Source organism: Thalia democratica, chromosome 2 (genome assembly GCF_965202585.1).
Source record: "Thalia democratica chromosome 2, ktThaDemo2.hap1.1, whole genome shotgun sequence".
NCBI classification, from domain to species: Eukaryota; Metazoa; Chordata; class Thaliacea; order Salpida; family Salpidae; genus Thalia; species Thalia democratica.
The window spans coordinates 72,394,637-72,466,725 of NC_139166.1; the positions used below are offsets into that span (position 1 = coordinate 72,394,637).

Here is a 72,089-nt window from a genome sequence, read left to right on the forward strand (position 1 = left end):
GCCTAAACCAGTGCTTCTGAAATGGGGTTCCGCGGAACCCTAGGGTTCCGCGACGCCTCTCAGGGGTTCCGCGAAGCCTTTCGAAATTTAAAAAAGAACATTTATTTAATTAAACATTTTATGTAAAATTAAAATTAGGGGTTCCGCGGAAAAGTTGAACTTTGGTAAAAGGTTCCGCCATTAGAAAAAGGTTCAGAAGCACTGGCCTAAACTACTGTCTGCAAAATGTTTTCATAAATCTATTTTTCATGTTTAAGAAAATTAAAAACAAACCTAAAATAGTAGTTTTATTTGGCATTATAATGAAGTATGTCTATAAAAATAGTTTCATTTTTGTTCTAAATATTTATTTAATAGTCACTCTAAGTATTATTTTAATTATATTTTTTAAGCAGTATATTTTTTAAACGTAGCACAAAATCTAACTAAATCAATTAATTTTTTATAATTTTTTTTTAGTTAATGAATAACCTACAAAAAATTTGTTACTAAAATATAGTTACAAAATGCAAACGTAGTTGTTCTACTTTATATAGTTTAAAAACTTTTCAGTTCAAGTACAAAAACAAACAACAACAAATGTCAATGGTGGTAAAAACTACAATTACTTAGTTTTTTTTCACAAAAAAAGTCTATTCACTACAAAATCATAAAGAATTTATTGTCAAGTAGAATATAAAACAGTAAAAATTTTTACAGTAAAAATAAATGTTTATTAACTTCATCTATTTCTTTTTCGATATCAATATCAATCATCGAGTAAAAACCGTTTGTTTTTATTTTAGGCTTCTTTTGAACTTTAAACCTTTAGAAGATATATTTATTCAAATAAAATTAAGCAACCTGTTTTTATAATTATTTTAGCAATTTAAACAAATGTTCTACACCTACAATCCTACTTTGAACGGTAAAATAAAACCTTTATTTAAAAAATAATATTGATATTATTTTTTATGCATTTTAAATGTCAGTTTAAGGCATAACTTTTTTAGTAGCAAAAATATTCAGAATTCATTGTATAAACACCAATAAGGGTTAAGCTTTGAAACACTGAAAGTAAGTTTTATTTAAGTAGCTTAGCATAGTTATAAGGACTTACTTGAAAGTTATAATTGAAACAACTGCAATTAACATGATGATAACAATTATACCAACGACTGTTTTCCTAAAAGTACCTCGATTCAATGCAACTGTAAATACATAAAACAGTTTATAAAAAAAAATCAGACGTTAAAAAATTAGCTTTAATTTAGTTTTTATTTATATAAGAAAAAGTTTCTGTTGCTTCATTCTTAAAACTTTAAACTATTAATAATATTTAAAGTACCATTAAAACCTATATTTAATTTTTAAACATAAAAACTTTCAAAAAACAAATACAGCACACCCTATTGTTACGCAATTCGATTCAAAGGAAAAATTTGTACCTTAAAGTTTAAAAAAACCTATTTACACCAAGTAATAGTTGTATCTACTTATTTTAACGGTCTATTTTGATTTGCTTCAAAATTGCTATATAAAACATGATTGTTGTATTATGTTTGCATTAGTCATATTAAGTCATTTCAGTCACTAAACATCATCAAATTAATAAGAATGTAATTTTTTTTGCAATAAATTTATTACCCTACTGTTTATACAGATTTGCAATAATTAAAAGTTTTCGAAAAAAATAGTTTTTATTATGTTTTTTTTCAAGTATGCGAGCAATTTAAACAATTCTAGCGACTAACTTAACGTTGTCACTGTTTCACTTCTAGTTGAAGAAGAATTCTGATTATTTGTGAATAGTGTTTTAATCGTATAATTTGTGTCTGAAACTAAATAAGTTTCAGTCGTCTTAGATAGATCGTTGGTGTACGTAACTGAGGCCTTTGTTGAATTTTGATTTCCAGTTAGTACTTTTGGTTGGTGAGTATCTTTTTTCATTGTTCCATTTGTTAGTTTGACAGAACTATAAGTTTTAAAGTTAAGTAAAGTTGCTTCAAACTGGTTAGGTGTTGTTTCATGATTTTTAGCTGTTGTTTCAAACGGTTCGGATGTTGTGTTATTGTCTTCAAATGTAGTTTTGTACTTTTTAAAATTTATTTGAAAATTATTGAAAGATGTTTTTTTGCCTGCTATTTTAAAGGTTTTGAAAGTACTCACAGTTATGTCTGAGTTTCTTTCAAAGTCTTTAAATGTTGCTTTAGAACAATTAAAAGTAGCTATACTGACACTTGAAGTTTCAACAGTATTTTTAGTAAGCAACACTGTGGTTGAACTTGATTTTGCTTCAGTGGTTTCAACAGACGTTTTGTTAAGTTCGGCTTTTGGACTTGTTGACTCTGGATGAGTGTAGTTCGTATTTGTTCGAGTGAACAATCTTTCATCGGTGTTTTTCATTTCATTGTTTGTTTTGACGTCATAAAAAAACTTAGAGCTACTTTTATCTTGTGTATCATTCAAAGAAACCGTTATAAGCTGTAAACTGGGGATTTCACTTTTTACGGTTGTTAAATCCAATGTTGATTTTCTACCAATGTTAGGATGCTGTTCCTTCGTTAGTAAGAAGATTTGTTGACTATCCTTAGTCGAAATTTTTGATGGTTTTCTTTTTGTACTCGTAATGTTTTTATTTAAACTAGAATAAGTAGAAGTGTTAGTTGTACTTGTTTTAGTTAGTGACTTATAAATTGCGTTTTCTTGCTGACTACTTAATGCATTATACTTAAGTGTAGTAGTTGGTATTATGCTTTTTGTAGAGTTTAGATCTGTGTTGTCTGTAACAAGTAAATACTTTTTAGATTCGCCTGTTGTGTTGTTCATTTTTGTCCTTTCCATCGTTCTATTTCTCCTTTCTAATAACTTTTTTGTTTCTTCCGCTTTTAGTTCTTCAAAGGTCATAGGCGACATTTGAGTCTTCGAATTCGGACTTATGATGATCACTTTGATTTTGTGTTCAGACTGGATATCTGTAAATAAAAAGTTAAACAATTTTCATTATTTCTTACTGGTTTTCAAAATTACAACTAAGAGAGACAATAAAGCTATAAGACAATAAAGTTATCAAAATGTCTTTTTTTGAAGCGGTTTTAATTAAACTAACTATAATTGTAAAACAAAAAACAGCAATATACCTTTCCCATAAGCTTGTTTTCCATAAATCACGGTAAAAATGAAAAGAACAGAAAAAAGTGCAAAATTAACTTTCATTACTCTAAAGCTATATGAAAACGTTTTAATTTCAATAACAGAGTTGAATTTTTTTTTGGATTTATCAAAAATTAAATTTTATCAAAGATTAATTTTTTATTATTACTATTTAAGCATAAAACAATGTTATATATTTACAATTTTCACATCATTTATAAAAAATGCTGTGCTTATTTTTGAAGTGTGTTTTTATTTCTAAATCAACTTTTGTTCCTTAAAAATCAATTACACATTTAAATATTTCGAGAATAATCTAAAAGTTTCAATGAACAACAAATATTTAGAGAATAAAATTTTTGGTTGTATAAGAAACTTTGGTCGGTTTGTTTATGCTTGAAATTTTTTTTAATATAAAAGTATTTTTCTTCAAATAAAATATCAAAAAAAAACATAAAAAAATTAAAATATATTTAAAACAAAAAGTGCCAACCAATTAATTTCAACTTTAGGCGCAGTTAAATTTGTTGTTTGTGTTTTTTAGGGTAATAGATAAGTATTTAAAAAAAAAACAAAAAAAAAGATTTAACAGTAAAGCGGTTTTAATAAAATCATAAGTAAAATTATGTTTAACTTAGCGGTTTATAAATACTTTATAACTGATATTTATGACAAAAAACTCAGGCAAAATCATATGTTTTTAATTTTAAGATTTTTCAACTATAATACACAACTTTTGTAATTAATGATTTATTCTTTTATGCTTAAAATAATAAGCAACTCTTTGTTTTCAAAAGTAGTTAAATGATTGTTTAAAAACACTTATAAACAAGAAACTGTTTGAAAAAAAAAATTACGTTATTAATGCATTTTAACTTTGAAATTTAAAGTAGCTGGTATAAATTTACTTTTTTATTAAAAAGCACTAACTCTAGTTTTACAAAAAAAATATCTACTCTAATATGGTGTGTATATATAGCACTATGTTAAAAAATAAAAGTGTTAACTTGAAAAAAAACCTGTTCAATAATTGATAAAATAATTTAACTAAATTACACTCGAACTTAAACTGATTTCAGAATAACAAAAACAATGTGTCTAATAAAAAACATCTATTTTACAGAAATGAATAAAATATTCAAGAACAAAATATTCCGTTTCAGCTTTGAATACCTAAACAAATCTTAAATAAAACACAAATGTACTTGTCTAAAAAGGTTTATTTAATGTAAAAACTGTACAGTTTAAACTTAAGAAATTACCTTTGTACTAATTAGTAAGTGAAGCAACAAATTAAAAAACAATAAAGTAATCTGTCTGCTGAATTTAATAATTAGATGCACCAGCATAGTAAGAAACTTGATAATAATAGATTAGCTTTATTGACAATCATTATTAAATTTTTTTATTTTTTGTTGATTTATCAAAATCTATATCAAGTTTTACAAAATCGAACTTTAAATGAAATAAGCATATTACTTGTTTGTTAGTTTTGCTTTTTTTCATATTTAAGTTGCAAAATTTAAACTGATAATTAGAAGTTATTATTAAAATAGAACTGAATTGCAAATGAATTTTTTAAAGCTTTGGTAAGTCATTGCGTAACAGTTTCAAATGACAAGTTTTTTCAAGAAAATGTAGGATTATTATTTTTGTAATAAAATATGCTACACTTTAACATAATTTTTTATGACTTTGTAACAAAAAAAAGCTAAAGTTTGCCTTACAAACAGGTCCATTCTTCACGGATTTCACTTTTATAATTTAATTTAAGTTAAACAAAAATTTAACTTGGTTGGAATATCCATAACTGTATTTAAAACAAGCATTAACAACATAAACTAAACTTCAAATATTTTTAAATAAGTTTGAAACATGATTAAAGCAAAACTAAATAATCCTTCGTGCGTAAGCGACCCATTTCCCGTTTCATACTTTTTTTTTATTATGGTTAATGAACAAAAATTAAAAAAAGCGCTAAAAATAGTTGGTCGTAGGACCAGTTGTACGAAAAACCTTCTGGTCATCGAATTTCACAACATTCAGATACATACAGAATTATTACATACAGAACATAATTGTATACCTTCTACTTCTGTATGCAGTAAGTATGTCTAACAAACATTTTTTTTTTATTCAATTCTTGATATGACAAATACCAGTAAGTCGAAAAAGCAAAGTAGTTCGCTTGTTTATACTGTTTTCAGTTAGTAATATAAATCATTTTTTTAATTTTTTTATTACAGAAGTAGTCTAAATCTGCTTACGGCCGGTTTAGAGAGTATTAAAACAAAGAGTTTTAATAATATACCAGATGAGCTATTTTAAAACTAAAAACAAATTAGGTATTATAGTTTTGTCACACAAAAAAAAAACAATATTTAAACTTTTTATTTGTTAAAACTTTAATCTAGTTCTCTTGCATTATCGTTAAACAATCGGTACTCGACAAGACGTTAAAAAGTATCCAAGTGGTTGACGACTCGATAAATTAAAGGTTTTTTCTTGCATTAGGTTGTAAGACCAAATATTTTGAGCCCTTTTTTTAATTCAATAATATAGTAGCATTACATATAATTAATCTTCTTGTACGTTAAAGTTTTGTTCTGGCAGTCACATTTGGCCCACCGTTTTACTTTTTGGGTACTGAATTAAGGCGTATATTTTAAATAAAAAAAATTTCTCTTATTTCTAACAAAAAGATAGTTCCAGCATATTGCTAGATTAAATATAAGGAACAAGTAGTTATTAACAATTTTCTAAATTTTTTTTTAAACTTTAATTTAAATCCTTAAAGTACCGGTTATATAATCGACAAAAATATAGTATTAATCTTATTTTAGTTCAGTAAAACATTTTTTCATCATTTTTTCTACAAAATTACTTTCTATTCCATATATACGTTTTTTATCATTTTTTACTTATAAGTCACTTATTACATTTGAAACTTTTTTTTTTCATCCAGTACTATGTATTTTATGTTAAACAAATTTATTATGCTTGCCTACTAGCTAGTAATAAAATGTTGTAAAACTATTTTATAATGTATGTTGAACGAAAAAAAAGGGCTCAAATATTTGGTCCTAGAACCTGGTGAACGAAAAAACCTTTCGGTTATCTAGTCATACACCAGGATACAGTTTAAAGTCATGTCCAGGACAATATACCTTGAGTTTTATCTTGACTTAATTTTATTTTCTACTTATTTCTAACCATTTTAATTCATTTTAAAAATTATAGTTTTAATGATACGAAACGGGACTGGTAGATGTAAACTTTACAACTATGTTATGATTAGATAATTCATTCTTATACTCTAGTATCTACTAGATTAGTCTACTTAATCCCGGACAAGACGTTAATCTGTATGTACGACTCGATAACAGAAAGTTTTTCGTACACTAGGTCATTAGACCAAACATTTTTGAGCGCTAAATTTACAGTGTATTGAATTGAAATTGTAAAAAAAATGTTGGTACTATAATGTGTGTATTAGTTCTTTTACACTTGTAATGTATGTAAATAAGTTAGGTGTTGATTTTATATATAAACAAATTTTGAATTTTATAAAGTATTTTCAAGTTTTTTTTAATCTATGTTTTAATCCAATTTTTCGTTTGATTAATTAAGTATAAGTTATTATAAATTTTTTGTTTTTTTTACTTCTAACAAAAGTAATTGTTTTTTAGTTGTTTTTCATAGATAATATCTTTATAAAAGAAAAAAGAGTTGAAAAATTATCGTACAACTAGTCAAAATACTTTGTTTTAAAAAATATATATATTAACAAGTACTTACTTAACTTTTCTTTTTTATTTTTCGTTTATATCTGTAGTATTTTAAACCTCCTTTTGTTTTTTTTTAACTAATTATTAGCTTCAAAAAGCTGTATTAAAACTCTAGGTGTAAATTTAATTTCCAAAAATAATTTTTTTGGAAATATTATTAATACTCATACTTCTTTGAAGTGATTCAAAAACTAATATTTTCAAATATGCCGATGCTTAGATTTTACTTATGTATAAAAGTATAACTTACTTTTAAAAACCGATATTTTGAAAAAAACTAATGTTACAACTCTGTCTTTTTTTTAGTTTTGCAAAATCAACTATTGCTTTGTTGTTGCAGAAAAAAAATGACCAAAAAAACTATCGTCAATAGGAAGTAGTTAAAACAAATATATAAAGCCAAATAAAGTTAATTTTACTTCGGGTTTTTGAATTGAGTTCTGTAAAGAAATTGATTAAAATACAATGAGATTTGTACAATTTTTAAAAACTCAAAATAAGTTTTAAAGCTAATACCAGTGCGTAACATTGTTTATAAATGTACTTTTTTCATTAAGTTGGTTTTAGCTGTGAGTGAATATTTATTAAAACTTGAAAAACTTATTTAAAAATTAAACAATTCAGTTGCACTTTAAATGTTCTTTATGTAAAAAAAATTGTGAAAACTCTTATTTCCAATTAGATGCAATGCTTTCCGATTCCGAATGAATGATCATATATTAATGTATTTCTCTTTACAAATTTTTTAAAAAGCTTTTTAACTATTTAAAAATCAAAAAAGCCTTTTGTGTTAACTTATTTACAAGCCTGAAATTGACTTTAGTAGTTGGTTACGTTAACTAAATATAATTAAAGATACCTTTTTTGGTATAAATTTAAAGTAATATATACAAAACATCTTTTTAGATGCAAATAACGAAAATTCGTATTCGAACAAAATGGTCAATGGTAACATAAAAAAAATCAGAAAATAACAAATACTTAAAAAAGTATCTTTTTAAGTATTTATTTTACTGTAAAAATTTAGTACAAATTCTGCTTTAATTTTTATTTTTTTTCTGATATCATTATTTAAGTGTCTTTGTAATGTATACCAATATAATAAGAGTATAAACGACCAACAAGGAATATATATTTTTTACCAAATGATACTTATTTAAATCTGGTGTGCATTGAGATCTTTCAAACCGTGTGCACACTAAAACAAAATGAGAAACAGGGCTTATAAATATTAAAGTTGAATTGTATTTTAATCTAACAATAAACTTCCACAAATAATTTTGCACAAACTATTTAGAATATCACTAAAAAGATGTCTTTTAAAGTATATTTTTTTTTATAAAACTTTAAGTTCAAATATTTTTATTAGCTGGAAGTTTTTCGTTATTGCTTCAACTTCAGACCGCAAACTTCGCAAAACGTTACTGCAATAGCTAAACTTAATTTGTTACGAAATTCCTTTGAAGTAATTGGAAATTCCTTACGATAATGCGACGATACATCATTATTTGAGCTGTTGCTATTTCCTAAATAAGAAAATCGTGTACAATATAATAAGAGTTTACATAAAATACTGCAAATATTAAAATTTGTGAAAAATGTTCCTCTGTTTATGCAACAATAATCGTTTTCCTTTGTGCAATTCTAAGCTTTTATACGCAATGATATAACAGTTTGGAATAACTAGAATTTTTTTAACGAAGTAATGAGACGTTTGAAAAGTCAACGCCTATAAAGGGAATTCGCATGAACTTGTTCGGTTTGAAATAAAAATCGTTTAGAAGAAACTTGTTAACTTTTATAACTTGATAAAGTTTTAATAAGGAAAAAAATGCTACTGATAATTTCTTATACAGCTGTGTTTTATTGTTTTCAACAAACAAAAGCTTTTCAATTTACATATATATTTTTTTAAGTATATTGGGGTCATAACAAAAAAGTTAATAAACTACTACTTTTAGCTTAACTGAAAATCATTCAAATTAAAGTTTTGTAAAAAAAACTATTTGTATTTAAAAAATAAACTTTTTTCAAATTTGATTTAATGGTTCATTAAACGAACAATTTCAAAAAGGCAATAACTAGCTAGTTCAAAACGAATAAAACAAACAAAAACATGATGAAAGCTAAAAAAACGACAAAACTAAAAATTCATGAATAAAAAACTTTATCGTAGTCACAAGAAATCGGAGGTGTCAAAAATACGTTCAGCTTGAAAAAAAAATTTAAACTACATAAAAAAAAAATTCCAGCACTTTATTACTTACTACAGGCAACACAAATGTAAACTTTATAAAAGAATGAAATTAAAAGCTTTTTATTTTTACTCAGAAAAATATTGATCGAAAAGCACGAGGTTTTTTTTGCTGCATTTGTTTTTACAGCGGTGCGGATAGATTTCTTCTGTTGCCTACAAAGTCGTCCTTCCGGCGAGCTCATCGCTTTTTGTGGTGGCGCGGTTGCTTGCACGTTCTTCCGTTGGGAACGGGCAGACACATCGTTCCCTCCTCGCACCCTCCGTTGTTGTTCGAGCAGTAGTTGCGCTCTGAAAGTTCATATGTAAGAGTTCAGCTGTGAGGATTAGCTCTTGAGGCAAGATTATTTTTACATTACAGAAGTGAAAATTAAAAAAAAGTTATAAAACATAACTCGCAAGTTATTAAGGAAAACTTAATTTTTACTTTTTTTCAATAAATTATAGAAGTTAAAGAGTAAAATATTAGTTTTATTTATTTTTTTTCATGAGATAACAGGATAAAATATAATAAAATAAGAGATTCAGATAAGCATAAACGTTTAAAAATTTTGTATTAGTTTAGTTTGTCAATACTTTAGCTGTTAGTAAGACATAGGTATTGAATGGTTCGTGTGTAAAAAATTCTAAGAAAATCTTTAATTTGCAAGTAATAAACAATAATGTTTTTTTTTTACTTTTTTCAGTAAGTAATGAGTTTACTAAATCTTAATAAATTTTATATTAAGCTTAACGAATTAGTTTTCAGTTTTTTTTTGTGTACAAAAGGTATAAAAGAGTCAAATATGAGCTTTAGTTAAGGAATTGTAGATAAGTTTCTTTAGAATTAGATACTATTGTGAACAAAGTAAAAAAGTTAATAACGCTTTTAATGCCAAACACCTTTAGTTCGAAAACAGACACTGTTTTTGTTGGACTTAATTTCAAAAGCATGATTTCATTGGATTAAAGTATTTACACTGTACCTTATCTGTTGGCACTTAATGAATAATAATGAAACTTTCACAACCTTTATATTTATATCTTGAACTAGTGTGTATTTACCTGTAAATTAATACCTTAAGTACATTTTGTGTTTTTATTCAATGCTCAATACTACTTACTTGTTCGCCAAACATTAATCTACCTCAGTTGACTTTTAATTAAAATTTTTCGTTTGAAGTTTAGTAACTGGCAAGCAATTAAAGAAAATAGTTAGTTGTGCATATGTCATTGTAAGTTTAATAAGTTTGCTATCAATAAAAGTCTTAACCTTTAATAACTACAGTGCATCAAAGTTTAACTTTCGTATATATATATACATGTTTACTATCATTATTGTTTTAAATTAAATCCCAAATAAAACAATAACTACATTGACACCTATTTTATAATAGTTTAAGACAGCAACAGTTTTTTATTTTTGTTTACTTTACGAAGTTTAATTACATCAATTTATTTTACAAATAACCCAGTAAAAATAATAAATAACTTATATTAGTTAAACACCATGCCAACCTCTGGGGCAGTTTTCATAGGTAGCGGTCATTCCAAGCATGTTACCATGGACGCCCATTGGACCCTTGATCGAAATGTCCTCACCAGTTCTTATGTCCACTTGGTGGAGACGCATTCTAAATAAACAAAAATTTGTTTAATTTATTCTATAACTTCTCAATAGATACCTTAAAAAAAGTAAATTGATATTCACACCATGAGTCTATATATGTAATTATTACAAAGGTTTATTAACCTTCATGTAAACAAAATAAGTAAAGTTGTATGAGAGTTCTAGAACACGAAAACATACATACAAGGAAAAAATGTTTTGGCTTTGAGTTCTTTAGCTGCTAATGTTATGTTGCAAACTGTAATCATCAATTAAGTTTTTTTAAACTTATCTATTTAATGATAACAACTTACCCTTTGCGATCGTTAAAATTATAAGACGTATATTTAATTAAAAATATTTGTTAACACATAGAATCAACCCACCCTTTACGGTCTGTGTAGTAGAGGTAGTTCTGAGTGACTTCGAGTCCGAAAGCTGATCTCGGTTTTGATCCTTCCTCGCTGAGATCCTTCACCACTCTCCTGTTGTTGCCGTCCAGTCCCATGCACTCGATCTTCAGTGTTCCTGTCCATAATGTTTTAAATTTAAACACAATAATGATCATCGTATCACCAGTTATCTCGTTGTTACCAGTTTTGTAAATTAACTTGGTATTACAGTGAAAATACAAAACGTTAGTTTTATAAACTGTATCAGTTTTGATAGTGCAGTAGAACAGCAGAGTAATTGGTTTTATTATTTACTTTTAATAATTATATCATTGACCCTTGATTATCTAAATGCAAAATTAAACTGCGGGGATATGAGAACTAAATCAGCTAAATATAAGTAATTAGTTTGAAATTACTTTTAGTAAATATACATTTTACTTTGATTGTAATCATACCAAACAATTCATGCTCGTTTAATTCAAACTTTTCATTAACTAAACGTCCAAACCTTGATCGATGAAGCAGAGTTGTCTCTGGTACATGTCAATGTCCAGGTTGTTGGGCAGCAAAAGCCCCTCCGTGGCGAACCTCTCAACCTCGCTTCCGTCCATGTTCGACCTCATTATGCGCGGGTTCTCGCGGTGCCAGTCCGACCAGTACAGTTTGCTGTAAAGTTGCTTCTTATTTAATTTTAAATTTTAAAATAGGTTTTAAGTTGTTGTAAACATTTCTTGATTGGATTTACTCAAAAGTAATTTAACTCATAATTTTATAAAACTTAAGTGTTTGGTTCCTATATGGCATATAACAACTACTACTGATCATTTTTTTTTGTTTAAACTTTTGGTTTTGTTAAATCAATTTAAACTTTAACCTTTTATAATTCTATACTTATAAAGTCTTGTTTAGTTTATTTACAAAAAAAAAACGAAAAAACCAACCCTCCAACGGGGTCGACAGCGATACCTCTCGGGTTGTTGAGGCCCTTGCTGACCACAACCGCCCTCATGCTGCCGTCATGCTTGAAAACTTCTATCCGCTTGGTGCCGCTGTCGGCGACGTACAAGTTTCCGCTCAGGTGGTCGTACGCCACTCCCTCGGGCGATTTCAGGCCCCTGTGGGTTATTTGATGGTTGTAGCAATTGTACAGTCAAATAAGAACCACGTAAAAACACTTTTTTATTGTAACAATATAAAGCAGTACGTATTGGAGTAAAAAATTTTTTTTTTAAATATTATAGACTAGTATGTACCGGAAATGAAACATAAAAATATTCAAACTATAACAAAGTACAAGCCTTTATACAAAGCTGTAACTATCGAAAAAAATTATGTTTTAAACCATTTCAAAATTATAAAAATAATCTCAATAACCATACATCATAAATTAAATGTATAAAGTCATAAACTTTTCAATTAAAAAAATAACAACTCAATAAAACAAAATTAACGAAATCATCACACCTTTTTACGATGTGCTCCTTCGCGTCGAAGTTGTCAACGGGAGCCCTGAACACGGAGCGGGTGCGGACGTCGGAGAAGTAGACCATCTCGTCCTTGCAGTCGTAGTCCACCCCCGCGAACATCCTGCCCGGTCGCTCGTACATGCGGGTGGCGTGCGACTCGGCAGTGACGGGGAACGACACCTTGTGGATGCCGCTCGCTGTGTGACGTATTAGTGTAAGCGTAAGATGAAACTACTAATAACGTTTAATACTTTGGTTTATGGATATGTTTTATTTTAACAAATCTGGATGTAGTGTTGATGTCATTACAGTGAATAAGCACCTTGTGGCCATTGTTAGACTTCATAGGTTTATTTGTTTTTTGTAAATGTATGTATAACAACAATAATAGTTTTCAGTAAATAGTTTGAGTATTTTAAGTAGAAAAAAGTCACTGAAGACGCTTTTAAAAACTGAAAAAAACTAATTTTCTTATTAAAGTCATGTATATACTTTTCCACTTAGAGATTTGTGTGTTTATTTGTATAGTACTTATATAATTGCTTAATTATTTCCAAATACGAATGTATTTAATTTAATAACAAAAGTTTAAATTATAACAAGTAAATGATTTTTAAATAACTGTTTATACGTATGTTACAACACAATAACAATGCACTAATAAAAGATTTAAACAAACATTAATAGTATTTTTTATCTTAACAAACATAGTTTATTTGTTTATGACCGTTTATTTAAAATACTATTGTATTTTACGCATTTCACGTTGATTTATATAAAACAGAACATAAAATTTACAAAAAGTTTATGCTTTTACCGAAAAGTATAAAGTTATCTAAATTTTGTTTACTTAAAGTAATAGTTAAATCAACAACACACTATTTGCTGATAGCTTTTTAAAAAACGAACAGAACATCTTTTTAATTTACTTACCTTGAGCAAATATGATGTCTTTTGGTGGTTGGCCTTCTCTTGTGGGGTAAGACGGCTGTGGTCTTCTGTTATCTGCAAATAAAATCATATTAAGCACAATCATGAAAGATATTCGTTAAGATATTCAACCTATTTATTAAACAAGTTACAAGAAAATTAAACAAGTTAATACTTGGTGCACTAGTTGTAATGGAATTCATAATGTTATTACGGTAATTAAAATGTCATTTAGTGCATGTTTACTTTGAACTTCACAGTGGCTCGCTCTCATGCAAGGATGTCTCAGTATTATGACGTCATAACGCGCTTGTGTCTATTTACGCCAGTGATGATTGCAACTGCGCGTTCGAATAAATGTTAAATAAGTTCGAAACCGCAAATACGCTTCACTTAAATCGAAAGTTTATTCACAATGAACTACAATAAGTATCCTTTATTTCTTTAAAAAGTTGCTTTTTATTATAAACTTTCATAAAAATTAAGAAAACAGGATTTATTAGTCTTTAAATATAACATTTTTAAGACATAGATACAATTAATAACAAACTTTAAAAACAGTTATTAATTTTTTGAAATTATGAATAGATAATTTTAAAACTGAAACTACTTTTACTTAAACTGTTTGAAGTGTTGAAAAACATTTAAAATGAAAAAAGTTTTCGACTTTAAACAACTTTAACAACTAAAACTTTTAAGTGTTTTCAATTGCAAAGAAAGTATAAAAATTTTGTAGTGTTTTAAGCTGTTTTAACTTTTTTACCAATATTAAACTTTTTGTTTTCATTCTGTAAATTTAGCAAAATTTTCAAAGCGTTGTAAAAGAAACCTTTTATTAAAGCTTAATAAATATTGCATTTAAATCAACTAACTGTTCATGAATGTACATGTAGGATAAATCTATGTAAATTAGTTTACATATGTTATAAAACTATATGAAGTAAAGTTCTCAATTAATGATAAGTCAGTTTCTGTAAAGTAGTTCAAAATTAAGGTAAAACTAGTCTCATAAAAAATTGAAGTACTTACATTATGAATTTAAAAAGTTCAACTTATGCATTACAAACTATCAGCTAAAGAGAACTTATTTTTATTTTCATATAAAATTGTTTTACCGCTCAAACACATATTGTTCAAATATGACGTCACAAACCTTGCTCGTTGTGGTGACGCTGCCTCATGCAAGCCTGCTGGAGCCTCTGCTGCTCCCTCCTGCTGGTCACGCGCGTCTCTGTGTCCTCCATCCTGTCACCGTTGCTGTCCACGCAGTGGCAGTATCCCTCGTTGTTGCACTGGAGAACAAAATATTTTAAATATTGTCTACATGATTGTCAAACAGTGAAATAAATTGAAAATTTTAATTGTTCATACGACACGATATGTTGTAGTTTTGATTATATAATTGAAAAACTCTTTTTTAAACTGAAACATTTTTTTGAACTGAAAAAAATCAAATGTTTGTCGAATAATAAGATAGGTTAGTAATTTAAATCCTTCATATAACACAGTATGTAGTAGTTTCGGAAATATAACTAAAACATCATATTTTATTAGAACTGGAACATTTTATTGCACTGGAAAAAATTAAACATCATTTTTATTTTCAAATTATACATGTTTGTAGAACAATGTATATATGTATGACAAATAATGAAATAAGCTAGCAATTTATATCGTTCATATGACACAATAAGATTTAGTTCAAGAAAAATAATTAAAACAAAAATTTTTGCTGTTGCACTGTAGAATTAAATCACTACTTCTTGATTTTTTTTCTAGAACGGAAGCTATCATTTTCTCAGAACTTTCATTTAAAATGCCACTTAACTAAAATAACAATATACACTGCTGATACGCGAGATGTTTAATAAATTTTTTTTGGAGTTTAATGAGTAGTTTACAATTTTGCGCTACTAATTGCGTAAAAATTTTACAGACATTAATGTTATTTTTATGAAAAAGTTATTACTATTATGAATATCGAAGCTTTAAAAATTTTTAATGAATGGTTACCCAAAACAATAAATAAACAGAAATTTTTAGGTTTAAAAGTTTGAATAAAATTTCAACTTTTTTAAATAGTTTTATTTCACATAAATTATATAAGTGTTTGGATGTTTTTATACAAACATATACTTATACAAGTTCTGAAAGAGTCTAACCACAATAACCAAAATGAAAACTAAAGCGTCTAGGTTATAATTTAAGTGCATTTTAGTTATAGTTTTAAGTTTTACATACAAACACTAAAGCCATCACATAACAAGTTTTATAAATAACTTTTTTATGGAAATTTAACTTATACAACTTGTATTAACATTTTCAACCCACTGACTAACAATTAAACTGTTAATTAAGCAATTAATTTCAAAACTGTTGAATACAACTATGTCAAAATTTCGATTCATGTTCACAAACAAACAACTAATTTATTTGTTTGCAACAACAAGAAAAAAGTTAATTTCCGTATAACAAAAGCTACATGTAATAAAAAAAAGCAAACAAGTTTTATCATAAAACCCGTAAGAAATTACAAAGTTCATTCAAATGTCAGTCTAAAAGTTTAACAATGCATACATCTTCTAAAACGGTTACATATAAACCCATTATAGGAAACCGAAGAAAAGATTAAATATTTAATACGAGAGACACGACTTTTACGTGCGGTTGATTACACATGGCCGCGAAAATCCTACCAATAAGATCACGTCATCAGGCCTCAACGACCAATGAAAACGCTGCATTTCAACCGCTTCTTCCGGTTGTTAGGTAGGTTGCCATGACAACGCGCTTCAATAGCAACTCCACGCACAACTGCAGTGTGTGGGATGGGTGATCAGTCATGCGCGACTAATTAGCTCAAACAACACCTTGAAGAAGAGCGTTGCTAAGCAACCAGCTTCGTCATGTTGCTAAGTAGCAGAATTTTCTTACGCTTCTTATGTTTAACTTTTGTTGCTAATCTGATACTTGTTGGTTTTCTGGTAAGGTTCTTAATGGAACTTGGTTAAAAGTCAAGTTTAAGTATACTTTGAGCCAAGTGGCCGTTTAATAAAAGGTTTCAAATTTCCTTCTTAATGTCGCTAATCGCTTCTTTGTTATTTGAGAACACTAAGTGCTTCTTATTTTCTTTAAGAATTCCTAGTGCTTTTAAGAGTTTGTTTTTGAACATTATGTCTTAAAGAGCCTGGAGACATGCCTAACATAAACAAGTTAGTTTCCAATTAGAAACTTGCTATGTAAACTTTTAGAAAGTTAAAAGGTAAACTTTTTATAAGATGGCAAAAAATATATTTTTCAAAATAGCTTAATAATCTAGAAAGTTATAACTAGTAGCTTAGGTTCTTAAACAAGCTAAATAACACCAAAACAACTTGCTTGAAACTCAAGATAAAAATTTGTCTAAGCTATTGTTTATGTTTGAAATAAACGGAATATATATATACCTGCAAGACTTCATATTCTCCGTCATCGTTACAGTTAGGTACGTCGTTGTTGGTTCCCCGAAGGACATTTTCTGTTGATTTGTAATATCTCTCAAGCTCGCATTTTGTGTAACCTGTTTGATGAAGTAAGTTGTTTATTATAATCTGGTAATAACTACAAACACTAAACAGTCAATTTATAAAAGTTAGAAGTTTTGTCAACTAATATTGATTAGCGCTTATCATCACTTAAAATTGTCAGCGACTAAACTTTTTAGGATAAATTGTATTTTTTAACTTCGTTTAAAGTATTTCGTGATAAAGAGACAAACACAGAATATGTAATAAGAACTAGTTTTGAGTAGACATTAAACTGAGGGCTAATGTTTAAAGGTTTAAAGCCAATATTAAACAAGTTAGTAGTTTTAGAATGAAGTTGTCCGTATAAGCTTTATGAATTAAAAGTTTGAAGCAGAGAAAGCTTAAAACTTGATAAATAGGATTATTGACGGCTTGTTCGTAATCTGTTTGTAAACAAATAAAAAACATTCCTTTAAAATTAAAGAACAATTGTTACACTGTTATGTTACAGATTTGGTTAGATTTTTTTTTTTTTTTTTAACTATTTTGTAGATTTTCAGTTCAGCGTTTTCATCAAAATTTATCAACTATGAAGCTATACCTTAACTTTTTTTTTGAATAAAATTTTTCGTAAACAGTTTTTTTTGCATCAATTAAAAATGAGTCCAACTTAATAAATTTTTAACAACTGTTAAAAAACTGTAACTTTCTTTATCCCTTTTCAAACTAACATTGAGCCAGATTATATGTTAAAACTAGAAAAAAAAAATTATCAAATAATTTTAGATTTTTTTCTCCTATGTACATTTTTCAACTCACACTTAGGTAAGATTCTGGACTAATCAAAATATAAAGAAATAGTTTTATTTTATATCAATCTACTTATATTTCTCAACTTACTTTCAAACCTTTCTGGAATTCTATATATATATAGACATACATTTGCATGACAAATAATTAAATAAGTATACGAGGAAATCATGTAATATGAATCAATTTTAAAAGACTTAAGCACGGTCCTGGACTAACTAATACATGTATACAAATATGTTTTTTTATCTCCTAACTCACACTCAGGCAGAGTCTTAGAAACTTAAAATAATTACTAACAAAACTAAAAGTTTTTAAAGTAGTTTCATAAATAAATTTATATATATATATATAGATACCAAAGGCGACGCGGAATGACGTCGTAGAGGGTCAAAACAATACAAACTGTCCTAAACTCGGTGTTATTCATATTTGAATGTTCATTTTTTTTCAATTTAAAAAAAAGTTTTCTTCGATAAATATAAAACAAGATTTGATAGATTTTATTGTAATTTAAATTACTTCGCATCCCATCAACTTTATTTACATTACTCTACTTTTGAATAAAACTCACACTCAGTCACGGTCCTTGACCAATTAAATACATACATAAAAGCATTTTATCACCTATTCTACTTATTTTATGTTACTATTTATATTACACTTTAACAAAACACACACGCTAGACTCTAGACATCTTGAGTTCTAAATATTACACTTACATTTACATGACAACATATAAATGCATATACAAAGAAGAAATGTTTTATATATCAATGTAATAACTCACACTCGGGGACTTCAACTACTTCAACTACTAATATATACATATATATATATATATGTTTCAACTCACACTCGGGGACGGTCCTGCTCCTCCTGAACTCCTCCCCGTTGTGGTCCACGCACAGGTAGTACCCTGACCTGCTCCTCTGCACCGGCTCGTACGCCCCATACGCGGTGCACTGCGGGTCGTACTCCTGCTGCCCGGACTCCTGGTCGTTGCTGTACAGCCACTTGTCCTCCTGACACCTAGTGAGTCCTTCCGGTGCGCCGTCCGTTCCTGATACGGTTGTTAGGTTAGTTGCTAGGTGAGTTGTTAGGGGTGTGAATTGTTTAACATTTTAATTGATATAAAGTTTAATTAGATGACAATTAGAAAGTGTGGAGTTTATATAAATGTTTGAATGTTCAGTTGGTATGACATTAAACTGTTCTGGTGTGCGACTCAATGACTGAAAGGTTTTTTCATACACCAGGTCCTTGGACCAAACTTTTTAAGGGTGTTTTTTGTCGTAGTGTAAACAATACTGATATTAAGTTTTAAAAAGTGACCTAGCAGTACATTAGAGTTTATGTTATGCATAAATGCGAGTCATTCTACGTGTAACTTCTTGTAATGTACAATTTATTATTCAGTATTTATACTTGTATACTTGGCTTTTGCCACTTGACTTATTTTTTAAGAGTTGCACTACCGAATACAGAATCATTTGCTTGTTTATTATAAATTTAAAAGGTTATTTTACAACTTTATTTTAAAAACTATTTAAAACAAATAAAATTTTAAGTAATTTTTTCAATTATACTTTTGAAAATAGTTTTTTTCATATTTTGCATATAGCTTGAGACGAATCACAACTATCATTTTTACCAGTTTTAACGGTATACGTCAAATACAAATGTTAATTTGAATTTTTTTACAGCGTACTTATAATTTATGTGCTTTAGATTACACTTTTAAATACATAAAAGATATACTTCTTATAAGACAAACCTTCGTAGTCACCACTGTCACTACCGATCTCAACAGTGTAAACGTCATCTTCGTCAACTGCATCAGTCTCATCAGGATAGTAATCCTTATAATCCTCCTCAGAGTAGTCTTCAGGTTCTGTTTATTTAATAGAAATGTGTTTAGTTATTAAGATCATGTATACATATGTACAAGTTGTGTCCAGAAAGTTTTTTGACGCAATTTTGTTAGATCATTAGTGTTTTAAACTTTTATTTTCTTTTAATTTTTAGTAGGTGCAAAAAATTAAGTTAGGAATTACATTATACTTAACCTTCAAGAACGATTCCATAAAAATTATCTAATTAGTTTTATTTTCACATGTGTATTCAAACTTAACTTAAAATATCAAGAGATATTATACAACGGAACTTTTGTTAAACTTCTTTCTAATAACAAATATTTTTAAAATTTTGAACAACTTTAAGTCTACAATCGTGCAAATTATTGTTTTTTGATTATCTTGTTGTTTTGTTAAATTATTATTAATTTATTCAGTACCGATAGATCCCTAGTTCCGTTCTGACGTAATAAAAGTTAACAACAGTGATGTATGTTTTATTAAGGAAAAAGTTAATAAAACTGATAACAGATGTGTGATTTGAAAACACTCAGTTGTATCACAAAAACCAAGAATAAAATTTAGAACACTATTAAAAAAACAAAAAAAAAACCATTTAAACTTTTTTTTATGTTAAAACCATTTCTAAAAAAATTAAACTTGGTCTTTTCTCAAAACAATAAATATTTTCTTCAGGGCTTTACTGATTAATTTAATTATACTTTCAACAATTAAATAGAATAGATAAACCTTTACTATAATTAAATAATTAATATCAAGTTTTACCTCATCGGCTTCAGTGGTATTATCAACGATTAAATTCAATTAATTAGCAATAAAAAGCTTTCATGTTTAAACTATTTCTTAATCAAAATTTTTTTATTATGAACTTAAACGAAATGCATTTTTAAAATCAATTTAAAGACAATCTTTATTAAAAAATTAGAATAACACTAGTATACGAATTGTATGCAGGTAATTTAAAACTATGCTCACTTGCTAAACCTTATAAATTTACTTTTAATAAACTTTTACGTAACACGATTAGTAAAGTTCAATTGCTCACAAATGTTCTTTTAAAGTGTATATTGAAAAAATAATTAAAAAAAGAAACGTACATATCAAATTAAACAATACCCAATAGTTTGCTTCTCCTTTTACGCACAAATATCAAACTTATAAGAAACAGTTAAAACATTTGACGAAAAACTGTTATTAAACTATCACCTGCTGCAGTAGTTTGCCATGCCTAACATATGTAGCTAAATATTAAAATTTACAGTACTAAACCGTACTTATAAAAAACAAAAATTGACTTGGTACAGTAACTGGTTGTACCTCGCAAATGTACCGTTTGCTCCTTCAAACATATAAAAACCTTACTTGTAATAAAAATAAAGTAAAGTATTAATATAACTTGCAACATTTACTACCCGTACCTCTCAACTTGCTCGTATCAAATAATAACTACTAATAAAGATATTAACCTCTTGCACTTCACAAGTGTACTACCGTTTACACATATGTAAATCAAACAATTAATACAACTATAAATGTTTTAATAAAAACATCTACCTGCCACGGTTACTTCCTGCACTTGGCACGTGTACGCCCCGTTCCTCTCAACTTGCTCGTACCCCTCGTCGCAGTCGCACGTGTAGTACTGGCTCGGGTCCGCCTGACACCTGCCGTGGCCTCCGCACGGAAGCGTCGAACACGGGTCTCCCTCGATCGCTGTGTGGAGAATGACTAATTTATTATATACTTGATTTGGTAAGAATAATACTAATGTTCTTTTTTTTATAGAGCATTGATCTCTCCGATTGCTGCGCGAATGTGTTTAAGTAGCTACTAGAGTTTTTGATAAAATTACTAACTATATTGTTGTTTTTTTTGTCAATTTTCACGCACGGATCTCTTTTAACTATTGTGTGTAAATAAACAATTTTTCTACATATTAGTTGTTATGGAGTTAAATGTACTTAAGTTAAACAGAAAACACCGTCAAACCTTTATTTTAAAATATTTAAGTCTAAACACTGCTTACAACTGGTTTAAAATTTTACTTATTTTTGGTTTATAATCTGTAAAGTTTTGTTTACTGAAAACATTTTGTTATTCTTATCAGCTGGCTAATCTCTTTAGCCTGTTTATTTCAACTTCCCCTTATCATAACGATACATAAGCTGTTTGTTTAGCTGCTTTCAGAGAGCGCAAAATTTTGCTTAAGAACCACTTGAAATAGGTCAAGAAGTTTATATGAAGAAGAAAATTTCACAAATAGTCGAGGAAATAAGTAAGTTTTACAACTAAGCAATTTTAAATGAGTGAAAATGGCAAGTGTAACTAAATTTTTGTCCAAAATATTTTATTTAAATCTTAACAACTATAAATTCAACGTAATGTAGCTTTAAATGGTAAAAGTAAAGCAACAGCTTATATTAAACGTTATTTTACTAAGTTATTTTTACTTACTTTAAAACAAAAATAAATTCATAAGTTAAACTTACAAGGTTTTATATATTAAAACATCCAAAATTTTTATTACAAAAGCTTTGCCATTTTTCGAGCTTGTATAAAAGATCAACTAGCTTTTCTTATAAACTGTTATTGCAATCTTTTGTCTTTGAATTTTCAAACTTCCATAATCTTAAATTTTACTAACATCTACCAGTTTTCTGTATTTATTTACACTTTTTGTTTAACATGTCTCATATACTGTATAAACTATTTTATCCAATTTATATTAATGATATTTTTTTAAATTCGACTAACGTTTACAGTCGGCTTTCCTGTTGACGAAAACCTCCTTGAAACCCGATTGGCACCTGCACCTGTAGAAGTCTCCTGATTGCGGGGTGCACTCTCCCACTCCACTGCACACGTTCGGCACCTCGTTGCAAATATCGCTTGCTTCTGTTTGTGAGGGGGGCTCGTTAAAAAAAATTAGAATATTTGTTATTTGAAATTATTTTAAGAAGAACTGCAAGCTAACAACTGTTATTAAGAATATTAACTATTGAGTTGATAATTCATTCGTATATGTTTTTTTTGTAAAAATTCCTATTAATCGCAATAAACGTCTTATAAAAAACAAGCTCCTATATTAAATCGAAGATAATTCTAAAAAAACTTATAAACTATACAAACTTATAAGTAAATCATTGTCATCAAAATTATGTAAAATCAAAACATTAAATATAGAAAAATAATTTACTTTCGCAGATGCTGCCACGTCCGGTGTTGGTTTCGAAGTAACCTGACGGGCACCTGCACCTGTGGTGGGCGCCAGGCCTGTCCACGCACTGTCCGACGCCTCCGCATGGGCTGGGCTGGTCGCAAGTCGAAAATCCAGTGTCCTCACCTCTGCTTTGGTCCCTGTCGCGGTTCCTATCCTGGTTTCTATTTTGATCTCTGTCTTGTTCTCTGTTCCTGTCTTGTTCACGGTCTCTGTTTCTGTCTTGATCGCGGTCTCTGTTTCTGTCTTGGTCTCTGCCCTGGTCCTGTCCGCGGTGCCCGCTCCTGCTCTGGTCCTGCTCCCTGCTCCTGTCTTCTTCTTCGTACCTGTTGCTGCCTTGGTTCGACTCGACTTCGATCGTGATCCCTTCGTCGTCTTCGTCGTAGTCGGCTATTGGAAAAAATTAAAAATCAAAAAAAAAAATTATAGTCTGTATAAGCAATTTTTAACCTGGAGAAAAGTTTTAGGGGTTAATTTTCTCTATTAAAAGTTATGTAAATAAATTAATCTTAATTTTCCATTTGGTTTATAAGTTAGTGTTTAGCTGTAGTCCTTTATAAGTTAGATTAAATCAATAACGTTTTTTATTTAATTTTTTTTTTATATGCTCAAAGTTCAAAGACTCTAGTTCTTTTTTTCAAAATTTAACACTACCTTGTATGTTGGGGGCAAATTTAGTAATTACCTTCCATAAAATAAGAAAGGTTAAGAATCGCTGTTCTATGTGGGTAAAATTTGATGATGTTGATAAAGTTAATCCTACTAGTGATATTTGTTTCTACAAAAACTGTTTCTTTAATACCCTTTTGATGAACGGCTCATTAGTATAATTTAATCATATTTAAATAGAATGATGTTAAACGATACGAAGTAGAAAATTCTATTTTAATGAGGTTTTTTTACTTATGGGCTCATTGAGCGAAACATTGTTTAAGAAAAAAGCTTTTGAAAAATAAAATTTTGATATTTAGTTTTCTTTGCTGAGAATGAGAACTATAATTGCTTTATTGACAAATATAAACATAGAGTAAAACCGGTCTTTGAAAATGCACTTGTTAAGAACTTCAAATATAAATTAATATTTCAGTATTTTTTCTGAACTTTCAATTTTGATAACAACTAATGTTTTAAAAGTCAGTTTTGCCTATTTCTTATCGGTCAATGTACAAACTCAGTTCTTTGTTGCTATTTATAGGCTGGTAATGAAGTGTGAAATTGTCAATTTAATAGCTGCCAGAATGTAATTGAGACGCATCTTGCGCACACAAATACATCTTGTGATGTAACAATGGTACATGAGTTTTTTGTTTGATGTAGACTTATGAAAAGTTACGTAACAATAAACCTCTGCGGTCGGTTTTGAAATTTTCATCGTTATCAGGAAAATTTTATGTAGTTGTGTAATAACAACTTTCGGCGCAGAGACGTTTTTTACAACTTGAAAGAAAAAGTATTGCTTTGTTCTTATAAGATTAATATTTCACGTTTCGAACATGTTTTCACTCAACGTTTTAAGTATTGTATTAAACTTCTAATGTTTCACACAGAAGCGTGCTTGAAAATAAAAGTTCAATTTAATGATTTAGTACTTATAGAAAATTTACACTCCAAGTTAAAAGCAAAATTTTATCAGATTAAAATTGCACGTTTTTATCCGAAACGCATTTTGCACAGTTATTGATTTCACAAATCTTGTAAAAAATATTATTTTTGCGCTAATTCTGTCACGCAAGCTGCGAACGTATTAAATAACAACCATATAAGGTCGCTTGAGTTCTGCAATAAAGTATTTGAACAACAACCGATACAAAAAATTTGGTATAAAATTAGCAAAGCTTGCCATGTATTCCTGAAAGTTTTAAAATCGAGTAATTGTGCTTACTAAACAGTTGTCAAGAGTTTTTGGGTACAATTAATGTTAATTACATAAACTGAAAATAATATTAAAAATCATACTTGAACAACTACATGTGTAATTTTATTATATTAGTATTTGTTTCTGTTGAAAGTCAAGTTTGTAATTAAATATGAGCCACATCATAGTCATTGTTAAAAACAACTATCATTTTATAGGATAAACCTTTTAAGACAACGATAAAAACCAAAATAATTTGACAAAACGAGGTAAATAAACAATAAAAAATTAAAAAGATAAAAATATCAACTCACCAGTACAAGTGATTATCTCGCTGTCGAAATCTTCCCTGTACCCTTGCGGGCACCTGCACCTGTGCCTGTTGTTGCCACGGGCAACGCACTCCCCGACCCCGCACGGGTTCACTTCCCCATCGCACGGGCCTACGTCGGATCTACTGGGCTGCCTGTCCGGTCCGGGCTCTCTTTGCGGAGATCTTTGTGGTTCCGAGGCGTCTGTTGTTTGATGATAAAAGGTTTTAAAGTTTCACTAAAAAAATTACTTACCACAAAAACTTTTGTAGGTAAAGTTAATCATTAAAATTATAACTTAATTTTTTTGAAAGTAAATAAATATAGGTTAACAACTTTTACCACCAGTCAACCTGTTTCAACGAAGTTTTGCTTTATAAACTTAACAAGTAAAAGAGTTTTGATCACCATATTAACTAATCATGTAAAGAAATTAAAAGTATTTGAGTTGGTGTTTTTAATTGTATTTAGCTTATAATAAAAATATCATTACCAGCACAATCTAAATTCTTACTGAAAAAAAATCATTTAAACGAAAAATAAAAGAAGATGTTAAGCAAAGTGCTTTAAAAAAACCTCCATCACAGTTCATTTTGTTGACACAAACAGTTTCATCGAACAGTAATTTCAAACTTATATTTTTAAATACAACAATAAAATAACAAATTTCAAAAAATAGTCATCACATTTGATAATTTTAACTCTCATAACAGTTTCATTTATTATTGTTTTTAATAATAAAACAACAAAGTACCTCCATCACAGTTCATGTTGTTTACGTCTACTGTCATGCTGCCCTCAACCATCTGTCCCTGCTGGTCGACGCAGTAGCAAGCTCTTCCGTCCTGGATGCACTGCTTGCTGTAGTACGACCCGTCGTCTTTACACCTTGGAACGTCCGGGGATCCGGCCTCACTTGCTAATCTTTGAGCGATCTGACACAGCGTTTGTTGACCTGGAATAAAAACAAATTAAATAATTCATAATAAGATATTTAGATAACTTGCAGTATATTAAGTTTTTTAATTCTTAAAAAAATTAACTGTCTATAAACATTTACCCAACAAACCTTGTTTGAATTTAAAGTACAAACAACTAAAAAACAAACGCAAAGACAAAACTTAAACTTATACTTAATCTTATGAAGTTCATACATACCTCTTAACCTATTTAAAAGCTATAAAAAAAGTTGCCAACTTCGTTTTTAGACTATTTAAAACCAAAAATTAAACAACGACTTTAAGCAATAAATTAACTTCCATAGCTAAACACATAGTCCTGTAAAAAACCTAAACTAATAACAAAAAACTTATCTGCCTATCAACTTACACAAAACCTAAAAAGAGTAACAATTCCCTTTTTAAAATATTTACAAACAAGTATAAAACATACCATAAATGTATTAACAACAAAGCTAACTTCCTTTGAAGTTTTCGCAGTCGGGCCTCTCCCCGTACCTGAAACTGTCCTCGATGGGCTCACCGCTGATGGGGTCGGCGCAGTAGCAGGCGTCGGGGTAGCCCAGGCATTGCAGGCGCTCGAAGTTGCCCTCACTGTCGCACGTGGGTATGGGCACGTCCTGCGACCCCTTGCGGATCTCCTCTTCCGCGCTCCGCACCGCCATTAAGCACAGCCCCGAGAACATCTCGCCTTCTGTGTTGGAGGAAATGAAACATTATTTAAAAAAATTAAGATACAGCTTTGGAAAGTAGCACTTTTTTTCATTTTTAATTACTTAGTTTCTGTAGGGTTTTGGAGTTCTAGAAGACAACTTAAACTGCGTTTGGGAAGCTGCTAGCCTTATTTTGTTTTAGTTTTAAGTTTCAAATTTTTAAGTTTCTGTTGAAGGAGATAAAATGATGTGATACTTTAAAAACGTTTCGAACCAAAATACAACTCAAAAAAGTTAAGTTGTTTTTACAACAATATGAATTTACAACAATTCAAAGAACAATTTTACAAATCATTCATGTGATTTTGTTTTGATTTCTGCAAAGTAAAACTTAGGAAGTTGATATTCGTGTTTGTATGTTAAAACAATTAATATTAACCACAAAATTACAATGAAATGAACACCAATTGGTAAAAAACCTGGCGCAGTTGGGAACTATGGTTAGCACTAACCAAGTAATTGTTATAAATAAGAGTCTAGCATCTACAAATGCTTACTTAATTTAATTGCTTAGAATAAACCAGGTAATATAAACCAGGTAACAAGAACAACAAGTATGAACGCTTACCGGGCACAGTTGGCCTCCCCCTGCCTTCCACGCCATCATCGCCACCGTCGCAGTTCAGGTTCATGGCCTGGTCCCCGGACTCGGTCCTGGTGCCGGCCACCTCCTCCCCGCTCTGACCGTCTACGCACCAGCAGAAGTGGCCGCTGTAGTCGAAGTCGCACTGCCTGGTCGCGTAGCTGCCGTCCTCGTTGCACATGGCAACGTGGTCGGTTGCTAGGGGGTCCTCCAGCTTGCGTCCCTCTGCCGCGGCGTTCTCCCTGAAGCACTTGGAGTCGACGCCTGGTGAAAAAAGTTTTGTTCATTTTTTGCATGTTTGTTAACGATTTTTTTTTTCGGGTAATATTGCTGGAGTTAACAAACAACCATATCGGTAAAAAAATTGTCAGTTCATTTAAAGAAATACTTATATTACATTAAAAGAAAATCTACCTATTAAATAACCCTTAATATAATAAAATTATCTACTTCATAAACATAATAATATTAATATAACGGCATTATCTATTTTACAAATTTAGCTTTAATGACGCCACGTGATTAATGATGTCACGTTTCAAAAAACGAATTATGACGTCACAACCAATAACTAAATAAATTTAATCAATTGTGACGTCACAAAAGTTCGCAATTCATCCTCTCCCGTTCCTTCTCCTGCTCCCTTGGATCTCGAAGCCCGTCACGGGATCGGCGCAGTAGCAGAAGCCGGGGTCGGTCCTATTCTGCTGCTGGGCGCGCTGGTACTCGCTGTCGCAAGGCCTATTTTCCTTGTGGTCTATTGAGAAAAGCTGGGAATCAACGAAGGACCAGTTACTTGATCGAAAAATTCTTGTTGCATGTGCAAAAAATGGTTTTTTAAACATTCAGGTTTCATAGTGTGTTAATATCGAGATTTTTAGGTGCCGCAAGGCATCTGGTCCTCGTAATCTGTGGAATTAACCGAAGCTGCCTCAGAGTCTTGTCGTATGTGTTAATCTTGGTTGGTGGGCTCGAGATCTCTTTTTGCACTTTAAAGTTCACGCGGTTGTGCAGCATTACAAGTTTGCAGCAGCTGTTGAGAATTGTTGAACTTGCACACCCCTTTTTAAACTTTCATTAAAAAAACAAGTTGTGAAGACTCACCATATTAATTGTCTTAATCCTCAACGCAGTGGTTGTTTCAAAAAGAATATTTTAAAACTAATATATTTTACCAAATACGTACATTACCAAATCCGTACAAAACCAACTCACCACCTTTATAATGGCTTTGTTAACAATTTATATTTTTAATATAACAATTTTCCCCGATGCCAGACGCAAGGCGATGTAAGTGTAAAAACCAATACATAAAAAACCACTAGATCAGAAGTCGGCAAACTGCGGCCCGCGTGCCAAATGCGGCCCTCAAGACCAAAATCTGCGGCCCGCGAGGTATGTTTCAGCTAAAAGCACACTTTTTAAAAAACTTGAAAACAAAGTGTTTTGTACTCAAATTACTCAAATATATTTTTTTTGTTAAAATCAACTCACCGCCGTAATCGTCCTCGTCCTCGGCGCCGCAGCGGGCGAACCCGTTGACCCTGGTTCCCTCCAGCTCCCGGCCCGTCACCCTGTCGACGCACCAGCACGTCGACCCGAAGTTGGTGCACTGCCTCGCGGCGAAGAACCCGTCGTACGTGCACTGGGGGTACTCCAGCGCGTTGTTGCGGTTCCTCTCGTTGTACAGCGACACTTCGTCGTATCTGTGTGGATAGGTTCATTTGGTTTGAAACAAGGTGCTTAACTGTTATGGTGTTTTTATTCATGTGCAACTACGATCGCAAATTTTGGAGTTTATAATTAAAGTAAGAAACGATTGAAATAAATAGAACCCGTTTCTAAATTTTGTAAAGTTGTTTCGGGAACGATTGAAAAATATTCGTTCTGCACGAACAAACAGCTACTGAAAAACGTACGGCACATAAAAATTCAAATAGTTTAAAAAATTATTTATATACAATATGCTCATGTACCCCCTCACCTCTTTTCGCACTCGCTCATCCGCCTCGTCTCGCCCTCGTCCCTGCCGTCGCAGTCCGGCTGGCTGCCGTCGGTGGTCATGGTCCCGTCGATCAGGTTGCCCGTGTCCGGCATCACGCACCAGCACACCGTCCTGCTCCGGTCGCACTGCCTGCGCATGAACCTGCCCCCCTCGTCGCACTCCACCTCCCACCGGGCGTCGCTCCGGATGTCGTTGTTCTCCTGCTTCGACTGGCAGATGGTCAGCACCGGCGAGGCGTCGTCCGCGTCTGCGCAAATTATATGAGTGCTTGGTTCTGTCTTTTGTAAAATTTATTGTTATAGGAAAATGGTAGTAAAGTGAAATAATATTTGTGGTCTGTACTTATGAGTAAAGCTAGATGCTTAAAGCTTTTTGTGTGCATCCGGTGTCCGAGCAAACGAAATGAACGAGTGTTATTTTCAATTCTGTTGGACATGTAACATAAAGTTTAGTCCCGTCAACTGTGAAAGCTTTTATAGCATTAGTAGTAAAATGTATTTGTTAAGTCTAATTTTGATTTTGTTTGTTCTGATGAATTAGTAGATGATTAAAACCGGTTGTGTTTCTCTTTATTATATTGAGAGAAACATGTTTGAGAAAACATATTTTTTTTTAATCTATGTTGTGTATAGAATAGTATGTTTAAGTTTAAAGTGTTAGATTTGTGTTGGACTATCCTGTGTTTGCAATACAAGAAGTTTAGTTTTAAAACTTAAGTTTCAAAAGTCTTATAAACAAACTCATTTGATTACATATCATTTTATACATCAAAAAATCTACTTGAGCTCGATTGATTTTTGTGTTTTTTATTTACTGTTAAAAACTAACAATTTTTCTCACTTGTGGTATGGTTTATTTGACTTTATTGAGTACTTAGTGTCTGTACATAGGCATGAGATAAAATCTGCTGTGATAATAATCATTTTAAATAATCTTTCAGTATAATATAAAAAAATTCTAAACACCCAAAAACTTATCTTTGCGTTGTTAAAAGTTAAGTTTTATGTGAGCTTGTTGCATGCTTATGATTTTATTTAATGTTATTATTGGGTGGTATACTATGTGTATTAGTTTGTTAATTAATAATAAATAATAAATAATTAATGCTTAAGTTATATTGCTATTTCTCAAAATGTTTTTTCTTATAACATACAAAGTTGAAATACTTACTTATTCAAAGTTTATTTTAGTTAATATTATTAGTTATATTTGTGTATAACTTTTGAGCTTAACCAAATAGTTCAATAAATTTTAAGAACTGTAGTTGTACAGGTTATTCTTTCATTACCATCTAGTTTTTAAAGATAGTTTCTATTTAACTATAAGTTTTTGAAAATTTTCCAGCTGGCGACAGCCTTTTTATAGTAAATACATGTACAAGGTTTTCAAGAAATAAAACTGGCTCCGTATTTTTGTAATCTGAGTTGTTAGATAATTCCAACATGTTTTTAAAATAATTCATTCTGGAAAGTCTATGTTGTCAATCCCTAATTTTACAAACTTTTAATCAATTTTAAATAACCTCATTGTAGAAGAAATACATACTTATATTTAAGACTAGCAAGGCTCAGAAAGGCTTAAGTTTAGTTTTATAAGTAGGTTGATGCACCTATGTTGAACTTAACACCTAATTCAAAACTTTACTATCGCTTGAAGTAAAGCATTTGATTGAAATTAGCAAACATTTTACTTTAAATAAACTTTAATAGTTTTGTTTTTAAAAATAGTAAAACGTTTGTGCTTTTTTTTTATCACAACAAAGCAATTGATTGATAGAACTTTGATGAAAAGCTGGAGCGAAATTTTGAAAATACTTTATATTTATATCGGAAGTTGTTTGATGACGTACAAACTTTAAAAATAAAACACAATTTTAACCATTCACCTTTTTTTAAATAAAAGTTTATTTGGTCTAAACTAAAAATCTAATGATTTTATTTTCTACCAATTTAGACTTATGATTTAAAAGTTCCTCTAACATATTTAATCTAGCTGCTTCATTATAGCGTGAACTAACTTCAGTAGTGTCTAAATTAAAAAATCATTTAGAATTAAAGCTTTTGTGATGTAAAAACATTCAGTTTTACAAAAGCAATTAAAGTACGGTTTGATGCAGCTACTACTTATCTTAAAACCACTTATATGATATAAAATTAAATATCACTTCCTAAACCATATAGTTTTTTGAATCCATGCCATAAATGTTTCGCCTATATACGACCAGATGTTTTAGCAAACTTTTAATGAATTTAGACTTTTGAAAACTTTCATAACAAACTGCTTCATTTTATATTTATTTTTCAAATTTTTATCGTTCTAAGGTGAGTAAAACTTCATGACTAAAACTCCAAATTCAAAAACAAGTTTTGACAAAAATAAAGTTTTAAAATTGACAAACTATCGCTGCTTCAAGTTCACTATCAAGCACAAATTGTTTCCGGGGATTTATAAAATTGGAAAGTTTATAAGCTTTAAAGTCAGACTTTAAAATATAATTTAACGACTAATATAAATTATTTTTACCGTTCAATATTTAAAGTTTTATTAAAATTTTACTGTCTGCTGGAAATGGAAGAATTAAAGAACCTTTAACTTATTTTTATTCTTGAAAAAGTGGTGTAAATGAATTTTTGACTTTAACAAAAGGTCAAATAAAAAGTTTATAACTTTCTACAATCTACTGTATAATGAACCCACTTATAAAGAACATCAAACTCTTATTCTTACCCTTACAAAGTAACAATCTTTAGTAATAAATCTCATACAATTTTCTTATCATACCCGAACTTGGTTATAAAAATATTCCAACCTTCACTGTCGCTCCTGTAGCAGTTCCTGCCGTCTCCTTCGTACCCCTGCTCGCATACGCACTGGTACGCCCCGTCGAAGTTCAGACAGTAGGCGTTGCGCGAGCACACGTTGCTGTCGTCAGCGCACTCGTCCACGTCTGTTACGTCATAATTACGTCATAGTCAGTTTGTTGCGTCATGATTAGTTACGTCATAGTTAGTATGTGTTGTTGATTGCAAAATTTTGTTTAGCATGATAGTAAGTGGTTATTTTGCTACAATCGTTGATTATTACAATACAAATAATTATTATAGCAGCACATTTACATAAAATTAAACTATAAATAGTTTAATTATGTAAGTTTTCATAGTCGATTTTCAGATAGAGACTTAAAATTTGCTTTTAATTAACACGTAACAAAGAAGTTAGTAAAATAAAAATACTGTAGATTACATACTTTTAAGTTATTAACTCTACTTTTTAAAGTTCAAAACAAATCTCTGTAACATCTTCAACATATTCAAAAACGAGCTATGAAAAATAAAAAATTAAAACTGCTTGAATTTTTACAAATGCATAATCACAATTCGAACCAAGAAAGAAATCTCGAGAGATGTTTGTTTATTTGCAGTCACGATTCATTAAAGATGAAAAGCGTACTGTTTTTGCATAAAAAAGAAAAATAAGCACATGATGCCAACAAAAAAAGAATATTTTTAATAGCTGGATGACAAAATACACGGTTCATTTGGGTAACGACCGTTTTGTTTTATTTGTGACGTAGTAATTGTGTTTTTTGTTATTGTCACCGATGCTTTTAACACCTAAGGTAAAAGGTTCTAGAAAAAAAGTTTAATTCTTTTTTTAAATAAATATTTAATGATTTTTATTTTAAAAATATAAAAATGAAGCATCACTTATTTTAAAAGGTATTTCTTTCAGTATGTATGTCAAGAAAAGTTTTTATACTCAGTAATCAATCTCAGTAATTATAAATCAGATGACATGCAGTTGTTTCAATATTTTTACAAAATACAACGAATTTAACTATTTATTTTACAGCCCAATAAAAAGATAAAAGAAACTGTATTAAAACAAAGTGATAAGTATGTTTTATACACAGAATTTTTTGAAACGTTTTTGTACTTAATGATTACCGCTGAATATAATTAATCTAAAAAAATGAACAAAAGTATTGCCTATCACCGTTAACAGCACACCACGTTCTAAATAAATTGTTGCACGACTTTTTAAACTCGATTAATTAAAATATTTATGATTTATATAAAGATTAATTTAAATAGCAACATGCAGTATATACCAGAGAAATAAGTTAGTATAATGAAGAATTATTAAATTGAACGTTACATTATAAATGCTTTTAATTTATTGCTATATATTTTATTAGATGCTTGTAAAATCAAAAAGTTAATATCTGCAAACTAAAATTAGACTAGACTTTTGTTTTATAGACGAAAAAACGAGTATTTTTAGATCAAAAATAAAGGTAAAAAAACACAAAAAGTGCAAAAATAATAGTTTCAAACTGGCTTCATCAAAGGTTTATGATGTTTTATTTACTAACTTTAATGCGAAGTTAAAAACGCAATCACTCAGAGTATGAAGGGGTTTTTTTATAAAACAAAAAACTTACGTAAATATTCATTTACACAAAAATATTATAAACACCTAACAAAAAATTAATATTCAAAGCGTTCAAATAGGTTAATAGTTATTCTCAGCTGGTTAGTTCACCGAATGTTGGCTACCGAGTTAAAACTATGAGAAACTCTCAGAACAAGCTGCCACTCTACGATTAAAATGAGTTCGATCTCGGCAGCCAAATTAGAAAAAAGCCAAAACGTCCCGCTCAATCACCTTCGCAGGTCCTCCTGTTGCCCTGGACCTTCTCGAAGTAGCCCTGGTCGCACTCGCAGCTGTAGCCCGATCCCTCAGGGACGCACTGTCCCGGGCCGCATATGTCGGGGATGGAGCAGGCGTCCTTGAACTCGTGGATGCCGCTCGCTTTAAATTTAATCGAATGAAACGTTTGTGTAAAGAAGTGTGTCTAGGATCAACTTCTTGTTGCGCATTTCCAGTAATTTGTTTATTATATTGTAACTTGTTTTAAATTGAACAATTTAAAGTTCTCGACTAAATACGACAACTGAGGATCTCCTATATGCAAGTATACGAGTGAAACATTGTTTTGTTAGTAATAAACTGTTGAAATAAATATTGGGTAATTTGTTTATTTAAGGAATAGGTTTGGTTATAAGGTAAGCAAAAAAAAAAGACAGTATTGAAGGCATCTCGCTACAAAAACTTCAAAATAGTACAAAAATCAGTTTATATTTAAAAATCACTACCAACCCTCGCATCTGGTGGTGTACTGGTCGGTGACCTGGGTGAACCCTTGCGGGCACTCGCAATGGTACTCGCTATCGCCGTCGGGGACGCAGGTTCCGATGTCCCCGCAGATTCCCTTCACCTCGCACGGTTTCTGCACCGACGGTATCCTGCCTTCGTTTCTGTAGTCTGTGGAGAAGAAAGTAGTTTAATTCTTTATTTACTTTAGTTTTAAAATTTTCAAAAGTTTTATTTTTTTTGGTAATTTTTTGTAAAGCGATTATATGAAACATATTTTTTCTTCTTTAGTATTTAATAACTTAAGTACACTTTCATGACACCATAAAAAAGTTCTTAGATACATTCGGCTAAAATGCTTCTTTGAGAGCTAAAGTTAGAAAACCGTTTTCTTCGAATTAAAGTAAGTTCAGTGAATATACTTCAACCTTCTCGTTTATATGTACTGACCTCTACAAGTTGGTTTTCTCTGCCTGTTGAGGGTCTCTCTGAAGCCACTGGGGCAGTTGCACTGGTATTCCCCGTTTCCGTTGTCGATGCAGGAACCCGCTCCGCAATCGTGATCAGTGCACGCGTCAGTGTTCTCGTTGTACTCTGTTGATTTATAAATTGCAATGAGTTTTCATATATCATGTCGAACAGTATGCATAGCTGGTTGGATGTGTTTATTAGAGTAAATGATCAACAAAAATATATCTAATTTATTTAAGCTTAATTTTTCGTACGACTAAATGAACTTAGTAAAGTTAGTTTTTATATGTTGTAACTAAATTTTTTACTTGGCCATGTAAAATGTATACATGAACAAAGTTAAGTAAATATTTATTTTAGCCCATTTATCAATTTTTAAATTAATAATATTTATGAATTATTTTTTGAGAAAAAATTGAAAAGAAGTAACAAAAAAACAAAAATATCATTTGTTTAAAAAAAGCTTCTTAATGAATTCATAGTACCTAAAAAATGTTTACCAAATAAGAAAATAAGTAAGACTTTTAAAAAAATTTAAAGAGCTTGTTTTTAGTTGAACTCAAGCTAAGTTATGTTTTAGTCTTTATACAAACCTTTTAATCGGTGTGTTAGTTAGAAATTATGTACAGGTACTATGTTTAAATAAAACATTACTTTTCTGTAATTCATGTAAAACATGCGAAGTATTTTAAACATGTTAGTATAAACACAATTAAAAGTAAATGTATTAATCGTTATACTATACTTGTAGTAAGCATGTAATACAGGAATAGTTTCCTGCTTAGAAATATGAATTTCTTTCAGATGCTGTTCATGTACAACTAACAATGTATGTAAGTTATGTTTTGACAAGGTATCGGCATGCTTAATTAAAATCTCATTGTAACACAAACTCACAATAACAACTTAAACATACTCAAACATGTCTTATTTTAAAAAGCTTTTTAAAACATCAAAGTAATTATGTTTTTCAACATAATTGTCTGAAATATCTCAAGTAGTTTTTTTTAGCTTCACTCAATCCAAGCGTCTTTCAGCACCAAAAATATTTTTGATTAATTATCTTTTAATTGTGGTTTCCAATCTAATTTGATAATTTCTTTATACGATTTATCACTTGACAAGCTACTGTTTATTTTCAGACCTCAAGACTTTTATTACTTTAATTCCAGAAAATTTTAGTCGATTTTAAAATTTTCTGCTTTAGTTTTAAGCAAATAATGGATGTTCTATTCAAGCAAATTATTTTGATCTTTTTTTATTCTTAGAAGATAACTTTCAACCAATGTTGAAAATTTTATTTTTTTCAAGCCATTATCATTTCAAAGCTTTTTTCAAGAACTCTTCCATTTTTAACAACAATACATTTTTCGCATCCAATTCTTTTTCTCATACATACCATCCACGCAAGTCATTTTTCCTTCTTTGTCAGACACTTGTGTGTACCCCCTGGGACACTCACACCTGAATCTCCACTTGTAGCTGTTGTCCACCACACAGGTTCCCATATAGCAGTCGCTCATTGAGCATGGGTCGCTTTGTCGCTCCGCTATAATTATTGACTTTTGATGTACCACCGTTGGTTTTGACAGTTACTAAGTAACAAGAAACTTGTGTACTAAAAGAAAAAGTAGTTTTATAACTAGCTTTTGTTAGACTCGGGGATTTAAAAATAAACAAGATGCCAATAAGTAAGACTTTATATTGGAAGGATGATTTTTTACCGCTTAATAATTCCTTACGTCTGCAAGAAGCCCTCAGATTGGGTTCAACAAATTCCGTGTACCCTTCAAAACACTCGCAACTGTAAGTGTCCCTCTCAAAGTTGGGTACGCACTTTCCTCCATCTCCGCACATGTTGTTCTCGCAAGGCGTTCTTTCGTAGTCGTATTCAATGACGTCATTAGTCCTTGCGTCATCGGTTTCTTCGGTGACAACTGCATCCGATGGTGTAATGTATCAAGGTTATTTTTATTTTCAGCTACTAGTTTTATAGTGAACATCATAAATTTCGACTATGTATATGTGCTCGATTTTTTTTGCTAAAAGCTTTTATTTTTCCTATTCGCAATATACAACCAATGTAAGCAAGTATTAAAATACTCTACGACTAGATTATTTTTCTTTAATAATCATATAAAGTTTATTCATACATGCATCCTAAATAGAAAACTCTTATTAAAGAAACAAAAGGTAGAAAACATAAAAATCTATTTATATGTAAAATATTAAAAAATTAACCTACAAATAAGACTTCGTTAACTTAAACTACCACAAGTTATTTTTTCAAACACTAATCAGTACATTTTATCTTTTTGCACATATATAAAAATAATGTTCTTACGAAGGTTGCAGCTTCCGTATCCGTTTTGGTTTCTGGCCTCGTAACCGGCTGGGCAGATGCAGTAGAAAGTGGTTGTCCTGGACACGCAGGTTCCGGGTCCGCAGGGGTTCACTTCGCACGGGTCGATGGTAACCTCGATTGTTTCGGTGGGTGAAACTGTGATGAAAAAAAGTAAATAGTACATATACTTAACAAAGTAGTTTATAATCATACCGCACACTCGACATTAAATAAAACATAGAAAAATAAGTTCCTTTAATTAGTAGCCCTACAGTAAACCGAAAAACAACTTAATTTAATTACTCGTAGCATTGTAAAAACTGCTAAAATAATAAATTTTAATTTTCATTTATGTTACTTTGAATTTTTAGCGTTTCCACAAACTTACAATAATTACAAAAATATAACCAACCTTCAGTTTCCTGGCAGTCGAAACCCCCTGAGATCTGAACCTCTCTGAAACCCGGCGGGCACCTGCACCTGAACCTGTCGCCGTAGTCCACGCACTCACCCTCGCTGCACCTGGGCTGCTGGTCGCAGATGCCGACCCTGGACGGCTGGTCGGGAATGTAGGCGACCTCAGAGTCCGACACTGGAGAAAGGAGTGTTGGTTGTTACTTTTGATTTAATTTACTTATAATTAATGTTGAATATATGAGCGTTGTATGGTTTATATTTTTTCAAATTTGAAGATATAAGTTTAACTGATAGTCAAGCTTCTCCTTATTTAACTGGACGGTTGGTCGGGAATGTAGGCGACCTCAGAGTCCGATACTGGAGAGCAAATGTGTTAATAAGTAAACTGTTCATGAAATATTTTAACCTTTTCATACAAAATAAGATTTCACAGAGTTTTCTATGCAGTTAAACATTTTATAGCTTACTGAGTAACACTTATTGTCAGCATAATTTGATCTGAACCTTTTGTTTACATCCATTAAGTTTAGGCTTTAAAATTTAAGTTAAAAAAGCATCTACCTTCAACTTTGGCGTCTTGTGCCCATCTGACATTCGAAGAGTCGGACTGAACGAAGAAGTTTGACATTCTCAATCTCAACTTGCTTGGGACCTATTTGAAAACAGTGTTTTATTATATTTTGTTAACAACGTACTTGGTTAAGAATACTAGTTATTTTCTACTTTTAGGTTTAAAACATAATTTGTGTAGACTTTTTTAGGTAATTTTTGTATTTAAATTTAAAAAAATTGTGTGACTAACATTGTTGCGAGATTCGGCACACTCGTTGAAGATGATTTCATCAGTGACGTCATAAACGTATTCTTTTCCGTCAACAGTGAAAGTGTTTTGTCCGCTCATCCTGATACGCCCTGAAAACATTTAAAGTAAAAAAAAAATTATTATTATTACATTACATAACTTTCTTTAAAACTATTTACATGTAACACGTTATTTTATTGTATTTATATAAAACTATGTCAATTAAAAAAAAAAGTTAAAATTATTTAAACAAAATAGTGTATGTTTAAAATTTAATAAGGTATACACCAGATCCTTTTTACTCAAATTATTATTATCATTTTAAGCAAAAGTATAACATAAACCTGAACTTATATCAACCAAAAGTCATTTATTAAGAATAAAACTTAAAATTTTGATAGCAAAGAAGTACTTTAAGTATTCGTTTATAAGTTTGCTAAATAAATCGATGGAAATTATTTTGTTATCTTAATGTTTTTATCCAATGTTCATGATACAATACACTACACATAAAAACAAACCGGATCCCTCTCTCATGTAAACGATCTCGGTATCCTGAATCTCCACCCTCTGATCCTTGGTGATCCTGGGCAGGGTACCCACGAAGGTACCCGATCCGTCCACGACCATCTCGCCGTTCCTGAAGTAGGCGCCGGTGAACCTCTGTGAAAGATCGAACCTGTAACCTCCTTCGGTGAACTTCATCCTCAAAGACCTCTGGAACTTGCCGCCTGGGATGTTGTAAAAGTTAAGGTTAGTTACCTGTTTGAGATTAGTTTGAAATGTATCATGCTTATGAGTAATGTTTATTTTGTAGGTTTTGTTAATGTGCACATATGTATTAATTAGATTGCTTGAAACCTATGTATTACAGTTTTCTTGCTTTTAGATTATCCGTTTTATCTAAGATGAGAGTTTAAGAAAAGAATTTTACAAAAATTTTTATGAAACTATAATTTAAACAGAATCACCAAACGTTATAAAACTAAAGTCAAGAATGTAATTTAACACTTGCTATCTATACACAAGTTATACAAATAAAAACAAACCAGTGTAATCGAACCCGTTGATGGCGGGCTTCTCCGCATCAGCGAACATCCAGGCTGAGATCTGCCCGATGGGGTACAAGGCCCTCAGCACGGCCCCCAGATCCTCGGGTACGGGGGACAGGGCCGAGTGGGCCCGTCCCTGGTCCACGATGCTGAACCCCTGGAAGTCGGACTTGACGTGGAACCTCTCGTTTTCCATCGTCTCCATGGATCTCACGTCCACCGTTCCGGTGATGCTCCCGTTGATCATCAGGTTCTGGTCTGGAAAATTAGTTTGTTTTATATAAATATTAATAAATAAAATTATTTTATAAGAAAGTAGTAATTTGTTTTATTCTTATTTTCAATTTTGATTAAATTTATTTATATTGTATTTCTTTTAATCTTTTTTAGATCGCTCATTTTTATTGTGCTCCCTTGATCATAAGTTAATAGTCTGGAAGTAAACAAAAATAAAATAATTCTAACTTTAAAGCAAATTACTTGTGTTTTCTATTTTCATATAAAGTGAGAATTTGTTGTTATAAAGTTAGATTTCTTATAAGTTACTTGTCATATTTCAGTTGACTGTTACAATTTAATTAAAATCAAACAACGTTGTTTTTAAATATTTTAATTATTTTTTGTTATTGCAATAGCTTTAGTTGATTAAATTAATATTGCTTTGTGCAAGACACCTGTGTCTTTAATTGTCATATAAAAGTATAACTTATTAATCAAAAGTTTATAATAAATTGCGATTTTGTTTATTAAAAGTAAATTTTCTGAACTTATTTGACTTAAATTCAAACATCATGTCATGTTAGTTAGTTTGATATTGTAAAAAGTTATAAAAACATCTTTGTTCTGTTTGCAAATCTTTTTTATACAATTGTTTACTAATTGATTTATGACGAAAAGTGTAGTAAAATTTATTCTTCATATAAATTTTGTATTAAATTATTTATAACACACTGTAAATAAAAAAAAAAGGTTCTTATGTAGTAAAACCGCGAAAAAAATTACAAACATATTCTACATTTTTCTCAGTAATAAAAAATACTTAAAATAAATTTTATAAAACGAAAATCATTACTCATTTGGAAACAAATGTAAGTTTTAAATTGCAATTACTAAAAGTTCAAAATTTAGAATTTTAACACATCAAACGATACTTTATACACGAAGTTATATAACTTAGGAATTTTTAAATTGCTCGTTAGCGTATTTTTTGTCTAGACGGAAAGATATCCAAATCTCCGAGTAATATCTAAATCTTTGAAAAGTCCTAATGTTCGGAAAAGCTTTGAACTTTACAAAAAGAGATCAGGAAATTACAATCTAAGACATGCAATTACTAAATCGTTTCACATCAAAAAATAGACAGAAAGATCTACAACGAACGGAAACATTAATTATGCATAAAAACGGAAATTTTAGGTTAAAGTAAATTTTCTTTTACAATGAAAGCAAATCAATTAAAATGTTTAAGAGGAAGCAGATGTAATTGAGTAATGTGTTTGCAGAAGATAGCCTATCGCGTTGTGCAAATTAAACTTTGGTCAAAGAAGTCTCTAATGTAAAGACAAACATTGCTCAATAGCGAATACTGCATTGTGGATAAAATTACAGCAGAGATAATAACAATTGAGCAATTTTTTTAAATTGTAATAAAAAAACAGAATTTGTAAGTCTTAACGAAAATGTTTTTATTAAACATTAAAGTTTTAAAATCAAAACTTAAAACAAGTATAATTCTTTTATACAAATATCTCAATTTTTTAAAAATATTATATATACCTTGAATGTTATAGATTGCTTCGTTAGTTTGTTTTATTACATTAAAAGTAGACATACTGCAGTTAAGTCCGAACTTTTGTGTTATAAAGTAAATAATATATCCATTTCGATCGTAATTAGTAGTGATGTTTTTTTATGAAAACAAAATTATTCAAAAGAAGATACTACTTCAAATTAGATCAAAAATACAGTATTGATCAAAAATAGTTTTACAATAAAACTAAATAAAGCCATAATCAAATTTGTAAATCATCGTTATGTCTATGCGATATATAAAGTTAGTCACTGAAATCCGTATTTATTTTAACATTAAGGGAAAACATAACTTTGTCAATGTAGCTTACAATAAAACTTTATTTCTTGTATTAAAAATTTAAACACATCTTACTGATATCAGCACAAAATGATAAAGAAAGTATTTATTAAGACATTCTTACCTTTATCAGCGCAAATTCTTCCGTTTCCAACAAATCCTTCTACGCATTGACAGCAGTAACCGTATCTGAAAGAGTATTACATAAATACAAGTGTTCAATTTATTTTGATTGTTTTAAAAAATAACTATTTTGTTCTTGTGTTATTATTTTAATTGTTTCATAAAGTTACCGTGCCTGAGAAAAAAAATCAAAGTGTCACATTTAATTACTTTTATTATTATAAAATATCATATCATCACTTTGAAATTTTTTGTAAAGTAGAAACAAAGAATTTAAATTATCGTAATTTGATCATTTTACAAAACACCTTGTCTGATTATTTGGGTCTTTTTAATCAATCAACTATAACTAGAATAATCAAACGTTTTCAAACAGTTTACAAAAAAAAAACACACTTTAGGTTTATTCAACAAACTTATTGTTTTATTTTAACTAACGCCATTAAACAAAAGCATCACCCTAAATTTTTAATAAAAAAAACAAACTTGTGGTTGACGCATACAGAGTTGTTGACGTTGCAAGCGTTGTTTACGTCACGTGCACAAAAATTCCCCTGCTTGTCTTCTACGTAATCGCTGTCGTCATCATCAGACACTGATGAGAAATAGATGGTTTCAATTAAGTATTATTAAGTTCGTTTTAGCGTCAATACTGAAAGTTTAACTTAAAATACTGGTGAAGAATGTTTTTTCTGAATTGTAATTGTTGTATTTATCATAATTGTTCTTAATTTTTAAGAAGTTTATTTTATCACTTAAATTAATAATTACGTGATTGTTCTTGTCATTTAGAATACTAGAAATTATTAAAATTGTGTAAAAGATTAAAAAATGTTTGTTGAGAATCCAAAAATAAACGTTTGATTATTAATAGCTTTTTGAACACTTCTAAAGTTTATAAAGTAATCTTTTTAAAGAAAACTCAATTCAGTTTTTTAACAATCTCGATATTGTTATAATGTAATGAAAAATTTATTTTTAGTGGTCAAATAATCCTACAGGCGTTATCAACACAGAGCTAATGTAAGAGCAACCATAAAACGACATTATCAACGTGCTTCTTTCATTGCATGCCAGTTTAAATTTGCTGCTTTGAAACACTATCACATGAAAATCTGGTTTGCCACACACAAACGTAAAATGATTGACGTTTCAGATAAGTCTTTTGGTGTATATCAAAATCTCAAGTACCCCTTTAATAGCTTTGTTGTGATTCATTTTGCGTTATTTATAGTTTATAGTTATTATAAGTTTTTAAATAATTTACTGTTTTTTGAAACTTTTTTATTAGTAAATGTGTTTTTGTGGTTAAACTTTAAATAAACTATTCAAAATGCTTTAGTAACAAACTAAACTTTAATTTAACTTTATCCAAAAACAGAACTGATTTTAAAAGTTTTCTTTTATCTAGCATTTATTTATTGATATAACAAAGCTTTGAAGTCTATTTTATTAAATCAAATATTTGCCAAATAAAAGAAAAAATGCTGTGTACTCAACCAAAGTTTGAACCGCAATTTAAATAGTTTTGTTTGTTTTCGCTTATTATTTGCAGTCGGCAATTCGCATAACAAATGTAAACTTTACCTTATGACGTGCATGATTTGATTAACAAACATTTCAGTTTAATTGTCTGCATTTCAAAACGGTTATTTCGATTTGTTTGGTTGTACTATAAATTTGTTATCAGTTACATTTAATTTTACGGTGATTTAATCAAACTTTTTTTTAGTTATCTACCATAAATATTTATGAGAAAATCAATTAACCTAATGAAATTACGAAAAAACAATTTGTGGGAACTTAGTACAAATGTGTTTTTTTATTGGTGTTATCTTCCTTGTCTTATCAGAAAATTTAAACTATATTTAAAATTGAAGCTTAACTTTTAATTTGTTTGCAATTAAAGTTTAATTTTAGTAACATTGCGGCTGTTATCTTGAATAAAGAACTAAAGGTTGTGTATTTCTGTAATATTTTATTTCAGTTTGCTATATATAGATGGTTTTATATTTTACATTTTTTAAGCAGTTAAAGATTTAATATGTTAGTTAAAAGAAATGCTGTTTAGATTTGAAACTAGTACACGTAGTTGTAAAATGATAATTAAAAAATATTTAATAAGGATAAAATTATAACAAAAAGAAAATGTTAAAGCAGTAGTAACTTAAAATATAATTCTGTATAGTTTACTTAGCATGTAAATATGTAAATTACCTTGAAATTTGTTAAAAAATACATAAACGTATGTGTTAAATATTTATCCAAATAAAAAAATATTCAAAATAAAATTGAAATTTATAAATATATACTACATATAGTACTCATAAATTAATAAATTAATACATTGCATATTTATTAAATGTTAATTGATACCCCTAGTCTACAGACTAAGACTGATACTTTTGGTAAGCTAAAATGAAATGCTTGAGAAAAATTACACCAGAACTAACATGAAAAATTATCTAAAAAAATTTTACTCACAGTCAACTTCTTGAACGTTGACGAGAGCGTCCCTTCTGACCAGCCTCCTTTTTTCTGGGTCGACCACGTCGTTGCTGACCCCCTGGCCCCCAATTTGGAAGATCCACTCACCCCTTCGTCTCGTGTTGTCATAACTACAAAAAAAGAGTTATAAGTTCAAAAAAAGGTAAACAACTAAGTAAACTAAAAGTTTAATAAGGGATTAATTGCGATTCGTCTTCGAGGTTAAAACTTCAAATCAAAACAAGTTGACTTGATTTTATCTGCTTTTTATTAACAATTTCGAGAGCAGCTTATCATTAATCTTATCTCGGTTTTTATCAGCAAAAAAAAAACGCTGAAAAGTTTTCAGAAAGCAAATAACGTTTTCAACTTTTAGCAGTTTTTAGCAAAAATTAAATATTTCACATGTTTGCCGATTGCGTTAAGCCGCTGCGCAAACAAAAAGGTGCTTGATATTGTGACGTAACAAAAGACTCGATATTATGACGTCACAATTAAACTCACTCGGCTAAGCTTTCTGTGGGGTACATCTCCATGAACTTTTCACCGTCCATATTAAATCCGGCCCTGTGTGAAATAATAAATGATATATATTCTGTTTAACATTAGCAAGTTTAAAAATAAAACTTTTGAATTCTACAGTAATATAATTGAAAATATAGTTACTCCTAAAACATTTAAAAATGAGTATATTTAGTCAAAAAAGCAACTTATATTGTAAAAAAATTAGTTTACAGCCGCTTTTTAATGTTACTAAATAAAAGTTACTTTTTAACTTTTAGCAAATGTTTATAAGAATATACCGAGATTTCAATAAAAATAACTATACTACTAGATTTGTTTAGTAATTAAGTTCAAACTGCCATGAAAATAACGAATAACTTTTGCAAACCAAAACATTTAACAATTTTTAAAAACAATTAGATCTAAAAAAAATAATAATCAAATACTTTTTACGGATACATGGAACACATGTATATAAGTTTAAAAAATCACACCAACTTTGCCTGAAACATGTTGGTCCTTGGCACCACTCCGACCGACATCAGTCCCATCTTGCTCTTGGGGTAGAGGAAGATCGCATAAGACCTGCTCCCACTGGATACGATAACCAGCTGAAAGGTGAAGGAGGCGGGCTGAAATAAAGTTATTATAAAAAATATTCTTGATAGTTTATTTAGATGCTCTACTTTAAATATAAAGGTATGAACTATGAAAAGTGGGCTGAAAAAGGTAATTGTTGTAAATATTTTGTTTTAACATTGTTTTAAAACGACGTTTCGCTGAACAACAAATAACAAAGACTAAGTTTTCTTAAAACTTAATTTTCTTAATTATATTTCATCTCACTTAGAGGATTGCTATCTCTGATTCATATGATCTTATCTAAAACATTTATTATTATTTAGTTTTAATAACTTACAGCTACTTGTTTTTTTTTTCTGCATTAAATATTTGTTATTTGTTTTTTATGTTTGTTTTGAGAAGCCCTGTGTTTAAAATTTAGTCATGTAATAAAACCCATAAAGTGTTAAACTTGGGCATAACTAAGTTAGATTACTACAATTAGACATCAAAAATTTGTTACAACTTCGCTAATCTTACGACAAGCAAAAATAAAATGAATAAAAGCTACAAGTTGAAAACAAAACTATCAAACTATGTTGTTTTATACGTACGGATTAACCTTTTGCGACAGCCTTACATTAACTACTTGACAAAAAATTATTACTTCTTGACACAAAAAACTCAGCCAAAGTTGCAATAAAAACAAAATTTCACAAGGAGTCAAAAGTTCTGGTTTCCTGTGCGGGAGCGAGTTTGTTTACTTTTCAAATCTCAAGTACTTTCGTACACCGGTGCTTGTGAGGTGATACTTTTCATAAGAAATATTTGACAGTTCGCTGTTTTGTATGCGGGTGCGCTTAAAGTTTAAAAAGAGGAAGAATTATGTTTTAGTAACAATTATTCAGGGTGTGTACATCGGTTGCAAAACAAAAACAAGACTTGTATCATACAATACTTGTATCATGTCGGTATCTTGTACAGCAAGTACATTTAATTGTTTTAAATATGTATCAAAACAAAAACTTTAGTTTTAATTTTAGTGCTACAAGTAGAGTAGTTATTATGTTGTATCAAAAGTAATTTTATATGTCATCAAAATAAACAGTATTATTACTTAATTACTGCCTTAACGATTTAATTCACTTAATCTAGTTTACATAACGCTTTTAAAGTATTAAAATGTATAAACATGATAAGCACATTTATCATTGTTATTGCCCACGATTTTAAAAGGTCAATTAACTTTAAAAGCTGTAATTTGTGTTATACAAAAATTTTTGCTACCGGTAAAAGAAAATTCGAGAAAGTTTAAAAATTTGGTTTTTCAGAAATTAATTCCTGTTATCTTTTAAAAACTTAATCAGCGCGAACCGAAAAGTCATTAAAAGATAAATGTATATTATAAAGCTATTAGCATGTATTAAAAAGGATTAATGGTGATGATAAGGTTTTTATTATATTAATTAAGGTTTCTGTGGTTTACTTAGAGCAGCGTATTTTTATTATTAAAAAATATGAAACTTTCAAGTTTTAAGTTTTTTATTAATCTTAAATTCAATTTTATCCTTTTGACAGTAAAAACTAAAGCTAAAGCTGCACAACTAACAAAAATTATCTAAGAAGTTTTTCTTTACTGTTGTTGTCTAAAAATAATTCACAGACAAATGAAAGCATTTGAACAGCAACTCAAGCATACACTCAAGAACTTCGACATTTCAACAGCTTATGAGAGGTCAGCTTGGCAGCTCTAATTAAAGCAAACTTTCTCGAACATCAAACAAATAAGCTGAATGTCAAGTCCACTCGAATGTAGAAGAAGGTAAGATTGTTGAGAAAGCAAGCGATTGCAGACAAGATGTTTAGCAGCAAGTTAGTTGTTTGTTCGAAGACTATGTTTATAAGTTTCAATTAGACCAGCTAATTAGCTTACATACCTTCTTTTAACAAATTTGTATCAGACTAGTGTTTGTTGTACTTGAACTAATAGAAAAATCATAGTTTTGTTATGGAAGAATTTCATCTAATTAATACACCATTGCAGACAAGTGTTTTAGCAGCAAATTAAATTGTTTGTTTGCAAACTATTATATGAAGTTTCGATTTTGATCTCTAGTAATTAAGTTTAAGACCGTATAAAAAAGTTTTGTTAAAGGTTTTGTATAATTGTTACTAACACATAGCTAGTTTTTAAAATGAATAGAATACAACGTAGTTTAAGAAGAATTTTACCAGTTTAACTAGCCATTGCAGTATATTTAGCAGCAAATTATATTTTGAATTGCTATTTCTATTTGTTGTGCAAACTGTCATGATTTTGATCTTCAAATTTTGACCTTAAACAAATATAAAAATTTTAAAAATACTTAATTTTGTTTACAAACTAGGCTTGTAATGTTTAATTAACTGAATGTTCAATTTAAGGCTTTAAACACAAGAAATGTGAAGATTGTTTTGGTTTTGTTCTGTTTAATTACAGTTGTATAAAGTAAATTTCACCACTAATTTAAAGCAGTTTATCTTCCTTCTTACTTTAAATAATTAGTGTTTAAAACAACAAGTAAAAATTAGACAAAAACCAGACTCACTTTCCTTAATGATGTATTTAAACGTTTAGATATGTTTAAAACATACATAAACCCATAAATTTATTGTTTTTAAAAAATAAAAATAATAAAATTTGCTTGTTTTCGATCAAATTACTTCCAATTATATTGACAGTTCGATCAAGATTTATTGTTTGATTTCCAACCGCACATTGCCACTGGAAGTTGTATCTGATTTCAATTAGTCTTTATCGTTCAAGTTTGTGGTTTACATTATGCGAGCTCAAATATTATTTTTGTAGTGAGGGCAGACGGCTGAACACTTAGAATTACTCATGCGTTCTAAAGTATTGTTGTTTTTGTCGCATAGATTTGTATTACGTTACGTTAACATTTGTTCACTTTAAGAAAACATAAACCTAGCATTATTTGTTTGTTTTACCTTTTAAGATAATTTTTTTTTACTTTAGAGGATAATACTTTTCTTTATACTCGTTAGATATGGTATGTTATACACTTGTGTAATAATTTTTTTTACAGTTATAACTATTTGTAGTTTTTTAAATAATCAGTAAATAAAACTAAAAAATAATTAAAAATTTTGTATCGTCGACTAAATATATTTACAACTTACAGTTCCCTCCAGCGTCATTGTTTTGATAGATATTAAAAATCAGACAAAAATCAGTTAAACAAAAGAAAAATAAATTTGACTATTATTTCATCCGATTAAACATTTTTACTACTCACTGTTCCCTCCAGCGTGAACCCCTTCACGTTTTTCCACGTGGCGGTGAACACGCTCTGAGCCTCGAAACCCTCCCCCGCGCTCGGGTAAGACCTCCTGACGTCATCGGTGGCTCTTTCAAGCACGTCATCGTCACGTGTTTCCCCGTACATGATGTGGCCTTCGTCCTGATTGGTCAGGTCGGCCATGTAGGGGGCGATGATGGCGTCGTAGACGGGGAAGTCCCTCTCCACGATGGAGGCGATGTCGACGTTCTCGGAGGAGAAGGAGATGAAGCCGTCGGTGTGGACCTGTGGTGTGTTTATTTTTTACTTTATTATATTTTAATGATTAAATTTTTATTTAAGGGGGGTTTCGTTTAGAAATTTTTTTTGTGCAAAACACTTCAATATTTTAAGCACAAAATGCTAGTACCTACGTTGGTGAAAGGTTTTTGTAGGATAGTATACACTTGTCTTAAGTCAACCTGTGTATGAAGTTAATTAAAACTTTGTGGAAATTTCTTAAAAGTAATGCATAATATTATTATTATTAAATAGTTAATGTAGGTAGTTAACAGCTTTTAGATAGCTTGACAGCTTATAAAACTAAACCTGTCTTATTATTAATACAATTAAATAATTATTATACTTTAATAACATAATTAAAAAAAACTGTCAAAGTTTTGAGTCAAATTTGTTTGTTTCAAACCTAAAATTTTGTATTATTTCTAATGATAACTTTTACAACGTGTTTATTATAGTTATCTAGTTAGAAAATATAAACTGTTATTTAAATTTTTCTATGTAAAAAATTTTTCAATTAACGAATCTTATTTTCATGTAAAGTTTTTAGCAGAAAATTTAAAGCAAATTGTATTTACAATTGTTTGGTACAAATATATGTTAATTTGATATAGTAAAAAAATTATGTTTTTTAGTAAAATAAAACTCACTTTAAAAGTTCAATAAAACATTGTGGTTTATAAACATTCTTATTTTAATATTTTTTTTAGTTTAGTGTTTGGGATAAAATTAAACATTGAGAACTTAATAGAAAAGTTTTATCTTTTATTATTAATAACAAAAAAAGCAATAAAATTAAAAATTGCTTGAAGTGCTTACAACTATGAAAAGTCACTAAATTGGCTTGAAGTAATGAAATTGGTTTCCGCCTTATCAGCTGTATTCCAAACAAGTTAAAGTGCAGACAAAAGTTAAAGATTTTAAAGATAATTACCTTGTAAACACGTTTGTAATTGCCACTGCCTTAATTTTTTTTCAACATTTTTTTTAACTAAAAGCAAAATCCTAAAAAACCTTGTTTATGAGAGAGTATTCAAGACCATTTTTCAAACTTTATTTAAGCTCAAAGTAAAATTTTGTAGCAGCTTGTTTATAAAAAATTCAAAACCAAAATGTATTGAATAGAACTAAAAACAAATGTAACCAAAAACTAATGTGATATTATCAACTCCATATCTTGTTACTTGATATGGCTTATGTGGGAATAAATACAAATACAATTGCATTACTTGAGATAAAGGCGTTCATAAACGTTTGATACAGAGAAACCTAAAACAAAGATAGTTTTGTAACTTGAACCTAATGTTTTCATATCAAAAAGTCGTTTGTTTTAATGTGATATGTTTTATGTTGGTACAAATACAATTGACATAGATTGAGTTTATTTTAAACAAACTAAGATAAAAAGTTTAATGAAAAAGATGTAATTTTTTTCTAGTCACCACTCAAAATTTACTTTATAGATTAAGTTGTTGGCATACATTTTCGTGCAAAGTTTTGTTTCAGATTAATTGGTTTTACAACAAGAGTACTCAAGCCTGAAAAATAGGCCTGCGGCCGAAACCTAACTTTTAACAGACTACCTACTTCAAACGTGACACCTGATAAAATTTTCAACGTGATACGTTTCATCCCAGCATGATCACAATTTGATAGACTCGAGCTTCAAACGAACAGGAAGCAACAGAAGTCGGCTTACGTTACAAATTCTCGCAATTACACTCTCGGTGCGCAACCTCGTTTTTTCGAGCAAGCGCCGCGGGCGTCGTACGACTTCGAGAATTCCGCTGAGAAGCTTTCAGAATTTCACGCTCGAACGATTCAGATTGTGACGCCCGATGCATGGTGTTGTTAGAAGGGGGGCGAGTAAAAGGGGGTAATTGCCTTTGGTATGGATGTTAGTGTTAATTTTTCTCTCTACTTACTGTAAAAAAAACTGCTTTTCTTGAGTTTGATTAGCCTAGAATTTTCGAAAAAAAATTCTAAGAATTTTTCTTAACAATGAAGTATTCGGTGCATGTTTCTATCGGGTTTAAAAAATAAAATAAAAAGTTTTTCACAAAAAATAGAAATTTAATTATATCTCACCCAAACGGACGAATGTGATTGGTTGTAGAAGCTGATGGGGACGTCCAGGCTGATTTCAGGCGACCAGATTCCGTCTGACCTGGGCAGGTGGGTGTCCTGACTTTTGTCGAACGGGTAGAAGTCCTCTACCTCGAGGCAAGTGGCCGCCGCGGCCAACAGTGCCACCAAAACGACCCTCATGTTTGATTGGTCGTGAAAAATTGATGTGAAAATCTAAAAGGAACAAGCTGATCGAGATGTAAACTAATCAACTGTAAAAAATTAAAACTGCTTAGTTTGTAATGGTTTTGTTGTATAAATAAAATAAATAAAAAGTTAATCTACAATATTGAACTATTAATTTAAGTTAAATAAACTAAAAACCAAAAAACATAATAAAATCACCATAATAAGTTAAGTTTATAAACGTAAACTCTGAAAATTTAATACTCTTTCAACAAAGCATCAGAAACGCATAGCGCAAGGCAATAAAAACTTTGTAATGACTGATAAGCGATTGACTGCGCAAAGTAGTGGTTTGAAAACGAGAGAGCGAAGCTTCTTCCATTTCTCTCGTTTTCACCTGTGCTGCCCACACCCAACGTATGTAGCTTGTAACAAGATACAGTTTCATGGTTATCTCGTTGCAGTGCTGTTCAAATCTGGTTTTATGCCGAAACTTCTGCCCTTTGATTAACCGAAGCTGCATAGCTTTCGAATTTAAATACTTTTAAATCGTTTTAACTCAAACTAACCTTAAGTCTTGTGGATTTTTTGAAGTGGTCGTTTAAAAAGGTTTCGGCTTAAATGTTCAGAAATTTTGAAAAAAAGTGGGTATTGAATGGCTCTGGATAAAATGATCAAAAGAATAAATAAGAAAAAATAGTGGTTTTGTTAACTCCATACGAGAAAACGCATTATGCGTTTGTCATTTGTCTGAGCTTTTTTATCTTTTCTGTCTTGTCTGGATTATGAAAGTTTAATGCAGGTAGTCAAGACAGGAGGCAAATACGAGCCGAAACGTTTCTCTTCAAATTTCGCCTGTAATATTTGTTTACTGTCTGGAAAAAAAAGTTCAAGTTGAAAATGCACGGCAAACAAATTTGTTTGCTTTAAATTTGTTGTTTTCTTCAAACTAGTAAAAAATTAAATTTTTAGTAAAATTTGAATAACTATACATGGTTGAAGAGTACTTACTAACTTTTTTTTATTCTTTATAAGCATTCAAATCAACCTATAAAGCTTTATTTCATCATTTTTTAGTTAACCCTTTCATGAAATATTTACTAGTTTAACATTACAATTTTTTTATGAATTAATAAAGTAAGCTATGAAACGATTAAATGTTTTAATTGGTCTTTATGAACTACTTTAAATAATTTTAATAATTTTTATTCAGTCTGGTCAATATTTATTGAACTCAAAAACCATTTTACAGTATTTATCTTATGTTGTAATCAAAAACGTTTAGATAACTTTGTTTATACATAGATTAATTTACTTTATTGTTCTGTTTGATCAATGTGAAAGTTAATGTAAAGTATAAAGTATTTTGAACCTTGTTTTATATTTTATTGTACTTGTTTGAGCTAAACATAATCTAACTAAGTTTGAAACTGATAACTAAAACATTCACAAAAAAACATAAAAAAATAGAACTTTTTTAATTACGTTTATCTCTTTCAAGGGTTCTTGTTGCAAATTTTAACACATAAAAACTTCCAAGTTTTTGTATATCAATTAACTCAAAAAGTAGTTAAAACTTACTTTATTTAGTTTAATAAACTGTAATGAACTCAAGTTGAAATAAATACAATAAGTTCTAATAAATGTACAAAATTATTTAATCTAGAAAAAATAGTTATGTGTTTTAATGTATTTCACTGCTTTCATTAAGCATCTTTTTAAAACCAATGTTTTAAACAACAAAAACAACAAAGAGTCAGAAACAAATATTTGAAAAACTTCAAACAAAAGAAGTTTGACATTTAATGCTGACAAATAGAATTTTAAGGTTATTTTAATCTGTTTATACATGAAGAGCACAACAACACAACAGAGAAATATTAGGTGTACACAAATAATTATTTGATAATTTTTTTTTTGGTTGTAAAACGATTTTATCGCAATTTTTTGTTTGTTTTTTAAACATTGTTAGTACTCTTTGTCAGTATTAATATGATTAAATTTAACTTGGCTGTCTTTAAAACTGTTTCCTCTTGGTTTCATTTGATTTTAAAGTCTTTTTTGTCAAATTGGAATTAATAAAATTTATAAACAAAAGTTACAAACGTTTGTAAGACAATGTGAGAAAATAAAACTTAATTCTACGTGATTAGTTGTTTAAGCTAGAACATCAAACGTTAAGTTTCGAAAAGTATTACCTTGGTAAATCTTTGATAAAAATAAAATACATAAACAATACTGCTGGAAATTTTTAGCATGTTATTAACATTAAGTAAAAACTATTTTTGCCAAGCTAGTTTTTTTTTTCCAAACTAAAACAATAACTACTTTTCACATAATTTAAAACAGATTTATGAAAATAAAACATTTAACTATTTGAATATAATATATTAGCCATTATTTAAACCTAAAACTACAAATAATAATATGCTGTTTAAAGTAGTTAATTAATATTTTAAGCCAAGCAAATTCAAATTTAAAATAAAAAAATTAATCTTGATAGATGTGTTCAACTGTAGCATTCTATAATATATGAATTTAATTCAATTTTGAAGTGTTTAATTTTCTTTTGACTGATATTTGTACCGTCAAACTCTCATGGGAATAAAAATTGTTTTTGCTAAAAATAAATAATACAAGAACTTTATAAGGATTCTAAAACTTGGAATTATACTTGATAGCTTTTTATCTATTCAGAATTTAATCAACTTAAACCTTATTAAAAAGATTCCTATTACTTATTAAATAGTATTAAGATTAATTATTTTGCAGTACAAAACACCTTTTTTAAGTTTTATAACGAAAACAAATTCAACTACATTTAACTGTAATTAACTAGTAAAAACATCTCCACATAAACAAAAAATTATAACTGTTAAGAAAATTTTAATTTTAATATAATTCTAAAGAACTTATTCTTTAAGTGAAAAGCCAACACTACCACTGAAATAAAATAAATTAAGCTAAAAATGTTTATATTTAAAACTTTAGCAGAGTTTTATAAAAAATTAAAAGCTTTTATGTTTTTTAGTTAAAATCTATGATTAAAAACTGTTTTTTTTTGTACCGCAAAGTTTTAGTTGAAACTGAAACCGTTGTTGAACTAAAAGTAAATTTAACGAAACCTAAATAGTTAAGTAGTTAGATTGTTAAATTATACAAAGACTTGCTTTTTGTTTTAGCAAACATCAGTTTAACACTTTTGTGGTTTGTAAAAATTTAAATGTTTTTTTTTGTTTAATTGTTTAAATAAGTAACTATACTAAAATTTTTAGTCACAATCATAATAACAGCTAATATAAAACTTAATAAAACTATAAAAAATAAAAATTTAATTAAAAAATATTTTAGTCAAAAAGCGTTTGACATTTAAAGTTTTTAACAACTTTTATTTGAAAAACTATAGTTTTAAGTTATTTACGTTTGTACATAAAGTTCTTCAATTTAAATCTTTAAGTACTGTTATTGTTCAGTAATGTAATTCTTTTTGAATAACAGTTTTGTAAATAATCAAGCTTTTAATGCACCTAAAGATTGCACCTAAAGATTTATAATGCACTTTTATACGATATATATCTAAAAAATCTGAATGTTTATTTTATAACAGTTAATGTAGGTTAGTTTTTACTTAATAGTTACTATAATTTATACTTATTAGTTATTATAGGTTATTTTTTCCTTCATTTAAAAGAAAAACAACGAAAACTAAGATTTATATAAAATTACAAGAGTATTATATTTTATTAAAAAAACGTGTATGTATTAAGTTTAACATTAGTTGGAAAATTACATTAATATATAAATATCAAATTGGTAACAATTGTTGCAATACAGTTTGTAAACCGTGAACATTTGATAAAAAAAACCTTGTATCACTTAAACAAAAATATTCGTTAAAATAAGAGTGCTTCTAAGTTTTAAATATTAACTTTCCCTTGATAAAACTTAGTTATAAGTCAAAATAGTATTTTAAAACTATTTTTCTTTAAGCTTTAACATATTCAAAATTGTGTAATGTGATATAAGTTTTAACATAAAAACTTTAACATTTTTAAGAACAAAAAGTATAAAATAGATGATAAAAATGTTAAAAGACATTCTTAGTGTACAGTTTTAGTCAGTGGCTTAAAATTCGAATCGCTTACAAGATGTAAATATCATTTGTCGTAAGTCGTTAAAATACTACAATTGTTTAAAACGTATCCAAGTTATGGCAGGGTTTGCAATTAAATGAATGGTCATGAATTGCAATGTTTTTGCCAATTCATCTATGGTCTGCAACTGTTCGAAAAGATTGATATGACTCTTCTCTTATACAGGAAAGGCCCTGATCGACCGAGCAAGTAAATAAACATTTGTTTAAAATTGTCAAAACATTCATTGTCAAAATAGTCGGACACGTGTTACAAAATTATAATAAAAATATGCCGGTTTAATTACTGTTATTGAGTGACAACAAATTATCAAAGTTGAATTTTGTATACTTTTAAAATTTTTTACATCATTTGACTTTGTTTAAATGATTATTAATTAATTAGCTTTAAGTAATTTATTATTTATAGTCTGCAAAACTGTAATTAGGGAAAACAATTAAATAGTAAGTTTCTAAGTTTAATAACTTTTGTTTTAAAGTGAGAAAAATGAACATAAATTTAAGTAAAATCATTGGTGTATCATATTAACATACTAGTTTCTGTTGGTTTATTGTATATACTAGTATGTTAGTCCGCAAATTAAGATTTTAAAAGTTCAACTTCAAAAAGTTTTATACATTCTTGTTGTTGAAGTTTTATTACAAGTATTTTGTTTTATGTTCTAAATGTAATTTATCCCAATTTAAGAAACAACAGTATACTGTTAGGTTGTCTGGAATATATATTAAACGTAACTTTCTAGACTAACTAACCTGTAATACTGCATAGTCGTTTTAATTACTGTGTGCTACTTTATTCAAGCAATTTACTTTCAGTTAATCATTTTATAGTAACTTTTAAGCAATGGTGTAATGCGTTTTTACTTTATGATAGAAGTTATAGGGCTAATGTAGCTTTTTTAACGAAACAAATGTTTTATCTATATTCCTTGAGTAGAACTGTTTTTTTATAAATACTAATATCTCATACCAGTGTCAATTATTCTAATGCATAAAGAACCAATTTTTAAAACAATTGAATGATCTACTTTGCTCTGCTTCGCTTGAACATAGAGCATTAAATGTCTAATTCAAAACAAAACTTCACATTATACCTTGATTACAATCTAGACTTTGCTTTAGACGTTGATTTTAATAATAAGCTTAATAAAAAACTACAAAATAATTTACTGGAATTCGGCTTTCTACTACTTGCTTGTAGACTTTTTAACGTGAAGAAAATATTTTTAGTCAAAAGTATTTAAAAAGTTTAACAGTTTCGGTTCTTTTTAAATTATAGTTGATATTTTTATCACAAATTGTTGGTACTATGTCATTAAATATTTATTTTAGTGAAATTTAAGTATACACATAGTCTAAGTATATCTAACTATAAACGTAAAAACAAGCAACAGCTTTAAAATAAATTAATTTTTAAAAATTTTAGTAGTTTATAGAATTTTATTTTTGTTCTAGTTTAGATTCACTTTACTTAATATAACCAATTTATCATAGAGCTTAAGTACGTTCAACAGTACTAAGTATCTCACATAGTTATTAAAATGTTTTAGAAGTGTGTCATGTTTTAACTGAAACTATTTTAGTAAAATTGAAGTACAACATAAAAACTTTTCTTTACACAATATTAGTTGCAAACTGTAAAAAAATTTTAATTAAAGATTACCAAAGCTGTTTGTACAACTACGCAACAACTTTAAAATTTTTACTAAAAATATTTTTATATTTAACAGTTTAACTAAATAAGGTAGTAAATACCAAATAAATTCTAACTACACAAAAGAAAACTTTGTTACTCATTTAACAACTTAGCTACGTATCACAGTTTCATTAAATTTTATGTCACGATTTTTTACCAATGTACAAAAACAAGGTATGATGCTTTAAATAAGGCTTTTTTGTACTAAAGATATTTTTAATTTAGTTGAATTTATTTGTTTGGTGATTAATTCTAATTAGTTGTTTTTTTTTTTGTTATTTTACTTTCTTAAAACAGTTGTTAAACAACCAGTTGATCTTTATAGTATTTTTATACAGTTTGCTTTAGTTTTGTATTTTGCTGCTTAAACTTTTTGTTGATGTTTTAAAAAAAGAGTTGTTTGGTTTGATTATTAGAGTATTTAAGTGACACAATTAAACAAGAATTTCAAAATTAAAATCAAGTTTATAATTTTTATTTTGGTATTTTAATTCTTACCAGAAAGTAAAGTATAAAAACTAATATACAAAGAGTTTCTTAAGTTCACATAAAAGATTTTTTTGTGATGACTATAAACAGTTTAAACTTATATATTGTAACTTCAAATGTAGCTTTAGTTTTTCTAAAAACAATCTTTCAAAGTGATTTGTACACTATCTTCAAAAATTAAAAAATAAACCTAAAAATTTGATACTTTATGACTTATTTATGTTATGTTTTTTTTTGGAATATAAAGAAAATAATATATTTATTAGTCTTTTAAAATTCTAATTTAAAATAATTATTTAATTTTCACAGCTTTTATCATTAAAACAGCTTTACATAAATACTTTTAGTTTATAACCAAAAGTATAAAAAAGGTTGTAAAATAAACTTAGCCAAAGTGTTATAGTTCTTCTGTTTTCTCTAAGTATAAGAAATTTAATCAACTTGTTATCAGACACTAAATATCAAAATGGATTGCAAATATATTACAACTGGTGAGATAAAGCGATTGAGGTGCGATGATTTCCTGTTTGTTTACGAGTATTTCACTTTCGAAGAATCCGTTGAATTCTGCAGAAATCAAAATTACCAGTTTGCCAAAATCAACGTCAAGGATGGTAAAATGGATGATAAGGAGTTGAAGAAGTTTGTAAATGTAATTAGGGGCTCCTACCGAGTAGGATTGAAATTAATAAACAAAAATGGAACTTGGTCTAGAAACTGGTTTGATGGCGAAAAGTATGATGAAATATCCAGTGGTGAAATAAAAGTTTTAAATGAGTATCACGAAAATGATAGTTGTTACGACGTATTTGTAAACATATACGAAAGTCGTATCTACAAAGTGAAGTGTGTTGACAAAACTATGTTTTTATGCAGAAAGCCAGAAAATAGTTTAACAACAAAATCGTCCAAAAGATTTTCCTATTCACAAATTACTAAAAATCCACGTATTAATCTTGGTCAGGAAACAACTTCTCCATATTTGTATGAAACCTTGAAAAATGTTTCTTTTAGTGACACTACCAAATCCAAAGTTGGTTTTACTAAGACATCCACAGACATAACAACTTCAAAACCAGCTAGGTTTAAGACACCTATAAGCACAACAAACTCATTTTATTCATCAAAACGTATGATCAATAATCCCTTTGTTACAACTACAAAATCCGGAGTAGTTTCTTTTACAAATAAAGCTATTTCAAAACCAGGTAGTTTTTTAAACAATAGTGAGTTCATAAAAAATAAATTTTTATTGATCGGAATGGGTTCTTCGTTGTGTTTTCTTTTTATTATTTCCCTTTTTTTACTTGCTTACATCTACCACAACAAAAGAAACATAAGAAACAAGAAAAATAAGAGAAATAAAAATATTGGAATGTCAGAGGTCAGGTTCTCACCAGTCGCAGTTGAGGAGCACCAGTTTTATGACGTCACAGCGAATAACGACATAAAGAATGACATCACACCAGTTGTAAGTGTGAAGCGAGACATTGCAGCATCGCTTCCAATATCGTGTGATATTTGTCATGACGACGTCACAATTCCTTCTTGTTCAGTTCATAATGACGTCATAATACCATGTAATGCATGTCGTAATAAAGTGAGCAAGTTGAAAATAGAAAATGACAAAGATTCAGTTAATCTTTCTCAAGACTTTAGTTTTTGGGTTCACGTTGAAGAATAAAGAGTATTTTCTTGCTAACAAGTATTGACTGAAAATTAAATACACATATATATATATTATTGAAACTAAACTATTGTACATTGATGTTCATTAAAAATATTTTACCTGTTTTACAAATAATTGCACTAAAGTTGTTAAGTATGTTTATACTCTACTTAAACTGACATTTTTCATATCATACGCTAGTATAAGTTATAAACTTTAGTGCATTTTAAACATTTGTTGTTGTTGCATTAAAAAAAATTTCTAAATAGTTCATTACAGTAAGTTAAGCATTTTAAATACATAATATAGTGTTTATAAATACTTTGATGCGTCAGTTTTTTTTAAGCAAACAACTATTATTCAATAAAAGTTTCATACTTATCAAAAACTATACACAAGTGAGTCATAATACTCACTTGTGATAATTTTAAATTTTTGCTGTTTTGTTTAGTTTTGTATAAACGGGATGAATAAAAAAATTATAGCCTACTAATAAGAAGTTTGTAACATTTAAGTAAATTCTATATTATATATATATATATACATTTATATATACTATTGGAAAAGTACGATTTATAAAATACTGGTACATATGTTTCATAAAGCTTTAATCATCAGCCACTTAAATTCATTATTTTAAAATCGCACGTTTCCAATAAATTATTCTAAAGTCCTTCAAGTGGGCTCTGTAGAAGGTGTTCAAGTTTGAACAATAATCTTATTTTATATATATATATATATATATTTATATATATATATAAACAGTATTGTTTAAGACGTCTATGAAATTTTAACTTGTATATGACATACACTGCTGAGCATAAATAGATTTGTAGTTAAAGCACAATCACTCATTAATTGCTTCTTGTCACTTAGTTAACTGAAAAAGGTCGTCATGGACCACCAATAGTAAGAAGAATCTGAACCTAACCAACTCAATAGAATCATTGGGATGACTGAGGCAAAATTTAAGTGATGGACTGAATTATCACTCGAAAATTCGACTTGCAGCAGTCATCTATAATAATTAAACTAAGTACCCCAGACTTTTAAGTTTTGGGATGTTTAAAACACCGTGTTTAAGTTAAAATCTGGGGTGTTTAAAATGTTAAAGTATTCAAACTTGCTAACGGACGCCACAGCAGAAAAAGGAGGAAACGAAAGATCATCGACAATTTTGTCTGTATGCTTCAAGTTTCTTAAATTAATGACACAGTTCAACGGAGTTTTCATAAAATGAACATAACTTGCAAAGATAGATATTTTGTTTTAAAAATTTATATAATGTATAGTTTATTAATATGCTACAAAACAATTTAATAGAATTGGGATTTTTGCTACTTTCTTGTAGAGTTTTTTGTCGTAAAAAGATAATGGCAAACCTATATGTAATTTTTTTTCAAAAACTTCTTTGTTTAAACAAATTTAGATTAATCTTTCAAAATTTTATCTGGCATTTGGATCATGAGTTACTTCGATTTCTCAGTTAGTGAAACCAATGTATAGTGTATACAAGTTAAAAATGTTTAAACGAGTACTTAAATTAAAATTCTAAAGTTTTAAAGTACTAATTGGTTGATAGGTGTTTTAAAATACTGTTTTAGATCTACGTTAATTTTGTTATATATAAGACTTTTTTTTATTATTAACGTCATATAGCTTAAGTACATTTTAAAAAAACTGACGTATATAGAGTTTACAATTTATTTTAATACCTGAAAACAGTGTTAAGTTTTTTACCAATACGAATAAAAAGTATAAAAGTATAACATAAGAGTAGTAAGTAGTTTTTTTTATACAAAAAATTAAGTATAAACTGCAAATACATTTCAAAACAATTAACTTTTAAATAGTTAAAAAGTGGTATAAAAAGTAGATGAGCATTAAAAAAAGACTTTCAAACTTTCAATGATTAAAAATAAAACATACTTTTTTAGAGTTTTTATTAAAGTATAATTTTTTTTTGGTAAAATGTCCTTACGCATAAAAAAAATATTTAGGTATTACATCATGTATTGTACATCAAGTCAAGAATAATTTATAGAACCTTTAAAATCTCAATGTGGAATTATTTAAAAAAAAGCTTGTTTTTACGTTTTATAAAACTGTTTTTTTTTTTTTTTGTGTAAATTTGAAGTTTCAATTTAGTTAGGATTTTCGACCAATACTTTTTAATAGAAAACTTTTATTAGAATAAATCGCTGGTAAACAAGGTTTATTGTTGAAAATATCGTTTGAGATTTGAATTTAATTTATAGTTTATAATTTTTAATAAAAGTTGAATTTTTGGTAATGATAGGTATCTGGTTTTGAATTGGTTCCCTGTGGAGGGAATAATCTAGTTTAAATATTGAAAATTTTTAACTTTAGTTTTAGTTTTAGTTTTTTTAAAACTTAATTTGAAATGTTATTTTTTATATAAAGCAAAAAATATTTTTTATAGTCAAGTTTGAAAACAAAAGACGACTTATGGGTTCTTTTTATAAGTGTTGAGTTAAACATAATATATAAAAAAAACTATTTCAAAAATATTTATTCTTTGTCTTTATTTTATTTTCAACATATATCCAAAGTATTAGTGCATAACTAGTACTTTTAAATTTAATAAAAAGTTTAGTTATTGTTTTTGTTCTGTAAGATTAAAACAAGCTGAAAAATTTATAATTTTCTTGTTTTTATTTTACAAAAATTGTACAATTTTTGAAACTTTGACTTAATACCCTAACTGTTTTATTTTTTTTAGCATTAGTTTCGCAATTAGGTAAACAAAATAATATTGAATGTGCGTGGTCGTTAAAACCTGAGTGATCAATTTTCATCAGTTAATAATTATTTGAGATGAGTAGTAAACTCATTGACTTCGATGTTTACAAATGCGGTGGGCTTCTAATTGTTTTTAAACCGTTGAGCTTCGAACAATCAGTCGGAAACTGCAGAAATCGTCACAATCTATCAGCTGGCTAAGATAAACGCCAAGCAAGGCGAGGTTGACGATGACAAGTATGAGAAGTACACAAACGGAATAAAAGGTCTTTTCCGTGTAGGTTTGAAATTTGTGAACGAAAGTGGTACTTGGTCTGGAATGTGGATTGATGGTGGAATGTACGACGAAATGTCTAGCGGTGAAATAAAATTGTTCCATAAGTACCATGAAAACAGTAGTTGCTACGAGGTAGTTGTAAACATGCAACACAAAAATCGAATTTCGAAAGTACAGTGTGGTGACACAGGTATTTATCTATGTACAAAGCCAAAAAATAATTTGACAACAAAATCATCTGCAAGGATTTCTTATTTAACAATTACTAAAAAGCAACAAGATGATATTTGTATAAAAGCTTGAGTCTGAGCCTGAGTCTGATTTAGTCCCTATTGAGACATTTATAAATGCAACAACTTCAAAATCAGCAAGTATTAAGGCACCTATAAACACAAAAAAATTATCATACTTACCTAAAAATAGAAACAGACGTACATTTGTTACAACTACCAAATCGAGATTAGTTTCTTCTAAGGTAGGGGTGGGCAACGTTTTTCAATCAACGGGCCGGATCCAGAAATATTTAGTCTTTTGCGGGCCAGAGCATTTTGAATTAGTTATTTACCGGATCCAGTGTCCGGATCCAGTAAATAATGACTTTTTAAATCCGAATCCGACTAGATACTAATTTTAAGTCGAGATCCGGATCCGGTCGGATTCTAATTAAAATGTAAGCTTCGGATCCGGCCGGAATCTAGTTATATTGATACAGTGGATCACTTTTTTGAATCCTTAAAATTCACAAATCTTTCTCAAGTCTGACAACTTAAGATATATATTGAGACATGTCATATGTTAAAACAATGTCTATAATTATAATTGACATTGTAATTGACAAAGGTACGTATGTAAAACATCGTACTTAAAAAACACTTTGCTTGGGGTAATTTGACAAAATGATATTCCAACTAAGTAAGAACAACACAAAATATTAGGACAAAATGGTGTATTTATTAGAGCACATTAATTTACAAAGTCATTTTTTAGCAATTTTTTGAAGTCGAATTCTTACAGTTTTGATTTGTAAAAATATGATGCAAAGTTTTATAAAAACTTTGTAATATTGACCCTTCGCGGGTCTGTCACTTCGCTTGCGGGCCGGTCATTTTCATTTGCGGGCCGGATCCGGCCCGCGGGCCGTACGTTGCCCACCCCTATTCTAAGGCATCATCAAATTCAACTATTTCAAAGCTAGGTAGCTTTTTATACACCGAATCATATATATGTGAATCTATTAACAAAACTTTATTGATTGGAATAAGCTCTGCTTTGTGCACATTTTTTTCCCTTTTTTTAATTGCTTACATCTACTACATCAAAAGCAACAAACAAAACAAGAAAAACAAAAGAAATAAAAATATTGGAATTTCAGAGATCAGGTTCTCACCAGTCGCAGTTGAGAAGCACCAGTTTCATGACGTCACACAAACATCTAACAACGAATTCACAAAGAATCACGTCACAGCAGCTGTAAGCATGAAATGTACAGACATTGCAGCATCGCTGCCAATTTCGTGTGATGTTTTTCATAATGACGTCACAATTACACGTAATGTTTGTCATGATGACGTCACACTGAAAAAATTCGCGTCGACAACAGATGATGTCAAAACAGATGCATGTTTAAAACGTGCAAATTTAGATAATGATGTAGCATCGCTTCCATTTTCGTGTGGTATTTGTCATGATGACGTCATAACTCCGTCTTATTCTAGTCGTAATGACGTCAAGTCATCAGATTTGAATAAAGATTCAGTTGATCATTCTGATGGTCACAATAAGTGAGTGAGATGAGTACTGAAAATAACATAGAAAATCCCGATGAAGATTATAGCTTTTGGGTTCACGTTTCTGAGTACTGATTACTCTTGTGCCTACCATAATAAGACTAAAACTTTCTAATAACATAAAAATACTTTTTTCTTTGAAAAAAAGAACTGAGTCTTATGTTTGACAACGACATTTGATACTTTTTTTTTTCATTTTACAATCATTTGCATTAAAATGTTTCAATTTATTTAGAGACTTTACTGTATTTCAAATATTTAACCTTTTAAAGCTAATGAAAATCATAAGGTTAAACGTATACTGCCGTAAATTTGATTAAACGTATATTTTAAGTTAAATTAACGTTTATATAAGATTACGACGTAATAATACAATATTTATAATTATAAAAAGTATGAAATTGTTTCTAAACAATAGTTAATTTTCTTCAGAAAGAGTCATATATCAAAATTTTAAGCACACTATATACACTTTATTGTACTAATTAAGATTATTAATACTATTTTACTTTAAAGAACACTTTATCTATTTGTTTCTAAACATATCAATATAAATCGTATAGTATTTTTCACTTTTTTATTGTGTTATGAGATTAAAAATCAGTTTCAATAAAGTTTTGAAATATACTTTATAATTTGAAAAACGGATACATATAATTTTAATGAAAATCAATGTACAAAATTTAATTTTTATGTTTATAACTTTTTTTTTTTGAGTTATTAGTGAATACTTTATTTGTTTGCTTACTTTAGTCTTTGTTGCTTTGTTCATACTAATAAAAATAAAAGACTTTTAGTAAAACTTCGAATAACTATTTCTGATAGAAAAATACTTAATATCGTTTTTTTTTTTTCAAATATTAACCATAGAGCTGTGTATGTTTTTTTATTAAATCTTTTCATTACATTTTTACTAGCTTAACACTATTTATTTTCTATAAATTAATAAACAAAACTGAACCGATTTAATGTATTAAATTAAAAATATTTGTTGTTTTAATTGGTCTTTATGAACTACATAAATTACTTTCGGTAATCTGTATTTAGTCAATATGTATTATACTCAAAAAATATTTAAAAATATTTACCTTTAGCTGTAATCAAAAAAGATTTGATAACCGTGTTTGTACTTAAATTTACTTTATTATTTTGTTTCAACAATGTGAACTAAAAACTAAAGTAAAGTATAACATCTTTTGAACATTGTTTTATATTTTATTTTTCTTTTTTGAGCTAAGTATAATATAAACTGAAATTTGAGTTTGAATTTAAAACTGAAATCTGAAAACTTTACAAAAAAATAATATTTTTTTTATATGTTATATCTTTCAGAAGTTCTTCCTGCTTTAACAATCTCATAAAAACTTCCAAGTGTTTGCATATCAATTAATTCAAAAAGTACTTAAAATTTACCTTGGTTAAAAAAACTTCTATAAACTTAAATCAAATTAAATAAAACTCATTCTAGAAATTTAGAAATTGTTTAAACTAAATTGAAAACCTGTGTTATCAGTTTTCTAGGACTTGACTAAAATCATAAACCATCTTTTAATACCATTGTTTCAAACAACAATAACAACAAAGAGTCAAAAACAAATGTTTAAAACTTCAAACAAAAGAAGTTAGACCTTTAATATTGACAAATCGAATTTTAAGGTTATTTTAATCTGTTTATACATAAAGTGCACAATGGAGAAACATTAGGTGTACACAAATTACTATTTGATAAATTTATTTTTATTTCGTAAAACGATTTTATCGCAATTTTTTTTTTAAACATTGTTAGTGCAAACACTTTTTGTAAGTACATAATAATTTGATTAAATTTTACTTATAAGTCTTTAATACTGTTTACTCTTCGTTCCATTTGATTTTTAAATCATTGTTGTCAAGTTGAAATTAATAAAATTTATGAACAAAAGTTACAAACGTTTGTAAGACAATGTGAGAAAATAAAACTTAACTCTACTAAATTAGTTGTTTAAGCAGAAAATTATTAGCGTGGTATTTACTAAAAACTATTTTTACTAAATTAGTATTTTAATCAAACTAAAACAATAACTACTTTTCACATAATTCAATACCAGTTTATAAAAATAAAACATTTAACTATTTGAATAAAAAATACTAGTCATAGTTTAAACCTAAAACTAGAGGTACTAACATGTTGTTTAAGGTTGGTAATTAATATTTTAAGCCAAGCATTTTAAATTTAATATGAAAACTTGTTGCTGCTAGATATTCTGTGATATTCCATAATACAAAAATTTAATTTTCCATTGATTGTTTAATTTTCTTATGCTGATATTTGTACCGTCGAAATCTCATGGGAATAAACATTTTTTTACCTAAAAATGAATAGATTTATACTTGAGGTTCTAAACTGAAAAAAATAGTTCTAAACTTATTTAAGAATAATGAAACAAATATGCAAGATTAATTAATTAAGATTTTTATTTGCAAAACTAAGTTTCACCCTTTTAGGGAGCTTCAGTTAAAATTTAAACCTGAAAAATAAAAGTTCAACAAAACATGGAAGATACTTTAAAGCAAAACAAAATAAGTAAATTAGAAATTGTAAATTATGTTAGTTAGAAAATTAATCAATAATTTGAATAAAATACTAAATAAACCTTATGGGTTACGGCCCTTTAAAAACTGAATGTGAAACTGATATATTAAAGAAAACATTAATGGCTCAAAGTTTAAGGAATAAAACAAGCTACTTACATACTATGATATACAAGGAAATTTTCGAGTCTTTAAATTGAAACTTACTTATACTGAATGTAAAACTTTTAACTTTAAAAAAAATACTAGCTTGAAGGCAATAAACTAAATAAAATTAAAACTATAACACACAAAGGATTTAAGTCTTTAACTTTAAAAAATAACTTATACTGAATAGGCTACTGGAACTTTAAACTTTTAAGTTTGTTAAAAACTTTTAACTTTAAAAAAAATATATAGTGGCATAGAACTAAAAAACAAAGTAAATAATTTTTATATTATAATAAATAAAAAGTTTTGAGGCTTAAATACGAAAACTGAATAACTAGAACTACTAAGTAAATTGAAAATTTTATTTAGGTGTTGAACATGAAACTACTAGATTTAAAAACACAATAAGATAAAAGTGAACAATAAACTAAATAACTTACATAATACCATACACAAAGGGATTTAAATTAAAATTTTAACTTGATAGGCTACTAGCTGACTGAACTAATTGAATCGAACTGATTGAAAATAGCATTGAAAATTTTTGAATTGTATCGCTTCTATTATTATGACGTAACTAATGTATACTTCTTTGATTTAATTTATTGCTAGTATGATTAGTTTTTTTAGTTCAAAGCTGAAGTTTTATTAAGTTATCTAAGTAGGACTAAAATCATTGTGCACTTATAAAAGAAAACGAATTTAATTAATTAAAATAAAATGACATGCAAAACTAGCTAGCAAGCTCTTAAGTCTTAAAGTTAAGTTTTTTAAGTGTCGACAGTTAGCAAACAGTTTGTGTTTTTTGTTTTAGTTGTTTTTTTTATTAGCTCTGGCTATTTCTAGCTTTTCTAGGCTGCAAGTGCTACATATACAGTGGATTTTTCTTACCTCCCCGATGTAGTTAATGATATACCGTTTAATATTATGTTTAATACTATTTAAAAAAAAAGAGTTTATTAATTAAAATGAATGACAGAAAAACTTTATAAATAATTCTAAAATATAGAATTAGACTTGACATGTACTTATAAATTTAGAATTTAATCAATTTAGAACTTATTAAAATGATTCTTATTATTTGTTAAATAGTATTTAGATTATTTTTTCAGTACAAAACACCTTTTTTAAAGTTTTATGACGAAAACAAACTCAACCACATTAAATTGTACTTAACTAGTAAAAACATTTCCACACTAATAACAAATTAAAAAATAAATAATTTTTTTTTATGATTCTAAAGAATTTAATATATAAGTTAAAAGCCAACATTACAACTGAGATAAAATTAGTTAAGCTTTAAAAGTTTAAATTAAATACTTAGGCAGAGTTTAAAAAAAAGTTTACTAACCTTTATGTTTTTTAGTTAGAATCTGTAAGTAAAAAATGTTTTATTTTTTGTACCGCCAAGTTTCAGTTGAAACTAAAACCGTTGTTAAACAAATGGTAAATTTGATAAACCCTAAGCTGTTAGATAGTTAAATTATATAAAGACTTGCTTGTAGTTTTAGCAAACATCAGTTTAACAATTTGGTGGTTTTTAAAAGTATCAGCTTTTTTTTTTTTTTTTTTTTTGAAATTACTTAAATAAGCAACTGTACTAAACATTTAAGACACAACCATAATAACAGCTAATAACAAACTTAATAAAATTACAATTAAATAAATGTTCAATTAAAAAATTTCTTAATAGAAAAATGTTTGACATTTTAAGTTATTAACAATTTAAAATTCAAAAAGTGTAGTTTTAAGTTATTTAAGTTTGTACATAAACTTCTTTAGTTTGAATATTTAAGTACTAATATTTTTCAGTAAGCAATTAATTTTTATAAAAATTTTGTGTATAATCCAGCTTTTAATACATCTAAAAAGTTATACGATATATATCTAAAAATTCTGAGTGTTTGTTTTATAACAGGTCTACTTACTCAGTTATTATATGTTAGTTTTTTCTTCGTTTAAAAGTAACACAACCACAGTTAAGATTTTCTACATAAAAGTACAGGATTATAATGTTTTATAAAATATTTTTATTTGTATTAAGTCTAATATGAGCTAGATGATAACATTATTAGATAAATATCAAATTGATAATACTTATTTCAGTTAAATTTATAAACGGTAAAAATTTGATTACAAAAAACTATTACCGTTTTAACAAAAATGCCAGTTAAAATAAGAGTGCTTTTAAGTTTTTAGTATTAACTTTATCTGGATAAAACATAGTTATAAATTGAAACACTACTTTAAAAACGATTTTTCTTCAAGGTTAAACATACTAAAAATTGTTAAACGTAACATAAGTTTTAACATAAAAACTTAAACATCTTTAAGAAACAAAAGTCTATCTTAGAAAAAAAATGTTAGAAGACATTCGCTTAGTGTACAGTTTTAGTCAGTGGCTTAAAGTTCGAATCGCTTACAAGATCGAAAAATCATTTGTCGCGAGCCGTTAAAATACTACAGTTGTTTAAAACGTATCCAAGTTGTGGCAGGGTTTGCAACTGAATGAATGGTCATGAATTGCAATGTTTTTGTCAGTTCAACTACGGTCTGCAACTGTTCGAAAAGATTGATATGACTCTTCTCTTATACAGGAAAGGCCCTGATCGACCGAGCAAGTAAATAAACATTTGTTTAAAATTGTCAAAACATTCATTGTCAAAATAGTCGGACACGTGTTACAAAATTATGATAAAAATATGCCGGTTTAGTTACTGTTATTGAGTGACAAAAAATTATCAAAGTTGAATTTTGTATACTTTTAAAATTTTTTACATCATTTGATTTTGTTTAAATGATAATTAATTAATTAGCTTTAAGTAATTTATTATTTATAGTCTGCAAAACTGTAATTTGGGAAAACAATTAAATAGTAAGTTTCTAAATTAACTTTTATTTTAAAGTGAGAAAAATGAACATAAATTTAAGTAAAATCGTTGGTGTATCACACTAACATACTAGTTTCTGTTGGTTAATAGTATATACTAGTATGTTAGTCCGCAAATTAAGATTTTAAAAGTTCAACTTCAAAAAGTTTAATAAATTCTTGTTGTTGAAGTTTTATTACAAGTATTTTGTTTTATGTTCTAATTTATCCGTAGTTAAGAAACAACAGTATACTGTTAGGTTGTCTGGAATATATATTAAACGTAACTTTCTAGACTAACTAACCTGTAATACTGCATAGTCGTTTTAATTACTGTGTGCGACTTTATTCAACCAATTTACTTTCAGTTAATCATTTTATAGTAACTTTTAAGCAATGGTGTACTGCGTTTTTACTTTATGATAGAAGTTATAGGGCTAATGTAGCTTTTTTAACGAAACAAATGTTTTATCTATATTCCTTGAGTAGAACTGTTTTTTTATAAATACTAATATCTCATACCAGTGACAATTATTCTAATGCATAATGTACCAATTTTTAAAACAATTGAATGATCTACTTTGCTCTGCTTCGCTTGAACATAGAGCATTAAATGTCTAATTCAAAACAAAACTTCGAATTATACCTTGATTACAATCTAGACTTTGCTTTAGACGTTGATTTCAATAATAAGCTTAATAAAAAACTACAAAATAATTTACTGGAATTCGGCTTTCTACTACTTGCTTGTAGACTTTTTAACGTGAAGAAAACATTTTTAGTCAAAACTATTTAAAAAGTTTGACAGTTTTGGTTCTTTTTAAATTATAGTTGATATTTTTATCACAAATTGTTGGTACTATGTCATTAAATATTTATTTTAGTGAAATTTAAGTATACATATAATCTAAGTATATCTAACTATAAACGTAAAAACAAGCAACAGCTTTAAAATAAATGAATTTTTAAAATTTTTAGTAGTTTATAGAATTTTATTTTTGTTCTAGTTTAGATTCACTTTACTTAATATAACCAATTTATCATAGAGCTTAAGTACGTTCAACAGTACTAAGTATCTCACATAGTTATTAAAATGTTTTAGAAGTGTGTCATGTTTTAACTGAAACTATTTTAGTAAAATTGAAGTACAACATAAAAACTTTTCTTTACACAATATTAGTTGCAAACTGTAAAAAAATTTTAATTAAAGATTACCAAAGCTGTTTGTACATCTACGAAACAACTTTAAAATTTTTACTAAAAATATTTTTATATTTAACAGTTTAACTAAATAAGGTAGTAAATACCAAATAAATTCTAACTACACAAAAGAAAACTTTGTTACTCATTTAACAACTTAGCTACGTATCACAGTTTCATTAAATTTTATGTCACGAATTTTTACCAATGTACAAAAACAAGGTATGATGCTTTAAAAAAGGCTTTTTTGTACGAAAGATATTTTTAATTTAGTTGAATTTATTTGTTTGGTGATTAATTCTAATTAGTTGTTTTTTTTTTTGTTATTTTACTTTTTTAAAACAATTGTTAAACAACCAGTTGATCTTTATAGTATTTTTATACAGTTTGCTTTAGTTCTGTATTTTGCTGCTTAAACTTTTTGTTGATGTTTTAAAAAAAGAGTTGTTTGGTTTGATTATTGGAGTATTTAAGTGACACAATTAAACAAGAATTTCAAAATGAAAATCAAGTTTATAATTTTTATTTTGGTATTTTAATTCTTACCAGATAGTAAAGTATAAAAACTAATATACAAAGAGTTTCTTAATTTCACATAAGAGATTTTTATGTGATGACTATAAACAGTTTAAACTTATATATTGTAACTTCAAATGTAGCTTTAGTTTTTCTAAAAACAATCTTTCAAAGTGATTTGTACACTATCTTCAAAAATTAAAATATAAACCCAAAAATTTGATACTTAATAACTTATTTATGTTATGTTTTTTTTGGAATATAAAGAAAATAATATATTTATTAGTCTTTTAAAATTCTAATTTAAAATAATTATTTAATTTTCACAACTTTTATCATTAAAACAGCTTTACATAAATACTTTTAGTTTATAACCAAAAGTATAAAAAAGGTTGTAAAAAAACTTAGCCAAAGTGTTATAGTTCTTCTGTTTTCTCTAAGTATAAGAAATTTAAACAACTTGTTATCAGACACTAAATATCAAAATGGATTGCAAATACATTACAACTGATGAGATAAAGCGACTGAGGTGCGATGATTTCCTGTTTGTTTACGAGTATTTTACTTTCGAAGAATCCGTTGAATTTTGCAGAATTCAAAATTACCAGTTTGCCAAAATCAACGTCAAGGATGGTAAAGTGGATGATAAGGAGTTGAAGAAGTTTGTAAATGTAATTAGGGGCTCCTACCGAGTAGGATTGAAATTAATAAACAAAAATGGA

The 72,089-nt window shown here is 28.5% G+C and overlaps 1 protein-coding gene across 3 annotated transcripts; it reads right to left on the minus strand.

Moving 5' to 3' along the window:
• Nucleotides 1–8,807: 8,807 nt before the first annotated feature.
• Nucleotides 8,808–51,309, minus strand: LOC145830133 (uncharacterized). Of its 3 annotated transcripts, XM_082938019.1 has the most exons (39): nucleotides 51,063–51,309; nucleotides 48,693–48,980; nucleotides 45,334–45,467; nucleotides 44,836–44,898; nucleotides 44,329–44,462; nucleotides 42,331–42,439; nucleotides 41,846–41,910; nucleotides 39,630–39,890; nucleotides 39,102–39,311; nucleotides 38,581–38,690; nucleotides 38,340–38,430; nucleotides 37,774–37,953; nucleotides 37,362–37,517; nucleotides 36,760–36,954; nucleotides 36,417–36,566; nucleotides 34,997–35,140; nucleotides 34,553–34,717; nucleotides 34,058–34,204; nucleotides 32,199–32,336; nucleotides 29,369–29,636; nucleotides 28,879–29,090; nucleotides 27,370–27,648; nucleotides 26,549–26,782; nucleotides 25,884–26,084; nucleotides 25,133–25,333; nucleotides 22,943–23,353; nucleotides 22,501–22,641; nucleotides 21,301–21,459; nucleotides 19,647–19,763; nucleotides 18,726–18,932; nucleotides 17,000–17,112; nucleotides 14,707–14,845; nucleotides 13,557–13,628; nucleotides 12,622–12,820; nucleotides 12,099–12,272; nucleotides 11,666–11,823; nucleotides 11,149–11,290; nucleotides 10,672–10,787; nucleotides 8,808–9,465 (listed from the first exon to the last, which is right to left on the minus strand). In XM_082938019.1, the coding sequence occupies exons 1-39, from the start codon at nucleotides 51,240–51,242 to the stop codon at nucleotides 9,356–9,358; spliced, it is 6,573 nt and encodes a 2,190-aa protein (XP_082794145.1). In that variant the 5' UTR covers nucleotides 51,243–51,309; the 3' UTR covers nucleotides 8,808–9,355. The 3 variants fall into 3 exon arrangements, with proteins under 3 accessions (XP_082794145.1, XP_082794146.1, XP_082794147.1); XM_082938020.1 differs by lacking the exon at nucleotides 34,058–34,204; XM_082938021.1 differs by lacking the exons at nucleotides 36,417–36,566; nucleotides 36,760–36,954.
• Nucleotides 51,310–72,089: the final 20,780 nt, after the last annotated feature.

Bases quoted from the DNA above. Each gene is read 5' to 3' on its own strand.
- LOC145830133 (XM_082938019.1), bottom strand. From the start codon at position 51,242: ATGAGGGTCGTTTTGGTGGCACTGTTGGCCGCGGCGGCCACTTGCCTC. The intron at 36,955-37,361 runs GTAAGAACATTA...CATCGGATGCAG, and splicing joins ATACGGAAGCTGCAACCTTC to TTGTCACCGAAGAAACCGAT. The intron at 29,091-29,368 runs GTGAGGGGGTAC...CTATCCACACAG, and splicing joins ATGAGCGAGTGCGAAAAGAG to ATACGACGAAGTGTCGCTGT.